Raw genomic sequence first — 72,089 nt, forward strand, 5'->3', positions numbered from 1 at the left:
CAGTACCTCTTTGCTTGACATCATGGGAAAATCAAAAGAAATCAGCCAATCAGCCAAAATAAATTGTAGAACTCCACAAGTCTGGTTCATCCTTGGGTGCAATTTCCAAACGCCTGAAGGTACCACGTTCATCTATTCAAACAATAGTACGCAAGTATTAACACCATGGGACCACGCAGCCGTCATACCGCTCAGGAAGGAGACGAGTTCTGTCTCCTAGAGATGAACGTACTTTGGTGCGAAAAGTGCACATCAATCCCAGAACAACAGCAAAGGCCCTTGTGAAGATGCTGGAGGAAACAGGTACAAAAGTATCTATATCCACAGTAAAACGAGTCCAATATCGACATAACCTGAAAGGCCGCTCAGCAAGGAAGAAGACACTGCTCCAAAACCGCCATAAAAAAGCCAAACTACGTTTTGCAACTGCACATGGGGACAAAGATCGTACTTTTTGGAGAAATGTCCTCTGGTCTGATGAAACAAAAATAGAACTGTTTGGCCATAATGGCCATTGTTATGTTTGGAGGAAAAAGGGGGAGGCTTGCAAGCCGAAGAACACCATCCCAACCGTGAAGCACGGGGGTGGCAGCATCATGTTGTGGGGGTACTTTGCTGCAGGAGGGACTGGTGCACTTCACAAAATAGATGGCATCATGAGGAAGGTAAATTATGTGGATATATTGAAGCAACATCTCAAGACATCAGTCAGGAAGATATAGCTTGGTCGCAAATGGGTTTTCCAAATGGACAAGGACCCCAAGCATACTTCCAAAGATGTGGCAAAATGGCTTAAGGACAACAAAGTCAAGGTATTGGAGTGGCCATCACAAAGCCCGGACCTCAATCTTATAGAACATTTGTGGGCAGAACTGAAAAAGTGTGTGCGAGCAAGGAGGCCTACAAACCTGATTCAGTTACACCGGCTGTCAGGAGGAATGGGCCAAAATTCATCCTACTTATTGTGGGAAGCTTGTGGAAGGCTACCCAGAAATGTTTGACCCAAGTTAAACTATTTAAAGGCAATGCTACCAAATACTAATTGAGTGTATGTAAACTTCTGACCCACTGGGAATGTGTTGAAAGAAATAAAAGCGGAAATAAATCATTCTCTCTACTATTATTCTGACATTTCACATTCTTAAAATAAAGTGGTGATCCTAACTGACCTAAGACAGGGAATTTTTACTTGGATTAAATGTCAGGAATTCTGAAAAACGGAGTTTAAATGTATTTGGCTAAGGTGTATGTAAACTTCTGACTTCAACTGTAAGTCAGCACTTTGTTATAGTATGTGTTGTACATGAGCATGTGCTGACTGGCTGGCCTGCTGACTGACGGACACATAACTGACTGACTGACTGGCTGACTGATGGACACATAACTGACTGACTGGCTGACTGACGGACACATAACTGACTGACTGGCTGACTGACTGGTGGACACATAACTGACTGACTGACTGACTGGCTGGCTGACCGACACATAACTGACTGACTGACTGACTGACTGACTGACTGACTGACTGACTGACTGACTGACTGACTGACTGACTGATGGACACATAACTGACTGACTGGCTGACTGACGGACACATAACTGACTGACTGGCTGACTGACGGACACATAACTGACTGACTGGCTGACTGATGGACACATAACTGACTGACTGACTGACTGACTGGCTGGCTGACCGACTGATGGACACATAACTGACTGACTGACTGACTGGCTGGCTGACCGACTGATGGACACATAACTGACTGACTGACTGACTGATGGACACATAACTGACTGACTGACTGACTGATGGACACATAACTGACTGACTGGCTGACTAACTAACTACCTAACTGACCAACAAATAAATAACTAGCTAACTGACTGACTGACTGGCTGGCTGGCTGACTGACTGACTGATGGACACATAACTGACTGACTGGCTGGCTGACCGACTGATGGACACATGGCTGACTGTGACTGACTGGCTGACTGACTGACTGACTGACTAACTGACTGACTGATGGACACATAACTGACTGACTGACTGACTGACTGATGGACACATAACTGACTGACTGACTGACTGGCTGACTGACTGGCTGACTGGCTGACTGACTGGCTGACTCCTCTCAGCCTTCCGGTTTTATCATCACAGACAATAACATTTTCTCTAGCTGTCTGTTAGTGGGTATGACCTGGCTAAAGCTTTCTGTTAAACGGCTTGTTGAACATTATACTGGACAAAGCTGTGTAGAGGCAGAAGTCTAATGTTGGGGGTTATGATTACTAAACTCACAATACGCACACACTCTTCTTTTAGTTCAGAACGACACTATTTGTCTTTGTGATGAGTGTGATGCAACAGTAACACTGTTGATAACATCTCAGATGTTTCCTCAATGATGTGGATGTTTCTATCCTCCACTGTGATCTGCCATGTCATCCAGGTTCAGCAATAATCCATCTATATCCAATGTTCTCTCTCCCTCCCTCTCCCCCTGCCTTTCCCTCTCTCTCCCCCTGCCTCTCCCTCTCTCTCCACCTGCCTCTCCCTCTCTCTCTCCCCCTGCCTCTCCCTCTCTCTCTCCCCCTGCCTCTCCCTCTCTCTCTCCCCCTGCCTCTCCCTCTCTCTCTCCCTCTGCCTCTCTCTCTCCCCTGTCTCTCCCTCCCCTGTCTCTCCCTCCCCCTCAGATATCCCCCATCTCTCTCCGTCCCGGCAGAGTAATCTTTTTATTACACCCATCACACCCTGGCACCCCTGTCCTCTCTTTCATATTGTAGTCAAAGCGTGGTAGGAGCAGGACGCTGTGGTCTCTAGGATCTCCACCTGACAACCTCTCCTCCTCTACCGCCATGATGCTCTCTACCAAACACATGATGGCCGCATCGATGTTGGTGTTGTCCTGCGAGGGGGAGTGGGATGGGGGGAGAAAGAGAGAATTCAATTTTCACTCCCATATCTATTGGGTGAAATACCACAGAATGCCATCACAGCAGCAAGATGTGTGACCTGTTGTCAAAAGAAAAGGGCAACCAGTAAAGAACAAACACCATTGTAAATAAAGTACACAGACAGACAGACAGACAGACAGACAGACAGACAGACAGACAGACAGACAGACAGACAGACAGACAGACAGACAGACAGAGACAGAGACAGAGACAGAGACAGACAGAGACAGAGACAGAGACAGAGACAGAGACAGACAGACAGAGACAAAGAGAGATGGACAGAGAGAGAGAGAGAGAGAGAGACAGAGAGAGAGAGACAGACAGACAGAGGGAGAGGTAAAAAGACAGTTTATAATTACAGCCCCTCACTCAGCCAGCAGTTAGTAGGTATTTACATTCTATGAATGAGCTCTGTTAAGACTTACACACGGACACACTGTCTGCTAACATCTAACATAAAGCATAAATCCCCTGATATACACTCCATACAGCAACAATAGAGACCTATCCCTCCCTATGCCGCGACCCCATGTCGTGACTTTTTACCTCTTCACCTCTGACCTCTCACCTTGGCTGAGGTCTCGTACCACCCCACGAAGCCGTGGTCTCTGGTGAAGTTCTCCAGTTTGGGCAGTTTGGAGCAGAGACCAGTGCTCAGTTGGTCACACTTATTACCCAATAGGACGGCCGGAACTGGCCTCCCGTTACCCAGAGCAACCTGGGAGGAGAGAGGGATGAAGGAGTGGTGAGACGGAGTTGTGGAGAGAGAGAGAGAGAGAGAGAGAGAGGGAGAGAGACAGAGAGAGAGAGAGAGACAGAGAGAGAGAGGGAGAGAGAGAGAGAGAGAGAGAGACAGAGAGAGAGAGAGAGAGAGAGAGAGAGAGAGAGAGACAGAGAGAGAGAGGGAGAGAGAGAGAGAGAGAGGGAGAGAGAGAGAGAGAGAGAGAGAGAGGGAGAGAGAGAGAGAGAGAGAGAGAGACAGAGAGAGAGAGAGAGAGAGACAGAGAGAGAGAGGGAGAGAGAGAGAGAGAGAGAGAGAGGGAGAGAGAGAGAGAGAGAGAGAGAGGGAGAGAGGGAGAGAGGGAGAGAGAGAGAGAGAGAGAGAGAGAGAGAGAGAGGGAGAGAGAGACAGAGAGAGAGAGGGAGAGAGAGACAGAGACTGACTGATCAAGGTCTTTATAAAATGTTAACAAAGGTTATTATTAGCAAATATGACAGTAGCCACTGGCTGCAAGAGAGAGAGAGAGAGAGAGAGAGGGAAGAGAGAGAGAAAAAGACAGATAGGAATGAAGGAGGGAAGGGTGAAATGGAAGAGTGAAGGGGGAATGTAAACAAAGCTCTATTAAATGTAAACAGAACTTGAGCCTCATCAGAATCTACTATGTCTTTCTGTTCTTTATTATTTCCATGCACGCGCGGCGCATTACAACTGGTTAAAAGCATGTTATAAGCATGTTATGTCCCTTGTCTTAGACCTTGGAGTGGAGGTCTCCCTTCCACTTGAAAACAGCCTGGAAAGTGCAGGCCCGTGTCATGTCAAACACCACCAGGTATAATGCATTATTACTGGTTATAAGCATATTCTAAGCGTGACTTGACAGTAACCTTGGAGTCGAGGTCTCTCTTCCACTTGAGGACAGCCTGGAAGGTAGAGGCCCGTGTCATGTCAAACACCACCAACGCACCCACAGCCTCACGGTAGTACACCCGCGTCATGTTGCCATAGCGCTCCTGGCCTGGGGACACAACAACAATGATATACCTACAACTACAACAACAATCTTTTTCAATAAAATTATGTAATCAGCTAAGTGTGTGTGTGTGTGTGTGTATATATAAGTGAGTTTTCTAGTGTGTAAATGTAATTTCTCCTGGAAGTTAACCTCTCTCACATGATACTAATATACCGGGGAAAACCAGCTGATAGACAGACACGCTATTTTAGGGCAAACATTTAGATAGACAGAGACAGAGAGAACAGGCTCTCTCTTAACAACAACACATTCCGTTCAGGATGTGTAATGAAAAACACTATATATAAATATACAAAAGTATGTGGACACCCCTTCAAATGAGTGGATTTGGCTATTTCAGCCACACCCGTTGCTGAATCTCCATAGACAAACTTTGGCAGTAGAATGGCCTTACTGAAGAGCTCAGTGACTTTCAACGTGGCACCGTCATAGGATGCCACCTTTCCAACAAGTCAGTTCGTCAAATTTCTGCCCTGCTAGACTTCCCCGGTCAAATGTAAGTGCTGTTTTTGTGAAGTGGAAACGTCTAGGAGCAACAGTGGCTCGGCCGCGAAGTGGTAGGCCACACAAGCTCACAGAGCAGGACCGCCGAGCTGTGAAACGTGTAGTGCGTAAAAAGCATCTGTCCTCTGTTGCAACACTCACTACCGAGTCCCAAACTGCCTCTGGAAGCCACGTCGGCACAAGAACTGTTCGTCGGGAGCTTCATGAAACGAGTTTCCATGGCAGAGCAGCCGCACACAAGCCTAAGATCACCATGTGCAATGTCATGTGCAAAGCGGTGTAAAGCTCGCCGCCATTGGACTCTGGAGCACTGGAAACGCGTTCTCTGGAGTGATGAATCATGTTTCACCACATGGCAGTCCGACGGACGAATCTACGTTTGGCGGATGCCAGGAAAACGCTATCTGCCCCAATGCATAGTGCCAACTGTAAAGTTTGGTGGAAGAGGAATAATGGTCTGGGGCTGTTTTTCATGGTTCGGGCTAAACCCCTTCGTTCCAATGAAGGGAAATCTTAACGCTACAGCATACAATGACATTCTAGATGATTCTGTGCTTCCAACTTTGTGGCAACAGTTTGGGGAAGGTTCCTTCCTGTTTCAGCAAGACAATGCCCCTGTGCACAAAGCAAGGTCCATACTGAAATGGTTTGTCAAGATCGGTGTGGAAGAACTTGACTGGCCTGCACAGAGCCCTGACCTCAACCCCATCGAACACCTTTGGGATGAATTGGCACGCCGACTGAAAGCATGGCCTTATCTCCCAACATCAGTGCCCAACCTCACTCATGCTCTTGTAGCTGAATGGAAGAAGCATATGTGGCAAGTCCCCGCAGCAATGTTCCAACATCTAGTGGAAAACCTTCCCAGAAGAGTGGAGGCTGTTATAGCAACAAAGGGGGGGACCAACTCCATATTAATGCCCGTGATTTTGGAATGAGCACGTGTCCACATCCTTTTGGTTGTATAGTGTAGCGGTTGCTGCTAACATGCATTGCTTGAATAACATCAGATTAGCAAGGCTTTTCTGCCAGGTTTTCCTACAATGTCTATCTCTGTTTACCACACCATCTCTGTCTATCCACTGCATGCATGCATTGTGCCATTCCACAACGTCTATCTCCATTCACTAAGTTCACATCTGCTTCTACAGGAGAGATGAGTTCCCAATGAGCTTTAAACACATAGCCCTAAGGACAAACTGTTTAGGACTCCTATTGACAATGAGGCTCAGGGCAGGAGTGCTGATGTAGGATCTGTTTATGCTGATGTAGGATCTGTTTCTGCTGATGTAGGATCTGTTTCTGCTGATGTAGGATCTGTTTCTGCTGATGTAGGATCTGTTTTCTGATGATGTAGGATCTGTTTTCTGATGATGTAGGATCTGTTTCTGCTGATGTAGGATCTGTTTCTGCTGATGTAGGATCCGTTTATGCTGATGTAGGATCTGTTTTCTGCTGATGTAGGATCCGTTTATGCTGATGTAGGATCCGTTTCTGCTGATGTAGGATCCGTTTTCTGTCCTTATATAGCAGCGTTTCCCAAACTCGGTCCTCTGGACCTCAAGGGGTGCACGTTGTTGTGGTTTTTGTAAAAAATTTTGGGCTGCTTTTACCCTTTTTTCGTGATCTCCAAATTGGTAGTTACAGTCTTGTCCCATCGCTGCACCTTCCGTACGGCCTCGGGAGAGGTGAAGGTCGAGAGCCATGCGTCCTCTGAAACACGACTCTGCCAAGTCACACTGCTACTTGACACACTGCTCGCTTAACCTGGTAGCCAGCCACACCAATGTGTCGGAAGGAACACCGTCCAACTGGTAACCACATCAGCGTGCACTGCCCCCTGCCCGCCACAGGAGTCGCGAGAGAGCAATGGGACAAGGAAATCCTGGCCGGCCAAACCCTCCCCTAGCCTGGACGACGCTGGGCCAATTGTGCGCCGCCTCAAGGGTCTCCCAGTCACGGCCAGTCACAGCCTGGGATTGAACCCGGATCTGTAGTGACGCCTCAAGCCTTGCGATGCTATACCTGACCGCTGCGCCACTCAGGAGGCCAGGTGTGTGGTTTTTGCCCCAGCAATACACAGCCGATTGAAATAGTCAACTAATCATCAAGCTTTGATCATTTGAATCAGCTGTGTAGTGTTTGGGCAAAAAACAAAAAGGTGGACCACTTGAGGTCCCGAGGACCAAGTTTGGGAAACGCTGGTCTATAAATGATAATAAATAGGATGATATGGACGTGGCGGGGGACCTGGGGGCTGTATGTATAAAGTGTCTCCGAGTAAGAGTACTGATCTAGGATCAGATTCCCCCCTGTCCGTATACTCTAATTCATTTTGATCTAAAAGGACATCTTGACCCTAGATCAGCTTTATTCAAAAAATACAGACAGGCCCTGGCATGAGAATGATCGATCATACACTTTCCCCTTTTAGATCATAATGAATACGATTATATGGACAGGTCCCAGATCAGTACACCTACTCTCAACGGAGCCCTGGCATGAGAATGATCAATCATACCTTTCCCCTTTTAGATCATAATGAATACGATTATATGGACAGGTCCCAGATCAGTACACCTACTCTCAACGGAGCCCTGGCATGAGAATGATCGATCATACACTTTCCCCTTTTAGATCATAATGAATACGATTGTATGGACAGGTCCCAGATCAGTACACCTACTCTCAACGGAGCCCTGGCGTGAGAATGACTGATCATCATACACACTGACAGCTGGTAGACATGGTGTGATGATGTCATTATCTATGGTGGAGATGATTAGGAGGAAAAGTCTAAATGATACAGCACCATCGACGGTCAGCTCTGTTGACAGATGCGCTAAAGTACACACAGCAATGCTTTACTATACCTGAGAAGACTTTTTGTGGACCAACAATTGATTCCCATTCAAAATCCTATTTTCCCTAATCCCTAAACCTAACCTCAAATTTAACTCTAATTTTAAGCCTAATTCTAACCCCTAAACCTAAAATATCCTTTTTACAAGTGAGGACTGACAAAATATCTTCACTTCTCTGAATGTTAGTTGGTTTACAATTCTAGTGAGGACTTCTGGTACACACACACATACACACACACACACAGTCAATTACAAAGACTCAAGAATATAAAGGTGCTTGTGCGCGCGCCTTTGTCCGGCGTGCGTGCATGCCAGCGTTTTGGGCATCATTTGCTACTGATTAAGAACTTAACCTAATTGTGAAGACTCCTATGTGTCAAATAAAAATAGAAACGTTACAAAACTATAGGGTATTTTAGTTACACGTAATTAGCTTACCAACCGAGTGGCCATTTAACGTGGAGCATGGCCTAAGTGCGTGACATATTGTAGACTTGTGTGTCTTATAAAATAATACAGTTATACAAGCAAAAAGGTAGGCGACGTAGGGTAGGTAATTACAACAAGGTAATTCATTTAGGCTACTAACCGGCTATGTCCCACAACTGCAGACGCACCACCGTCTTGTGATCCCAATTGAGGATTTTGAGAGCGAAGTCTACTCCTATGGTGGCCCGGTAATGTTGAGAGAATATCTGATGGACATAACGCTTGATTATGGACGTCTTGCCGACACCCAAGTCACCGATGACCAGGACCTTGAGCAAGCGTTCTTGCTGCATGGTTGGGTTATGGGTTGGTAGAAAACAATAAAGTCTAGTTACACCACATTGTTGTCCACATATAATTTTTTTATGAAAAATATTCCAAAAGCCAGTGTCTCTTTTTTCAGTTGTTTTTATTCCATATGGGTCCACTTTTCGCAGCTCTCTTTTCCCGTTACTGAAGTTGTCTGTATGACAAATAAGGCAATTCTACACAAGATAGTATACGAATCAATTGACAGAGAAAGAAAACATGTACATCCTGTCTCACTTATTCAAAAATTGCATTCTCAAAAATATTCCAGAAGTTATTTATATTTTCTCAGTTTTTCTATTTCTATACAAGTCCACGACTGTGCGTATTGGTGACTCTTCACCTGTTACCCAACCTTCATTCCATCTAGCGCAAAAAGGAGAACTTCTAAAAAGTGCCGTCAGCGCAAAGTCATTAACTAACTGTCGAATGAGGTCAAACAGCCTGCGGTCTGTGTGCGTGCTCAACTTTTCTAGAAGTCGTTGCCGTTTCTCTGCGCATGAAGCTTCTTCTGCCCGTTAGCTGTTTGACGACCACACCCCTTTAACCGATCAAATAAAGGCTAACTACACAACATAGTTGTCCACCTACAAAAATGTAATGGAAAATACATAAAGAAACAAATTGTCCAAGCAGTGGTTGAAAAAGTACCCAATTGTCATACTTGAGTAAAAGTAAAGATACCTTAATAGAAAATGACTCAAGTGCAAGTAAAAGTCTAAAAGTATCTGGTTTAAAATATATTTAAGTATCAAAAGTAAATGGTTTTGGTAAAATATACTTAAGTATCAAAAGTAAAAGTATAAATAATTTCAGATTCCTTATATAAAACAAACTAGACTGCATAATGTTATCGTATTTTTTTTTTTTTTTTTTTAATATACGGATAGCCAGGGGCATGCCCTAACACTCTGACTTAATTTACAAACGAAGCATGTGTTTAGTGAGTCTGCCAGATCAGAGGCAGTAGGGATGACCAGGGATGTTCTCTTGATAAGTGTGTGAATTAGGCAATTGTCCTGTCTTGCTAAGCATTCAAAGTGTAATGAGTACTTTTGGGTGTCAGGAAAAATATATATTTGTAAAGTAAAGTACAGATACCCCAAAAAACGAATTAAGTAGTACTTTGAAGTATTTTTACTTAAATACTTTACACCACTGAACCCAAGTCAGTGTCTATCTTTTTTCCCATTCCATATGGGTCCACTTTTCAGCAGCTCCCTTTTCCCCATTACCTGAAGTTGTCTGTATGCCAAATAAGGCAATCCTCCACATATTCTAGCCTAAACTAGTACATTAATTGATAGAGAGAAAGAAACATTCGCATTCTCAAAACATATTCCAGTTTATTTATTTTCTCACTTTCTCTATTTCCATACACGTCCAATGAATTCACGCACAACTGTCCGTATTGGTGACTCTTCACCTGTTACCCAACTTCCATTCCATCTAGTGCAAAAAAAGTTATAAAAAGTGATGTCATCAGCTGTCAAGTTAGGTCAAGCAGCACGTGAGTGCGCGCTCGCCTCAAGTAGAAGCAGTTGCCATTCCTCTGAGCGTGAAGCGTCTTCTGCCCAGCCGTCAGCTGTTTGACGACCACACCCCTTTAACCGATAAAGTTGTGTAGGCCCACACAAGCCTGGTCTTTATACGCCCGCTACGATAGGTTAACACAAGCCTGGTCTTTATACGCCCGCTACGATAGGTTAACACACGCCTGGTCTTTATACGCCCGCTACGATAGGTTAACACAAGCCTGGTCTTTATACGCCCGCTACGATAGGTTAACACAAGCCTGGTCTTTATACGCCCGCTACGATAGGTTAATACAAGCCTGGGCTTTATACGCCCGCTACGATAGGTTAACACAAGCATGGGCTTTCTGCGTCTGCTACGATAGGTTAAGAATAGCCTGGTCTTTCTACGCCCACTACGATAGGTTAACACAAGCCTGGTCGTTCTACGCCTGCTACGATAGGTTAACACAAGCCAAGCGTTCACTGTACTGTCTGTCCATCGCTCTGACGCAACATAGCGCAGCAGGGGGAAACAAAAAAATATATATATACCAGTGTATGTCCCGAGTGGAGCAGCGGTCTGAGGCGTCACTACAGACTCTGGTTCGATTCCCGGCTGTCCCATAGCGCGGTGCACAATTGGCCCAGCGTCGTCTGGGTTAGGCCGTCATTGTAAATAAGAATTTGTTCTTCACCGACTTGCCTAGTTAAATAAAATAAAAAATAAAAAATTCGTCCCAGCGCACTGTCAAGCAGTAACTGTTGGTTACCGACATGTCCCCCTTAATAACGCATAAATAGTCCATTTTACACGCAAAATTATAAACCGTTTTATCAATTGAACAAACAATACATGTTTTATATCAGCGGGTCTGTCTGGTAGGCAGTATGTAGGGAATAAACAGTTTCTTATTAAGGATTAGTGCGCTTTCACCCACCAAAAAGGGTTGCCATACAACAGGTGAAATGATTGATATGCTATAAAAACAAAATTACAACATTTAAATACGATATTTATAATGGTGTTATAACAAGAGTTGATATATAGGACTAGGCTTATAGAGGTTTCTTCTATGCTATTTGTGTCGCTGTGGGTTTTTGTAGAGATGAGAAAAGTGGTGGTCCGCCTCTATATTGATGTTTACGGTAGTCGTGGTCCTGATGCGGGTTGGGGAAGTGGAATGAGTCAGGTTCTGTGATGCTGCTGCTAGCGCTGCCATTTCATCAACAGCAACATTCATTGCATAACATTTTGCGGCCTTCAAAAAACAGGAAACGAAAAAAGAGAGAGGAGTGAAAAGAAAACGAACCCTTCGAATTTATCACATTCGAAACGAGTGTGGTTGTAAACAATAGTGCAGACTTCCGTCTACAAATAATAACCGTTTGTGGAGTAAAGCGTGCTGTGGATTTTTCTCTTAGACCTAGGCCGTTCGAGCCCGTTGTTATCGTTATAAACCGTAATAAAGACATGCCACATTAGACCCGTCGTTGGATCTCTCCAGGGGAATTGTAAACGGTGGTTTATGTGTTGTTGTAAGACGTTTTTCCGGCGTTTGATCTACGAAAGAGGAGACGAGCTTCTCGATACGATGGAACCTGCAGCATTCGGGTTCTGAACGCCGCAACAAAACAACGTAAGATGAAACCATTCCATGTTCTAGGCTATAGGCCTCTCTCGTAATTGTGACCTAGATCCCAATAAAATACATTTTAATTTCAGGATAATGATGGGAGAAATAAGAAAGGGCTTTGAATAAAGTGGATGACGTTACACTGCTTGGTCTTGGAAGCCTATAATGAGAGTGACAGGTGGGATGTTGTGGTTATTAAGTTCAGTATCAAATGATCGTGTAGATTCTATCCTAGCCTACTGTTCTCCACTCGATTCCCCATTACTGACAGATCAGGTTGAATTATCCCTAAAATAATAAATCAAATAATCAATTATCCTGCCATAAGGAAAAATGGAGGGGCCCATTCATTGACCTTGGTAGGTCTGGTAAAAAAACGTTTGATTTGAATCCAAAAGCACCTTATGGGAAATATCATTTTAGTCCCTTAGTAGACTCTCTTATCCAGAGAGACTTAGAGTAGTGAGTGGAAACATTTACATTCTGGGCCCCTGTGGGAATCGAACCCACAACCCTGGCGTTGCAAGCGCCATGCGCTACCAAATGAGCCACATCCACGGTATGCTCTACAATAGACATGGTTTTGTCCTCTATAGGTGACTGTAATAGGTTACAGCCAACTGTCCGTGTCAATGCTCCAGAGATCCTAGCTAAAGCCTATATCCGGGCTGAGTCAACAGCTATGGGGGTGGGTATTATGGTTATTCTCTATCTGTGTGGCCACGGTAGGCCGAGTGTTTGCATATTAAGCGGACTGTGTAATCCCCCGGCCAAGCAGAGTGAGGTGGTGTCGGTGGGCTTTAGTTGGCACTAGAGGCAGTGTGATGGCTGGATAACCAGGCCTGTGCATAGAATGCAATACCATAATAAATTATTGCATTGTGGGGTTTTCAAGAAGCATAGGTCTATAGAACATGGAATAGAATAGATTATAGAATAAAATATGTTAGCTATATTACTTACTTTCCACTGGCTACAACTAGAATGAAATAACTTTATTTTTCTTAGAGGGAAATTCAACAGGGCTTTTTATATTCAGCAAATAAAATAAATCCTTGATAACCTAAAACAGACTATCAAATAGGTAACAGATAAATCAAGTGACTTGAAAGTTGGCCAACATATCGGATTTCCAATAGTCACATGCTTGTAATTAAACATGTGGCTATAATAGGCATTATAAACTGGGTGGTTTGAGCCCTGAATTCTGATTGGCTGAAGGTCATGGTATATCAGACCGTATACCACGGGTATGCCAAAACATGTATTTTCTCTAATTATGTTGGTAACCTGTTTATAATAGCAGTAAGGCACCTCGAGGGTTTGTAGTATATGGCCAATATACCACGGCTAAGGGCTGTATCCAGGCACTCCACGTTGCGTTGTGCAGAGGAAACAGTCCTTAGCTGTGGTATATTGGCTATATACCACACCTCCTCGGGCATTATTGCTTAATTGTAACACTGGGGGCCTAGATAAAAACCATGGCCAAATCAAGATGAGGAGTGTAGCCTTTTTTCTCATCACCAAAGGCAGGGCCGTCTCTAGCCTTCTGGGGACCCTAAGTGAACACTGTTGTTACGGGTTAACTGTCTGACTCTGGTTTTGTGCGTCCATTCGCCTGTGTCTCTCTCCACGTGCCTGATTTACCCGACGACAGACGCTAGACAGTAGTCACCATGGAGGCGATATGGCTGTACCAGTTCCGACTCATCGTCATTGGGGACTCGACGGTGGGGAAATCGTGTTTGATCCGGCGGTTCACAGAGGGACGCTTCGCCCAGGTGAGCGACCCAACAGTCGGCGTAGATTTCTTCTCTCGCCTGGTGGAGATCGAGCCGGGGAGACGGATCAAGCTACAGATCTGGGACACCGCGGGACAGGAGCGCTTCAGGTGTGGTGTGTGTGTGTGTGTGTGTGTGTGTGTGTATATGTGTGTGTGTATATGTGTGTGTGTGTGTGTGTGTGTGTGTGTGGGAGGGGGGAGGGATCTAAGGATGCTGACAGGTATTTATAGTCGAATATTAACTGCTTTCGGTAGTGATCTATCATAGCCTACCTTTCGAATGACAACGCGCTCTGGTGTGTCAATGCTGCTTCTTGTCCAACAAGACTATGAGGTCTACACTGAAGTCAGGTTGTGTCATTGCACTACTGATTAGGGTTATTGACTAGTTAAAAGAGCCTTATTATGCAAAGTACAAAGGGTATGCGGTTATTGGCCTATTTCAATATTTACTTTCTGGAACATCAGTAACACATTGGATATGCATGCCTAAATAGGCCTGATAGACATTTCTAGAACATACAAAACAAGTATATGAGGACCCATTTTTCATAAATAAATATACATTTTACATTTAAATAGGTAACAGCCTTTGAACACACACACACACACACACACACTTGCTTTGTCAGCATTCCATCTGTCTCCATTTCCTGCTCTATATCTGTGTCTTGATTCATTTCAACGGTTTATGAATATTTTACCAGCCTCCTATCTTCATTCTCTCTTTCTTGAAGTCCTCTTCTTCCACCTCCCCTTCCCTCTATCCACCCACACCTTGCCTGCCTGTCATATCACTCCTCCCACTTCCTCTCCCCTTCCTGTCCTCCCTCCCTCCCGCCTCTCACATTTTCTCTTCTGCCAAACTTTCCCTCTCCCTCGCTACCCACTCTCTCCCCTTTTCTAACCTTTATATCTGTCTCCTAATACCTCCCTCTCCCTCGCTACCCACTCTCTCCCCTTTTCTAACCTTTATATCTGTCTCCTAATACCTCCCTCTCCCTCGCTACCCACTCTCTCCCCTTTTCTAACCTTTATATCTGTCTCCTAATACCTCCCTCTCCCTCGCTACCCACTCTCTCCCCTTTTCTAACCTTTATATCTGTCTCCTAATACCCCTCTCTCCCTCACACACACACACACTCTTCTTTTAGTTCAGAACGACACTCTTTTTGTCTTTGTGATGAGTGTGACGCAACAGTAACACTGTTGATAACATCTCAGATGTTTCCTCAACGATGTGGATGTTTCTATCCTCCACTGTGATCTGCCATGTCATCCAGGCTCAGCTTAGTAGCCAATAGTCCATCTATATGTCATGTTCTCTCTCATCTCAACCCTCTCTCAGGTCCATCACCAGAGCCTACTATCGTAACTCGGTGGGCGGGCTCCTGCTGTTTGACATCACAAACCGTCGCTCCTTCCAGAACGTTCATGATTGGCTAGAGGAGGCCCGGAGTCACGTCCAACCACACAGCATCGTGTTCCTATTGGTCGGACACAAGTGTGACCTGGAGCCTCAGCGTCAGGTAGCCTATCGGAATGTGTGTCTGTATGTTTGATTGAGCATTGGAATAATCCTCACCCTAACTAAGGATACTATAAATGACGCCTGAAACACATTTCTATGAAATGTGACAATAAAATAAAATCTTTACCTTTAAAAATCGCCAGGTGACTCGTCAGGAAGCTGAGAAACTCGCCGGCGCCTACGGGATGCGTTACGTAGAAACCTCGGCCCGCGACGCCATCAATGTGGAGCACGCCTTCACGGAGCTGACCAGGGACATCTTCCACCTGGTGAGGAGATAACCTTCCTCAACCCGAGTCCAGAATCAAAATGGAGTCACATTTTCAATGCTAACCCTTGGCTATTAAAGCAATATGGGCTAGTCCCATACACTGGTACAAACCTACGCTTGTGAAAACATGAATCTCAAAGAAACTAAATTGGAAATTAATATACAATTATTAGGTTATTGCCATTTTAACAAGTCATTTCAAAATAAATACCTGATAATTACTAGGGCTGGGAATTGCCAGGGACCTCACGATACACTAGTATTACAATACCGACAATAGTATTACAATACCGACAATAGTATTACAATACCGACAATACTATTACAATACTGACAATACTATTACAATACTGACAATAGTATTACAATACTTAGGTGCCGATACATTATGGATTGTGATTATCACGATTCTATATGTATTGCTGTTTGATTCTGTGATTTTATTGCGATGATGATGTTCCAAACATATCACTCACTATATGTCTGCTGCAGAGAGACGAGAGAGAGCAGGAGAAAATGAGTTTTAGTCAGTCAAGGAAACAAATAGCATGTTGGCTCAGTATTTAGAAAGAAGATGGAGAACAAGCTATGGGATTTGGAGCAGGTATAGCCAACTAGCCCTAGTTAACGCTACCTACAGTAGCAATAAATAAACAATAAATATACTTGGAGAATAATATTGTGATATGTAACTATCGATCCCCCCCCCTATCATTACTAATACTGGGCTGTAAAATAAAAGTGTTACCTTGGTTAATTAATCGAAAGCCTCTGCATGTGAATACGTCGTCGTCCCTCTTAACCTTGATATCTTGGCCCTAGGTGAGGAGTGGTGACATCACTATCCAGGAGGGCTGGGAAGGGGTGAAGAGCGGCTTCGTCCCCAACGTGGTCCACTCCTCCGAGGAGGTCACCAAGAGCGACCGGCGGTGCCTCTGCTGATCTGGAGGGATCACTAGAGAGATCCCTGACTCAAGCCTGGTTTCACCTGGGTCCTCCTGGATCCATTTCAGCTCTCTAGTTTAGCAATTTCCCTCTGCTGATCTGCATCAGGATGGAGGGATCCTACCCACAACTACACTACATGGTCAAAAGTATGTGGACATATCAAATTAGTGGATTCTGCTATTTCAGCCACACCCGTTGATGACAGGTGTATAAAATCGAGCACACTGCCATGCAATCTCAATAGACAAAACTTGGCCCGGTACTGAAGAGCTCAGTGACTTTCAATGTGGCACCATCATAGGATGCCACCTTTCCAACAAGTCAGTTTGTAATAATTCTGCCCTGCAAGAGCTGCTCCAGTCAACTGTAAGTGCTGTTATTGTGATGTGGAAACATCTAGGAGCAACAGTGGCTCAGCTGCGAAGTGGTAAGCCACACAAGCTCACAGGTTGTCGAGATCGGTGTGGAAGAACTTGACTGGCCTGCACAGAACCCTGACCTCAACCCCATCGAACACCTTTGGGATGAATTGGAATGCAGAGTGCGAGCCAGGCCTAATCGCCCAACATCAGTGCCCGACCTCACTAATGCTCTTGTGGTTGAATGGAAGCAAGTCCCTGCAGCAATGTTCCAACATCTAGTGGAAAGCCTTCCCAGAAGAGTGGAGGCTATTATAGCATCAAAGGGGAGACCAACTCCATATTAATGCCCATGATTTTGGAATGAGATGTTTGACTAGCAGGTGTCCACAGACTTTTGGCCATGTAGTATAGATCCCTGGTTTCCCCATCTCCTTTCTTCCAATATGCAATCCCATAACACAATTTATACAGCCAGAAAGCATCGTACACCATAGTTGGGCAAGGTTTGGCCAAAACGACATTCTATTTGACTCAGTTTAAAGGAGACTAAGATGGAGGGGGCTCTCAGTCTCTCCCCTCCCCCCGAAGGAAACTAAATCTGGTCTCAAAAACTCTGTGGTTCTCTACTTTCTTTCACCCATCATCCAACTACCACTGTACAATCCCTATCCAACACCATAATGGACTTTATGGACCCTTTGGACAGGGATGTAAGGGAACGACTGTTTGACTGACAGTACAGGTGGACAAAGTGACTCCAGGGACGTATTCACTTCACATCAAACGGAGGAAATGGACAAAACAGGAAGGGACAACCTGAACCAATAAGAAACTCTTGTTTTTTTTAGCAAAAGTTTTTTTTTTTAAATGGTGTGCACTAATGAATACGACCCAGTAAAAGGTGGACTATAAGGGGATATTAGGCATCCCTGAGTACCGGTACATAACCTGTCCTCTTTGCAAGAATCCAAATCCCTGAGGAGGGTCAAACTGACAACAGGGGAGGACTATTTATTTTAGTACGTTTGAACAATGACTCATAATGACTCTGGAACTTGTCCTCCTAGTGATTCTGGAATCTAGCGGAGGAACCCATGGTAACAGTGGAGAGACAGCTAGGAGAACATACTCTAAAAACACCACATTACCTATAATTCCACACCTGCGGACATCTAAATTACAGTTAACTCTATAGATACAACAAGTATGGCAACAGACATGTGCATTCAATATCTTAAATCAGTATAGAAATAAGGACATTCATTCCAAAAATAAAATCACATTTTGTTAATGACTAAGACGATGTAACAATAACCTTTCTGGTTTGGTAACTGAAACATGAAATGGTTTGGGTACCGTAATAGGTGGAGGGACAGAACTTGCTGCGTTGTAACAAATGGTGTCCTACATTTTATTTTCAGTTGAAGATGTTTTGTAGCCACTGTGTTCAAGGTCAATTTCTTTCTCATCAGAAAAAACTATGATTCCTTCGTCTCTGAGGGATGAGATTGAAATAAGATTGTGTTCATAATCTGATCAAGTTATTTGTTGGTTCGGGGAAGCACCATTGCTTTCCTCTGAATGGGTGAGTGTATACTACTGATTCTCTAGGGCACCTTTTCATCTACTTGATTTGTGTAATAACTGCAAGGATGAACTGCTATCATCCACCTTTTCATCTACTTGATTTGTGTAATAACTGCAAGGTTGAACTGCTATCATCCACCTTTTCTAAAGAGTGATGCATTATCGTATGTCAATCTAACATGTAAGGGCCAGGGGAGCTGGGGTGACTGTGTACATCTATCATGTAGGATTACCCTTGACAAGGAAGAGTGGATGGTAAACGTTCTCAAATCATCAAATCTGGGACAAGTCTTGACGAGGGACTTTTCGCTCCTTTACGACTTGGATCAAGAAGGGACTTCTTTGGGTTACTATGTGCTTTTCCCAGTTCCGTGGACATTCTGGTTCTAGAACAGTTCCGTGGACATTCTGGTTCTAGAACAGTTCCGTGGACATTCTGGTTCTAGAACAGTTCCGTGGACATTCTCGTTCTAGAACAGAATCGTGGACATCATGATGTTCCACCCATCGAATTAGAACAGAGTAGAATTCTATTCAGTGCTCATAACTGAACAACCGTGGCTTCACCAATCTCCACACACTTAAAATCTCCTCCAATGCTTATACCGTATCAGTGTAGTCTGTCTAGACAGATGGGTTGAGACTAGTATCAGAGGGTTTAAGGAGTTTGGATCAGGTTGCTCCTCAACATCTAATAAGACACTATGTAGGAGTAAGGTCTCTAACCACAGATCTAGGATCAGATTACCAGAACCCCCAGCACTAACCTTTACCAGTAGACTAAAGAAAGACATCGGATCCTGTATCAGTTCTTGGAGGCAACTTCTACTATGTCACACACAAGCAGACGTGGGGCGCGTCCAGCAACGTTTTGGAAAGTTCAGATAGAAATATGCTCTGTGGCATATAGAACAATGTTCCACGTCAGCTCTATTCATGGAAATCCTAAGTACAGCGTTCGACAACGTCGGCTACTGAACGTGGACAAGCAGTTACTTAATCTGATGAAACCAGACATAATGAAGGGAAACAAAAGAGAAGCGCTGGGAAATCAGTTGGATACCAGACTAGCTGTTGCTCATAAACAATATAACACGCAAGTAGACCATCAAATGTACAGCATTACTAGGGTCGTATTCATTGGGCACCAAACGGAAGACAACAGACTGAAACAGAGGAAACTACCCTCTCTGTTTTGCAACGTTGTGCCCTAATGAATACGACCCAGGATGAATCTTTTCATTTTACTCGATGGTATCTTTGATTTGTCTTCTTCTCTTTATCTCCAAGCTGTACAATACCATGTATCTACTGTTCATTCAATTCAACATCTACGGAACTTTCTGGGCCACTACTATTCTATCAAAACAACTTGAAATGTACTAAAAAAATAAATACAAAATGTGACCGGTAAAACACCAGTTTTGCTCCGTGTGTCTTACAATGTAGCACCCGTGTGTAGGTAAAATGTAGTGACGTCATAATGGGTTACTCATTGTAGTGCCAGAAACCAACCACTAGATGACAATACAAGGCAAATAGGTGTCATTGTCAACCAGCTTGTATCCGTCTGGGCTGGCGTCTAGTTATACCCAGACCAGAGGTGTTCTCTCCACTGATTAGAAAGGAACTTAAGGGGAAAAAAATATGCATGGAATGAGTTTGACACCCCAGCATTTAGAAAGGGGAATACCAAGTCAGTTGTCCAACTGAATGCATTCCACTGAAAATGTGACTTCTGCATTTAACCCAACCACTCTGAATCAGAGAGGTGCGGGGGGCTGCCTTAATCGACATCCACGTCTTTGGCACTCGGGGAACAGTGGGTTAACTGCCTTGCTCTGGGGCAGAATGACAGATTTTTACTTTGTCAGTTCAGGGATTCGATTAGCAACCTTTCGGTTACTGGCCCAACGCTCTAACCACTAGGGTACCTGCCGCCCCTACGTTCTAACCACAAGGCTACCTGCCGACAATGGAGAAATTAATAATTGCCAGAAGAAAAAACTAGGTTATTAAAGGAATTATCCAAACAGCTAGATCAGGTCAAACTCTCTAAAGCTCCCTATTTCATTCCTAGCGGTGAGTCCCGTGCTACTATCCTAATCCTATTCAGCCCTTTAGGCACATAGGCTTCAATTCAGATAACATGGGTTAACCCCTCATAGGGAACAGTTCAACCTAAATACCAACATTTGTCAGACATAAAACCTCAAAAGCCTGGTTCCTCTCTAGGTTTCTTCCTAGGTTCTGGCCTTTCTAGTGAGTTTTTCCTAGTCACTATGCTTCTACACCTGCATTGCTTGCGGTTTGGGGTTTTAGGCTGGGTTTCTGTACAGCACTTTGAGATATCAGCTGATGTAAGAAGGGCTTTATAAAATAAATTTGATTGAACAGTGATGCCAAGCATCCCAATCCTTTGGGATTGAGGCCTGTAGATTTCTCAGAGATCACAACAGATGGTGTGGAATTGTCATTGTAAATAAGAATTTGTTCTTAACTGACCTGCCTAGTTAAATAAAAGAAGACAGATGTTACTACCAGATGGCTTTTGACATGTGGGGGGTGCTATCATTTTATTACATTGATAGAGATCAGCCCCACTGTCTCAGAGTAACCACTTGATCACAGTCACCTCACCATACGCCACTGGTAGGTAACCCTGTCGTGCTCTAGATGACACGGTAGAATTAACTTGACAATGGAGACTGGAGTACTATTACTTTTGGCTTTATATCTGAAGCATGGTAAGAATTAACACTTACACGCAGGCACACTTCAAACCGCAAGACTGCTCATTTACATATCCCCTTGACCCGTCAACCTCAGGAGTGATAGTGATTGGCTGTTAAACACAAGGGTGTTTCATTATAAGGTGTATAGTTCCGTATATTACACAACTCTGTTCCTGGAGTGATGCAGATACTGCAGGATTTTGTCCCACCTAGGCACCACACTGGAGGTACTTAGCTAATGGATCAGTTCAGTGTTTAAAGTCAACACGTGGTATTCCAGGTCAGTTAAATATAAAACATGCCGTGTCTACTGACGAAACTCTGGGTTTGCACCAGTGGAGGAAGGGGAGGACCATCCTCAGTGAATTTCATAAAATTTAAAATAGTGAAACATTTAAAAAAGTTATCCTTTTTAGATAAAACTACACTAAATATAAAATTACGTCACCAAATAATTAAAACAGACTATTTTGCAAATAAGGTCTACAGTAGCCTCAACAGTACTCTGTAGGGAAGCACCATTGTGTAGCTGGAGGACAGCTAGCTTCCGTCCTCCTCTGGGTACATCGACTTCAATACAAAACCTAGGAGGCCCATGTTTTTCACCCCTTCCATAGACTTACACAGTAATTATGACAATTTGAGGACGTCTTCCAGTTACACCGGCGGGCCCCGGTGGCAATAAATTAGTCAAACCAAAAGCTTACCTTGACTTGGAAGAGTCCTAGCCAGCTTACTGACTGTACATTGTAACGTTACTGCATGAAGCGGGTTTACTGACGCGGTAGTTCTAGTAGCTATACTGACTACGACGTTACTTTAGCTAATATGGCGACGACGACGTAGGCTGTGTGTAAGTTAGTTGATTGGCTTGGAAAGGTTTTTTCTGGTCACATACAGCTGATGTGTTGTGTATTTAACAGAATTGCATTTTATTTGTTCCCATTGTTGTGCCATTCATCCGCTGCCATCACCTCATGTTTCAGCATGATAATACACAGCCCCATGTCGCAAGGATCTGTACACGATTCCTGGAAGCTGAAAATGTCCCAGTTCTTCCATGGCCTGCATACTCACCTGACATGTCATCCATTGAGCATGTTTGGGATGCTCTGGATCGACATGTATGACAGCGTGTTCCAGTTCCCGCCATTATCCAGCAACTTTGCACAGCCATTGAAGAGTGGGACAACATTCCACAGATCACAATCAACAACCTGAAATCAACAACCGGATCAACTCTATGGGAAGGACATGTGACTCGCTGCATGAGGCAAGTAGTGGTCACACCAGATACTGACTGGTTTTCTGATCCACACCCCTAACTTAAGGTATTTGTGACCATCAGATGCATATCTGTATTCCCAGTCATGTGAAATCCATAGATTAGGACCTAATTAATTTAAATTGACTGATGTCCTTACATAAACTGTAACTCAGTAAAATCTTTTAAAATTGCTTCTTGTTCCGTTATTATTTTTGCTCAGTGTAGATATGTGTGTCTCTTGGTCTCTTCCAATATATAAAACTCTTATTTTGAATTAATGTAATATCTTGTGTTCTATCTATCTAGTCTGTTACTATTCTGTAGTTTGTATGTTTTATGTGGACCCCAGGAAGAGTAGCTGCTGCATGTGCAGTAGCTAATGGGGATCCTAATGAACTAAACTACCTGCGAGCTGTTGGCTGGGGCGCAGGTGCCAAGACCAGAATAGGAACATTTGCTATTTAACACAACAGTTGTGACAAAACTATCGGTTGAGTTGAAAACGTTTCGATTTTTTTTTTTTAATTCAGTGCATGAAAACTTAACCAAAAATATATTGTGTGCGCACCATCATCACCAATTGTTTATTATAATTTAATATACGCAACAGGTCCATTTGGTGGAAACATAGCCGACCACTGATAGGAAAAATACGCATATTTTCTCTATGTGGATTCTAGAATATTCGCATGAAAATCTGTTCGTAACCTAGTTACCATATTCCTCCAGCAGTTTCTCAACAATCTAGTTCAATGGAAATACACAGTAGCAGGCTATTTCTTTGCCATCTTTTTAAATAATAATACAAAAAAAAAAGTGGACAAATAGATGGAAAACATAGCTATTGTTGCACGACTATTCCGTTAGGAATTAGCAAGAGCAGGTACTAACTGGCACAAAACACAGATCTTTTTTTGTTTTTTTGTTTGTCATTTCTTTTTTTTCACTCAAGTATTCTAATGAATACAACGTGACATATACACATTGAGAAACAGGAGGAAGGGAGACAGGAGGAAAATAAAATAAACAGACAGGCAGCAGGAGAGGCTACATCCAAAATGGGACCCTATTCACTACGTAGTGCACTACTTCTAGGAATAAGGTGCCATTTTAGATGCAGTCGAGGGACTAGGAGTGAGGGACGGAACCCACAAGAGAGTGGGCTCCACATTTAAACATTCTCATAAATCACAGGAAGGTGTCAACTTGAACTGGTGAGATGCTCCTCCTCGTCTCCCATTTCCTGCCCAGCGAGGATTATGGGTCATGTAATAGCAGGGTGTGTACTGAAAGCAAACCAAGGCCCCAAATGAGTACATAGCAAAGATCAACGTCAGTAAGAGTTTGGAAGAAGAAGCAGTACTCGACAACTTATTGGAAGAAAACACGACGAGAGAAGGAAGAAATGTAGGACAGTGACAACCTAAAGACTAAGCAGGGGGATAAAAAAATATTAGTGCTTAATAAATCGTAATAAAATAATACAAAAAACTGCCGTAGTAACTTTTGTTTTGTCTTTTTTTACTTGAAAAAATACTTTAAAAAGTAACAAATCAATAGAATAATGTTTGGTCCACATCCCAAATGGTATCCTACTCCCTATACAGTGTACTGCAGTGGAGGCTGCTGAGGGGAGGACGGCTCATAATAATGTCTGGAACGGCGTGTTCCGCTCCAGCCATGACCACGAGCCCGCCCTCCCCAACTAAGATGCCACCAACCTCCTGTGGTGCACTGCTTTGGACCAGAGCCCTGGTTAAATGTAGTGCACTAAATATGAAATAGGGTGCCATTTAGGTCGCAGACATGTTGTAGAGACTAGAGATGTGAACATGGAGTTGGGGCGGGTTACTAGGGGGGGGGGGGGGGGGTCCCCCTCTCTCAAGACTTCTTGACTGATTTAAGGAGGTTGTCCTTGCTCCTCCTCTTAACGTCAAAGTTGTAGACCCGTGCCATGTCTGAGGGAGGCGATGGGTTAAGGATTACACACGTCTCAGTTTGACACACGGTAAACACTGTCGTTACCAGTCTATCAAAACAACATTACTTACCAACAGTTTAAACAAGATCCAATTGTCAACACGATGTATGTAACTCAGTTTCAAAATGTTATTTTCCTCCTGGTTCGGGTCTACTGAACAACTCTACTTTCCCTGCTTTGACACACCTGTCTGCCACACCCGCACCAGTAACTCTGCCCTGCCAGACCATAAACTGCCTCAAGTCGTAAAACCACAAGACCAGTTTAACCATCCCTGACACACAGAGCACATTGTATCACAGCGTTTAACCATCCCTGACACACAGAGCACATTGTATCACAGCGTTCAACCATCCCTGACACACAGAGCACATTGTATCACATCGTTTAACCATCCCTGACACACAGAGCACATTGTATCACATCGTTTAACCATCCCTGACACACAGAGCACATTGTATCACACCGTTTAACCATCCCTGACACACAGAGCACATTGTATCACATCGTTTAACCATCCCTGACACACAGAGCACATTGTATCACATCGTTTAACCATCCCTGACACACAGAGCACATTGTATCACAGCGTTTAACCATCCCTGACACACAGAGCACATTGTATCACAGCGTTTAACCATCCCTGACACACAGAGCACATTGTATCACATCGTTTAACCATCCCTGACACACAGAGCACATTGTATCACATCGTTTAACCATCCCTGACACACAGAGCACATTGTATCACATCGTTTAACCATCCCTGACACAGAGCACATTGTATCACATCGTTTAACCATCCCTGACACACAGAATCACAACGTTTAACCATCCCTGACACAGAGCACATTGTATCACATCGTTTAACCATCCCTGACACACAGAGCACATTGTATCACAGCGTTTAACCATCCCTGACACACAGAATCACAACGTTTAACCATCCCTGACACACAGAGCACATTGTATCACAGCTTTCTTCACTCAGGGTATCTGTAGGTTCCTTCAGGTTGAATTTAAGACTTATTTTTAAAAGCCACTTGAAATGCAATTTAATACCAATTGAGGTCTGCGTGTCCCACAAACCTGCTAATATTCATATTTTTTCACATCGTCACCAATAGAAATAAAGAGTCGGCTAATCATCTTAAAATGCCATTGACAGTGCTTTAGGAAAGAAGTGCCATTGACTCCTGAGATGGTATTCAAATAACTTGGTTCATCTAGGCAGGAATGCATGATTGAAGATATGTTGATGTGCACTGCAACCTAATCCAGTGATCGTCATAAACTTTGGGTAGACAATTACACTATTGTTATATTTGTGTGTTAAAATAGGTCAATATTTTGTGTTAAATATAGATGGATTTGCCGAAATCTTTATGTGCACCAATATATTTGGTGCTAATTCACCAGCTGGGTAAGTGGAAACTCAAAAACACATGAGCTAGATGACTTCCTCTAAATCAGATTTCCACTGGAAGTAGCCAGGTTTTAATCTTACAGTAAAGTAATTATTAATGTCCTAGATAAAGATGTTGATGTCATAGCCTAATAGCCAATGAGGCGGAGGCTCATTTCACACTCTCCATATCAATATCTCTGTTGTAAAATAGACAGCTGAGAAAAAGACAAAAATAATATATATACCTTCATAAAGCTAAGAACATCTTCTCTTCAACTGTGACAAGTATTACCAGGGCCTAAAACTAACTGTTTTGTATACCAGCCACTGTGGCAGGTAGATTTTTTTTTACCAGCCAAGCTGTTGTTGTTGCCGCAGTTACACAATAAAACAGATGAGCATGCTTAGTAATGTTGGGGCGGTTAGAGCGTTGGGCCAGTAAAATGCATTACTAGTAAGATTTAATTTAATTATCCGTGACCTGAGTATTTTAACAAAAATAACTGACAAAAAATGTTAAGTTACCCCTTTAAGGTTACCTTGGTAACAGGGCCACTGAGTAATCACCTGTGAGAATGTCACTACTAGAGACCAGATGTCTCTTTCTGTTAGCAGTAGGAGCAAACTGAAACATTGAAAAGCAACCTAGCTTGTGAACAAAACAATGTCAATAGCCAAGAAACATGAGGACAAAGTCTCACTTTTGTAGACTTTAGAGTAAATTAGAACAACTTATGTCTGTGTCCATTGGTTCTTAAAGAAAAGCTAAATCTTTCAGCACTCACAGCCCCCCAGACAGGCAGTGTTTCTGCGTAAGGTGGGATAGCTTGCACTTGTGCCCATACGTGATTATTTTTATTAAAACGCTTACACTGTAGGGCCCGGCGTGTTACCACCTGCCAACGTGGCTGGTGAATTAGACATTCTTACACGCCAATGCCAAAATCTACCTGCGTTTGGCAGGCGGAGGGTGTTCATTTTAGGCCCTGAGTATTACACAGGATAGCTGTGTTTTTCTTATAGATAGAAAACAAATATGTCTGATTTCTACAGGAGCGCAGTGTAAAAGGCAGAAAAAAAAGTGTCTTGCTCGTTATCACCGCAGCAGGGCCCAGAGAAACAGGCACACTTTGATTAGAGGAATTATGAAGATACTGCACTTTACGGTTTGACAAAATCACTTAATAGCTAAACAGTTAACTCGCTAGCTAACGAGTAAGCTAACTAATCAAGCTAAAAGCAATGATTCGAATTGACTATCTATCTTGTAGCCTAACTTACTCGCTGTGCCCCCTTGGCTGGCCATAGCCGGCAGACTTGCAGTGGCACACAGAGAGAAACACAGTCGTAGGAATGTGGAACTCTCTAGCATCTTGAAAATGCACCTCGGTAGGAATAGGCTATAATGTAATGTTTTTATTTTATTTTGCCAGCTGCATAACATAGCAGAAACACCATAGTCATCTCTGGTTGCATTTTTTAAGACCATTGAAAACTGAATATAAGGCAATTTAAGACATTTTAAGGCCTTTAATTTAGATAAATTAATTTAAGACTAAGGACCCGCGGACACCCTATCACTAATTATTTTATCCAGCCTCCAGGCCCATTAACACACGCTGCCCATGGGCCTATTAACCCACGCTGCCCATGGGCCTATTAACTTCTTGACGCTAGGGGTCAGATTTATTTTATTTTTTAAATAACGTTCCCAAAGTAAACAGACTATTTCTCAGGCCCAGATCGTATAATATGCATATAATTTACAGATTAGGATAGAAAACACTCCAAAGTTTCCAAAACTGTCAAAATATTGTCTGTGAGTATAACAAAACTGATATTGCATGATTATAAATATTTTTAGTAATATTTTTGAATTTGGCGCCATGCAATTCAGCGGTTGTTTAGGAAAATGATCCCGCTAAAGGGATCTGTGCGCAAAGCGGTTAACCCACGCTGCCCATTAACCCACGCCGCCCATTAACCCACGCCGCCTAGGTCTATTAACCCACGCCGCCTAGGTCTATTAACCCACGCCGCCTATTAACCCACGCCGCCTATTAACCCACGCCGCCTATTAACCCACGCCGCCTATTAACCCACGCCGCCTATTAACCCACGCCGCCTATTAACCCACGCCGCCTATTAACCCACGCTGCCTAGGTCTATTAACCCACGCTGCCTAGGTCTATTAACCCACGCTGCCTAGGTCTATTAACCCACGCTGCCTAGGTCTATTAACCCACGCTGCCTAGGTCTATTAACCCACGCTGCCTAGGTCTATTAACCCACGCTGCCTAGGTCTATTAACCCACGCTGCCTAGGTCTATTAACCCACGCTGCCTAGGTCTATTAACCCACGCTGCCTAGGTCTATTAACCCACGCTGCCTAGGTCTATTAACCCACGCTGCCTAGGTCTATTAACCCACGCTGCCTAGGTCTATTAACCCACGCTGCCCATTAACCCACGCTGCCCATTAACCCACGCTGCCCACTAACCCACGCCGCCCACTAACCCACGCCGCCCACTAACCCACGCCGCCCACTAACCCACGCCGCCCACTAACCCACGCTGCCCACTAACCCACACTGCCCACTAACCCACACTGCCCACTAACCCACACTGCCCACTAACCCACACTGCCCACTAACCCACGCTGCCCACTAACCCACGCTGCCTAGGCCTATATGCTGGCTTCAGGATACAGTTCACATCTCAACTAAAATCAGTGTTTCCCAACTCTCTTGGCGGACCAACAGACAAATTTTTGTTCTACCCCTGCACTGGTAGAACTTTTGAACTTCAGAACACTTTTGGCAGCATCACATACTTCTCCAGCCTCCGAGCCTGTTCACCCATAGTCCCTGGGCTGAGTGGGCCTATATTTAGGTGTAAGGATACTGACTTCGGTGGTGGTGAACTGGTCTCTGAGGAAGTCCAGGTCTTCCTCCAGGGAGTCCAGGTTGCGTGATGCGGTCGCTAGGTTCTTCTCCAGAAGAGACTGGGCCTCGTCGATGTCATACTCCAACATCACATTGGCCTGGGCGAGGGGATGGAGGGAAGAAAGGGGAGAGAGGGAAGAGAGGGAAGAGAGGGAAGAGAGGGAAGAGAGGGAAGAGAGGGAAGAGAGGGAAGAGAGGGGAGAGAGGGGAGAGAGGGGAGAGAGGGGAGAGAGGGGAGAGAGGGGAGAGAGGGGAGAGAGGGAAGAGAGGGAAGAGAGGGAAGAGAGGGAGGTTAGAGTATAGAATGGTAGTATATTGTAGTTTTTACTATTGCTTGCTTAATGGTTCCTTCCTAGGAGAAACTGGGAATTGTCCCCAACAAGGCTCCTTCATTTAAGAGTGGTGGGTCAGTCCAAAGAACATCACTTTGGATATACATACACAGGCTGAGGAGGACCTATCCCAAAGTACTCACCCCTAGCCACTGGAGGACCTATCCCAAAGTACTCACCCCTAGCCACTGGAGGACCTATCCCAAAGTACTCACCCCTAGCCACTGGAGGACCTATCCCAAAGTACTCACCCCTAGCCACTGGAGGACCTATCCCAAAGTACTCACCCCTAGCCACTGGAGGACCTATCCCAAAGTACTCACCCCTAGCCACAGGCACACTTTGTCGGTGGGCGGGACTGACGCCTTGCAGTAAACGTTGTCAGCCAATAGGAAGTGTGTCTCCATCGGGTCTGTGGTTTCCTATTGGACGAGAGGAGCGGGACACAGGGTGAATCCCAATACTCTACAGTGGTTTCCTGTCCTCAGTCCCTCCCCCTCTGAAGGCTCTGGATAAGCAGCATAGTTTCCACCATATTGCTTACAGGTCTGCAAACATTGAACAGTTAGAGCCGAGGAGGAGTAGTAGGGAGAAAACGGGGACGGGCTGGAAAGGTCTGAGGAGAAGACAAAGTAAGTAAACACCACATATTTTGTTTACCTTCTTCTTCTGCATGTGTCGAAGGATTTCTAGAGTCTGCTTGATCTGTGGGATCTGGCTTTTCAACCTGAGGATAGCAGCGAGAAACACCATAGAAGAAGAATTAGAATCATTGTATTACATCTCAGGGTTTCCTTTAGGCGCTAATTGCCGTCTATTGGCTGATAAAATAAATGAAGAAAAAAAAAAGATAAATAAAACGTTGGCACAGCTACTGTGCAACTTCCTTTTAGGTAGGATGCCATTTTGTAACTATTTTTTTCTTATTGATAATAATCTGTTTTATCATCATCATTACTTTTGTATATCATTGTTGTTGTAGGCATATTTATTCATCTAAACATGTTTTGTTTCATTCTGTTGAGACATTTGTTGGCTAAATGAAGTTTGATCTGTGTTTTTAAATTGTGTGCTCTGTATTTAGTTTAACATAGGCCTGTTGTAAAAATAAATATCATTAGCTTATTGCTGTCATTTGTTGGGTATGGTATGCACTAGTCTTTCTTGGTTAATGCAGCAATATAGCCTGTTCAAAACTTTTGTGAAGGTTTAAACCAGTTCGCAAGTAAGTGCAAGCAAGTGCAAGCTATTTAGCTAGCTTGCTGTTGCTAACTAATTTGTCCTGGGATATAAACATTGAGTTGTTATTTTACCACAAATGCACAAGGTCCTTATATGGTGATTGGCATCTACACTTTCATAGTATTACCATGACAACCGGCAAAACAGTTCATCTTTCAATCACCCACGTGGGTATAACCAATGAGGAGATGGCACTATAAAATGATGCTTCTATAAACCAATGAGGAGATGGGAGAGGCAGGACTTGCAGCGCGATCTGTGTCAGAAATAGGAATGACTTCTATTTTAGCCCTTGGCAACGCAGACGCTTGTTGGACCAATAATTGAATAACATATATTCTTACATTTATTTTTGCAACGCTCGCCGTAGTCAGGGTATTAGAGTTCGGAAAATGTGCCTTTTCATAACGCTGACCATCACAAAATCGCGTTTTAAACCATTTCACCTGCATTTTATTTTGAAAGTTAGTTTTTTTTTGCTTCAATAGAGTGATCATGGATGTGCAACTATAGTTTTCCTTCACATAAAATACATTAGTGCAACACATTCGGCAGAAAATAGCTTAATTTTCATCAGAAGACAACATAAGTGCAACGTTATTTGGCTGGCAGACACACAAGTAAATGAGTTTACACTGAAAAAGCAAGGTAATTTTGCAAAACCAATGCATGGCCATCATGTTTCTCATGGAAAGAATGTAGCCAGCTACATTTCTTAATGTTTTGCTTGAGGCTAATCTTGCATTCTACCAGAGAAAAGTAGACTACACCGAGAAAAGTACCGGAGAAAGGTTGCTATGCATCTGAGGCCTACCTTTGTTTCTTCTGCGCCAAGTTGAGCTCCATATATTTGTATTTCTGGTACTGTTCATCCAGTTTCCTCAGTACGGCGTCTGCGGTGTCGTTGCCTGGCTGCTTCATAAACGACTCGACATCCTCCTACAACGGTTGACAAAATAACGTTAGCTATCTTAGCTAATATTAACGTTATATCAGACGAGTCATTCTCACACTAAACCTATGGTGACATACAAGGTAGTTAACGTTAGATAATTGGTGATAACTATTTAATTGCATTTGGATGACAAAGAGAAATTGGATAGGTAGCCAAGCCAGCTAATGGGCTTCGTCGGCGTTATTTCCCTAAAAGGATGTAAATGAACATAACACCACTTTGCTAGATAACGTTAGCTACCTAGCATTAGCTTAGTTAGCATTTGTGACAGGCTAGCATAGAGGCTGGACAACGGCGAATATTTATTTTGAGAGCCTTATTTCACAAAGTAACGTTATAAGCGACACACTGTGTATATACTTCATATTTTACCCACCACAAATATTGCTTCGGGGATTCCGAGATGCTTTTTGCTTGTCGCCTGTACGGCATTGCTGCTGTCTACGGTCGTCGCCATCTTGGAAAAGACTTTCTACTCTTTCCCTCGTTACGTAGAAGTTGGGCGTGTGGTTCCTTACTGAAGAGCCTGCGTGTCAGAGACGGACGAGTAAGCGAGACACCCCACTTTCTTTTTCTGGATCAATGAAAGTCAATGATTTAAGTAGACCAGACCCAGCAGCTATTGCCACCTCGGGCGTTAAGTAGACCGGAACTGACATTTTTTTATATAGTAAACGGCGAAAGTGAACCATCTTTATTTATCCACCATCTTTGGTGCCCGTCTTGAACGCTTGAGTTTGCGCTTGTGATGTGGCTTACTTCCCTTCCTTATGTCCTCGATCACTAGGCTGACATGGTTAAATAAATATATTGGAAGACCATATACATTTACTATGTAGTAGGCTAGTGTAACAGTAAAGTCTACTTTGCAAGGCTTGGGAACTGTCTAACAACCTGTTTGATTTGAATACCAGGGAAAACACAAAAATACTTCAAAGATGATTGGTTTAGAATTTGTTATACATGATTTATACAGTTTCCATTTCACATCAAATGATAGATACCTCATTGTTATTCTTCAAAATAACTCAAAACAACAGACAGAGAACCAAACATGGTTTTGCCCACAATGTGTGATGATGATAGCCCTACACACATGGGTTCTAGGAGTTAAATCATTTAGATATGTAAGAATGCATTTTCACATTTATTCAAGGATATTAGAATAATTTGGATCACTTGGAAAATATATATTTGTATCTCTATTTTACCAGGTTAGTCTCATTAAAGGTCAAATAAAATACAATTATATAATTTAGAAAATCATAAATTACACATTTTTGTTTTTCAGAGTTGAGTGTTTCCCGCATTTCCACCCCTGCCAACTACTAAGGACTTGATAACTATCTGATGACCTAGCAACAAACAACAGTCTGCCCAACTTGGAACCAGGACATCATAAAAGCACTGTGTAAAGACAATAAAACGATCCATCAACCCCCCCACCTTTATTCGGTGCCATGAAACCATATAGCAGCTATAGCTGCTGAGAAGTTGAGATTACTACTTGTAAGCCTATCCACCAAGATGCATTTCAACAGAGCTGGAGAAAGGAAATGACCAAAAGGTATTGATGTACATTTTTTTTAATGTAGCATCCTAAAAAAAACATATAACTTGATAATCTGACTGAAGACATTATAGGGGGATGGGGTTCTTTATCTTATCTAGGACATTTTTTTCATTGTCTTTTTAAACATACAGAACATGTACAATTACTGTTTTCACAGATATAGACACTGGTATGGGGCTGGAGATATGAGGTTTAAAAGGTGGTGAAGTGTCCTTTTAATATCCGTTCTATGAATTGTTTCAGATAGCACTCCCAACGCCTGACATCCCTACATCAGTGTGCCTGGGAATGTGATACTGCCGACCTACTGCAGCTGAATGCTTTTAGTTTAGACGACTTTGGACTTTTATTGAATGGGGTGACAGGTAGCCTAGTGGTTAGAGTGTAGGGGCGGCAGGTAGCCTAGTGGTTAGAGTGTAGGGGCGACAGGTAGCCTAGTGGTTAGAGTGTAGGGGCGACAGGTAGCCTAGTGGTTAGAGTGTAGAGGCGGCAGGTAGACTAGTGGTTAGAGTGTAGGGGCGACAGGTAGCCTAGTGGTTAGAGTGTAGAGGCGGCAGGTAGCCTAGTGGTTAGAGTGTAGAGGCGGCAGGTAGCCTAGTGGTTAGAGTGTAGAGGCAGCAGGTAGACTAGTGGTTAGTGTAGGGGTGACAGGTAGCCTAGTGGTTAGAGTGTACAGGCGGCAGGTAGACTAGTAGTTAGAGTGTAGAGGCGGCAGGTAGACTAGTGGTTAGAGTGTAGGGGCGACAGGTAGCCTAGTGGTTAGAGTGTAGGGGCGACAGGTAGCCTAGTGGTTAGAGTGTAGAGGCGGCAGGTAGCCTAGTGGTTAGAGTGTAGAGGCGGCAGGTAGACTAGTGGTTAGAGTGTAGAGGCGGCAGGTAGACTAGTGGTTAGTGTAGGGGCGACAGGTAGCCTAGTGGTTAGAGTGTAGGGGCGGCAGGTAGCCTAGTGGTTAGAGTGTAGGGGCGGCAGGTAGCCTAGTGGTTAGAGTGTAGGGGCGACAGGTAGCCTAGTGGTTAGAGTGTAGAGGCGGCAGGTAGACTAGTGGTTAGAGTGTAGAGGCGGCAGGTAGCCTAGTGGTTAGAGTGTAGGGGCGGCAGGTAGCCTAGTGGTTAGAGTGTAGAGGCGGCAGGTAGCCTAGTGGTTAGAGTGTAGAGGCGGCAGGTAGCCTAGTGGTTAGAGTGTAGGGGCGGCAGGTAGCCTAGTGGTTAGAGTGTAGAGGCGGCAGGTAGCCTAGTGGTTAGAGTGTAGAGGCGGCAGGTAGCCTAGTGGTTAGAGTGTAGGGGCGGCAGGTAGCCTAGTGGTTAGAGTGTAGGGGCGGCAGGTAGACTAGTGGTTAGAGTGTAGGGGAGACAGGTAGCCTAGTGGTTAGAGTGTAGGGGAGACAGGTAGCCTAGTGGTTAGAGTGTAGAGGAGACAGGTAGCCTAGTGGTTAGAGTGTAGGGGAGACAGGTAGCCTAGTGGTTAGAGTGTAGGGGAGACAGGTAGCCTAGTGGTTAGAGTGTAGGGGCGGCAGGTAGCCTAGTGGTTAGAGTGTAGGGGCGGCAGGTAGCCTAGTGGTTAGAGTGTAGGGGCGACAGGTAGCCTAGTGGTTAGAGTGTAGAGGCGGCAGGTAGCCTAGTGGTTAGAGTGTAGGGGCGACAGGTAGCCTAGTGGTTAGAGTGTAGAGGCGGCAGGTAGCCTAGTGGTTAGAGTGTAGAGGCGGCAGGTAGACTAGTGGTTAGAGTGTAGAGGCGGCAGGTAGACTAGTGGTTAGTGTAGGGGCGACAGGTAGCCTAGTGGTTAGAGTGTAGGGGCGGCAGGTAGCCTAGTGGTTAGAGTGTAGGGGCGGCAGGTAGCCTAGTGGTTAGAGTGTAGGGGCGACAGGTAGCCTAGTGGTTAGAGTGTAGAGGCGGCAGGTAGACTAGTGGTTAGAGTGTAGAGGCGGCAGGTAGCCTAGTGGTTAGAGTGTAGGGGCGGCAGGTAGCCTAGTGGTTAGAGTGTAGAGGCGGCAGGTAGCCTAGTGGTTAGAGTGTAGGGGCGGCAGGTAGCCTAGTGGTTAGAGTGTAGGGGCGGCAGGTAGCCTAGTGGTTAGAGTGTAGGGGCGGCAGGTAGACTAGTGGTTAGAGTGTAGGGGAGACAGGTAGCCTAGTGGTTAGAGTGTAGGGGAGACAGGTAGCCTAGTGGTTAGAGTGTAGAGGAGACAGGTAGCCTAGTGGTTAGAGTGTAGGGGAGACAGGTAGCCTAGTGGTTAGAGTGTAGGGGAGACAGGTAGCCTAGTGGTTAGAGTGTAGGGGCGGCAGGTAGCCTAGTGGTTAGAGTGTAGGGGCGGCAGGTAGCCTAGTGGTTAGAGTGTAGGGGCGGCAGGTAGCCTAGTGGTTAGAGTGTAGGGGCGGCAGGTAGCCTAGTGGTTAGAGTGTAGGGGTGAAAAGTTGCAAGATCGAATCCCTGAGCTGACAAGGTAAAAAAGCTGTCGTTCTGCCCCTGAACAAGGCAAGTAACCCACCGTTCCTAGGCCGTCATTGAAAATAAGAATTTGTTCGTAACTGACTTGCCTAGTTAAATAAAGGTAAAAAGAAAAAGACAATTGTCACTGTATTGATCAATTTGTTCACAGGGACAGAAGCTAATAACAACATTCAGTTGAAATAAAAGTCTGTCACATATTGAACTAAACTAAACTAAACTAGCTAAACTTGACCAACGGCCTTTGGTATTCACACCTGGAGTGGGCTTTGAGAACAGGGTTAAACGCGGGGATGGAGACCTCTATCTCACCACCACCTCTGTTGTATTTAATGATATGGGGTGGTTTGAGTGTCACTGTGGTAAGACTCATGAAGATGTAGAAATAGTCCCCATTGTGGAAGGCCAACCTGCTCATGTTGGATCTAATTTTAAACTAAACTGCTATGGCTTAACCGAAAAAACATACTCCTAACAGTGAGGTACTCGTCTATTGGAAAAGAGATGAAGAGAACGTTTTGTCTGTCAAGGGACATCATTTGACTCATGACCTTGGGTTTGAGAACAGGGTGTCGGTGTCCAAAGATGCTTACCGACAGGGAGACCTTTCCATCACCCTATCTTAAGCCTGTCAGATCAGGGGACCTACTGCTGCTTCTTTGGCTCTGAAGAGCGGGGAACACCAGATGCTGTCACTCTCATTGTTCAAGAAGAGTGCTGGTCAACAACATTGAAATTGGTGCTTATAATTGTAGGAGGGTTTGTAATACTCTTAGCAGGGTTTGCTATTGGTAATCATGTAGACAGAGTGAGATTTGTACGTTTTCTGAGATCTCCCTCATGGTCGTCGCAACCAGTAAGTGGAATCATCACACTCAGTGCCTTCTAGATAATCCGAGGCCTTCTAGATAATCCGAGGCGTTTTAGATAATCCGAGGCCTTCTAGATAATCCGAGGCCTTCTAGATCATCCGAGGCCTTCTAGATCATACGAGGCCTTTTAGATCATACGAGGCCTTCTAGATCATACGAGGCCTTCTAGATTATCCGAGGCCTTCTAGATCATCCGAGGCCTTCTAGATCATCCGAGGCCTTCTAGATCATCCGAGGCCTTCTAGATCATCCGAGGCCTTCTAGATCATCCGAGGCCTTCTAGATCACCCGAGGCCTTCTAGATCACCCGAGGCCTTCTAGATAATCCGAGGCCTTCTAGATAATCCGAGGCCTTCTAGATAATCCGAGGCCTTCTAGATAATCCGAGGCCTTCTAGATAACCCGAGGCCTTCTAGATAACCCGAGGCCTTCTAGATATTCCGAGGCCTTTACGATAATCCGAGGCCTTTACGATAATCCGAGGCCTTTACGATAATCCGAGGCCTTTTAGATAATCCGAGGCCTTTACGATAATCCGAGGCCTTCTAGATAATCCGAGGCCTTTACGATAATCCGAGGCCTTCTAGATCATCCGAGGCCTTTTAGATCATCCGAGGCCTTTTAGATCATCCGAGGCCTTCTAGATCATCCGAGGCCTTCTAGATCATCCGAGGCCTTCTAGATCATCAGAGGCCTTCTAGATCATCAGAGGCCTTCTAGATCATCCGAGGCCTTCTAGATCATCCGAGGCCTTCTAGATAATCCGAGGCCTTCTAGATAATCCGAGGCCTTCTAGATCATCCGAGGCCTTTTAGATCATCCGAGGCCTTCTAGATCATCCGAGGCCTTCTAGATCATCCGAGGCCTTCTAGATCATCAGAGGCCTTCTAGATCATCAGAGGCCTTCTAGATCATCCGAGGCCTTCTAGATAATCCGAGGCCTTCTAGATCACCCGAGGCCTTCTAGATAATCCGAGGCCTTCTAGATAATCCGAGGCCTTCTAGATAATCCGAGGCCTTCTAGATAACCCGAGGCCTTCTAGATAACCCGAAGCCTTCTAGATAACCCGAGGCCTTCTAGATAACCCGAGGCCTTCTAGATAATCCGAGGCCTTTACGATAACCCGAGGCCTTCTAGATAATCCGAGGCCTTTTAGATCATCCGAGGCCTTTTAGATCATCCGAGGCCTTCTAGATCATCCGAGGCCTTTTAGATCATCCGAGGCCTTCTAGATCATCCGAGGCCTTCTAGATATTCCGAGGCCTTCTAGATAATCCGAGGCCTTCTAGATCATCCGAGGCCTTCTAGATAACCCGAGGCCTTCTAGATAATCCGAGGCCTTCTAGATAATCCGAGGCCTTCTAGATCATCCGAGGCCTTTTAGATCATCCGAGGCCTTCTAGACCATCCGAGGCCTTCTAGATCATCCGAGGCCTTCTAGATCATCCGAGGCCTTCTAGATCACCCGAGGCCTTCTAGATCATCCGAGGCCTTCTAGATCATCCGAGGCCTTCTAGATAACCCGAGGCCTTCTAGATAACCCGAGGCCTTCTAGATAACCCGAGGCCTTTACGATATTCCGAGGCCTTTACGATATTCCGAGGCCTATATGATAATCCGAGGCGTTCTAGATAATCCGAGGCCTTCTAGATAATCCGAGGCCTTCTAGATAACCCGAGGCCTTCTAGATAACCCGAGGCCTTCTAGATAACCCGAGGCCTTCTAGATAATCCGAGGCCTTCTAGATAATCCGAGGCCTTCTAGATAATCCGAGGCCTTCTAGATAATCCGAGGCCTTCTAGAGGAGCCCCAATAGTCTGATTATGTTCTGTTAGAAATCAGCGAGGTGAATGAGCCCACATGGACATGGAGGAACGCATGAAGGCGGGTGTGGAAGAGCTAGTCGATGCCCCCACTTTAAGGCTTAAAAATATATAAGAGATAAAACTGTTTTGAGTAGTAGAATTTGTGTTGGCCTGTGCAGTGCTAATTAAAGGATACGTTTAGACCATGTGCCACCGGAAATGAATGTTATCACATATACAGTAAGTGAAGAGGAAGTATTTGCAAAATCATTGACCTGTCAGTCAACCTGCTGTCTACCAATCACTGTAATGCCTTGAATGGGCCGGGGCTGGGAGGGGCTTAGGCTGGGGCTCTCCATGTTTGCTTTAAGGTTTAAACCTATATGGCTTTTCAGATATGCACTTACGTTAGTTTAAGGGAACTAGGACATTGTACATCACACATGTATTGTTACGTTATCTTCTGGAATTCATAATACTGTTATGCTAATACAGCATCATAATAATGTCCTTTCTGTGCTTGTTTTTAACCTACTATTTACTGTAGGCCTATATGTAGTTGTTAAGATCTGTCTGTTCTCAGCATCACAACAGACAAAAAGATGATACAGAAGAGGCTGCCCCCCCCCCCCTCCGAGCCGGACTGGTTCCTGTCTCGGTTACTTCATAGGTTCCTGCCTTTCTAGGGAGTTTTTCCTTGCCACTGTGCTTCTACAGCTGCATTGCTTGCTGTTTAGGGTTTTAGACTCGGTTTCTGTATAAGCACTTTGTGACATCTGCTGACATAAAAAGGGCTTTATAAATCAAATTGATTTGATACAACTACACAAAGTGTATTGTCAGATAGTTGTATAACAAAATGTATAATAACCCATTTACTAAACAAAAACTAACTAATAGGTAAAGACCTCTATCTAGTGGTAAAACAGGGAAGTTCTAAAATCTTCCCTATCTCGTAATTTTCCAATCAGTTTGCACCCATAAAGATGATTTCAAATAATGTTATTCGTAAAAAATAAAAAATTATGTCCGAAAAACGACTTAACACAACAAATGATGTAACTCATTTCTTGAGGAGGCACTGTTTAGGTTTTCTAAACTGACCTCAGGCTTTGGTTGGGTCTAGCTTGTCAGCTGGGGTGTGAAAAAAAAAGTTTGATCAATACTGATTCAATATGGTATTTCATTCCAAATAATGTGTTTAATAAGTTGGGAGGTCTTCAATTTTTACTGAAATGTAATTATATTCCTGAAAGATTACCTGCTAAATTGGCTAGGTTTCACCAACAAGCTTTAATGGCCTGGAAAATATGTTTCCTGCACAATTTTTCCCCTCATAAAGCTCTTTTGTGGAATAATTCAGACATTACTGTAAGGAATAAGTCATTGTTCTACCCCAGCTGGCATGAGAGGAATATTGACTTTGTTCTTGATGTTTTTGACAACAAGGGTAATATTCTCACTTATGAACAATTTATAATATTGAAAGAGTTTCCAATACCTTTCAGAGAGTTTATTTCTGTGATCAAAGCCGTTCCCAGTGGTCTAACTACACTAATGAAAAGTCATCTTAGCTTTGGTGATGATCACAAAGTTTATCCAGAACTCAGATTGGAAGGTTTGGGCTTACTTGAGAGATCTTGTTGTAATAAATATATAAGACAAATTCTTCATTCACAAAACCAATTTACACCGAGAGGAAAGTTTTTCTGGAACAGGCTTATTCCTGACATTGTCTGGAAAATTGCATGGTTAAGGCCTTACAAATATTGTATACCAAACAAAGTTAAGGAAGTGCACTTCAAAATTTGACATAAGATATATCCATGTAATTCTTAGATATCCAAATTTGTGGCTATTGATGATATCTGCGTTTTCTGTGAAAAAGAAGGTGAAAATCTGTCTCACTTGTTCTTTGAATGTAAATTTGTGTCAGAATTTTGGGAAAACCTTGCAAATTACTTATTTACCATTATGAACACTACCTATGTTTTTGACATGAAAGATATAATATGTTACTATTGCAATGATAACAAGACCACTGAAATGATTGTGACTTTTTTTTATTATTGTTGCCAAATACTTCATACACAAACAAAAATTCCAAAATTCTATACCAAAATTACACATTTCTTTGATTGAATTTAACTATTTTATTAAAACATTAACCCCAGTGAACAATAACAAGAATAACATTATCCTAAATCACTACAATAAGACTTTTTCAGAGTGATTACAATTGCACTAGAATTGTTTATTTTTTAAATATTTTTTGTTTGTTCCAGTATTTTCTCATTAATACCTGCGTTCTGTTTTGTATGATGTGAGAATGTAAATTGTTGATCTGTATTTGAAAAAATAAATAAAAATCACCTGACGTGTGACGTATTTCCGAAAATAAACACCGGCCGGTCAGAAACGTGGTCCGCCTAGCTATTTGTTTTTAAACCGATGCAAAACTTTGTAAACATATTTAACGCAGGATTCATTTAAGCTATTTCGTAAACCCATAATTTATTCGGAGGAGTTTTAAAAAGTCAGATTTACAGCTGAGTGTGAAGCTAGCTGAGCTAACTAATAGCGTTACCGCTACAACAGCAGAGGAATTTGAAGCCTAGCGTGAGCACCACCTTCAGCAAAACCATGATTCGTTTTTTAAAGAAAAGGTTTGTCGCTTGTTTCCTCTATGTATTATATTACGGCGCAGAATCCAACTCGCCTCAATCAATTGAAGTGCATGTGAATGCCCCTGTCACACTCCGGTTCACTGGATCATGCGAGGGTGCCGTGGAATGGAGGTATCGTCAGAAGACTGCGCCACAAGACTTTCTACCTTCCACATTGGTCGCTCATCTTGATCAAGGAACTGGCCGACTCACACCAGGAGAGGACTTTAAGGACCGGGTTAAACGCGGAGACCTAGACCTCGATCTCAGCATCACCTCTGTTGTATTTAACGACAATGGATGGTATGAGTGTTACTGCAACAGTGAACAACGTCCACAGGATGTTATGCTAGTGGTTTTGTCCTCAATTAAAAAAGCTGCTCATGTTGGAGAAAATGTGACACTTACCTGCCATGGCTTAACCGGTAAACAAACTGCTGACATCTATTGGGAAAAGGATGGAGAGACTGTGCTGAATGTCACGGCAGGGCATTTTGTCTTTGGCCCTGGGTTTAAGGACAGGGCATCTGTATCCTTGGATGGTTCCCGACACGGAGACCATTCCGTCACCATCGCTGACTTGCGCCTCTCTGATCAGGGGGTATACCAGTGCTTCTTCATCGCCTCTACTGATAGGCTGAGACAGAGAGGACGTCCAGACTCTTTCAATCTCACTGTCAAAGTTGAAGAAAAGCAATCAGATGGGGCTGGAACATTTACCATTTATCAAGTGGTTTTGGTGGGGTTCATATGTGTGGCCATATGTGTGGCCATATGTGTGGGCAGTTTTCTCTGTGTCAAAAAGAGTTCAAATTCAAGATTTCAATCCTGTTACTGTCCAGAAGTGGGATCAAGCACCCAGCACAAGACTGAGAGAGCAATCGCTACGATTCCAGAAGAGCACCAAGAGAGTCCTGCTGATTCTAATGAGGGGTTGTCCCTGATTGAGATGCCAGAGCAAGGGGTGAATGATCCACGTGGAACAGGATAGGGAGCATGAGTCCGAAATGGAAGAAGACAAGAGTGGGACAGGGCCACGTGTTTATTTTTCATCAGATTCGCCCGCAGACTTCAGGGCTCTGGAAAGACCTCTTTCTGTCCCAGGCCTTGCCCCCAATGCCACCAATGCCATAGATTGATGTTCTGTTACCCCAGGCCTTGGCCCCAAAGCCCCGGAAGGACTTCCACCCAAAGCTACTGATAGACCTTCTGTTACCCCAGACCCTGTCTCCAACGATACTGAGGGACCCCCCTCTACCCCAGCCCTGTCTCCAAAGCTACTGAGGGACCTCCCTCTACCCCAGGCCCTGTCTCCAAAGCTACTAAGGGACCCCCCCCTACCCCAGGCCCTGTCTCCAAAGCTACTGAGGGATCTCCCTCTACCCCAGGCCCTGTCTCCAAAGCTACTGAGGGACCCCCCTCTACCCCAGGCCCTGTCTCCAAAGCTACTGAGGGACCCCCCTCTACCCCAGCCCTGTCTCCAAAGCTACTGAGGGACCCCCCTCTACCCCAGGCCCTGTCTCCAAAGCTACTGAGGGACCTCCCCTACCCCAGGCCCTGTCTCCAAAGCTACTGAGGGATCTCCCTCTACCCCAGGCCTTGTCTCCAAAGCTACTGAGGGACCCCCCCTACCCCAGGCCCTGTCCCCAAAGCTACTGAGGGACATCCGTCTACCCCAGACCTTGTCCCCAAAGCTACTGAGGGATCTCCCTCTCTCCCAGGCCCGGCCCACAATGTCCTGGAAGGACTGACCTATTTCCCAGGGGAGATGAATTCTCAGGATGAGATGGTGTAGCAACCCCTGGAAACTACTTGGTAGCATTACTGTTACATAACTGTTCATTTGGACAGCCTTTTAGGCTGCTATTTACTGTAATCTGAGTGTAATGCTCTTCAGCTGATATGCTATACTGTGATATCAGGAACTTATTTTATTACTCAGCGATGACGAACTCTCAGGAGGGGGTGTGGGGTAGTGAAGCACCCCCCAGGCCCCTGGAAACGAGTCGATATCAAATCAAAATGTATTTATGTAGCACACGTCTTATGAAGAATGCAGTTCAAAGTGCATTTTACCATGACCTGATTGTGAAGCTATTGTCTTAATATTCTATACTAATATTGTGCATTTTCCACATGGGTACACTTGCCAGTCAATCTGCTTTGTCTACCTAAGGAATGCCACCTTGAATGTATGGCGCCAGGCGTCCTTGTGGTTGCTAGAGCAGCGTACACTGTGATTCACCAATGTACCTTTTAACATCACAAGATGTTTGACAATAAGTGTTATTTCATCAGGTGCATTAAAGGACCAAAGTGGAACTTATTTAATCAGGTGCATTAAAGGACCAACGTGGAACTTATTTTATCAGGTGCATTAAAGGACCAAAGTGGAACTTATTTAATCAGGTGCATTAAAGGACCAAAGTGGAACTTATTTAATCAGGTGCATTAAAGGACCAAAGTGGAACTTATTTAATCAGGTGCATTAAAGGACCAAATGGACCAGTTTATTATTTAAGCAATAAGGCCCAAGGAGGTGTGGTATATGGCCAATATACCACGGCTAAGGGCTGTTCTTAGGCTCGACGCAACACTCTAATTACGTTGGTAACCTGTTTATATTAGCAATAAGGCACCTCGGGAGATTGTGGTATATGGCCAATATATCACGGCTATTCTGTGATTAGAGATTGTGGTATATGGCCAATATATCACAGCTATTCTGTGATTAGAGATTGTGGTATATGGCCAATATATCACAGCTATTCTATGATTAGAGATTGTGGTATATGGCCAATATATCACAGCTATTCTATGATTAGAGATTGTGGTATATGGCCAATATATCACAGCTATTCTGTGATTAGAGATTGTTAGGCCAAATGTTTGACTTTAGATCATGGACATTTTGCACAGTAAATATCATGGAGATTTTGTACAGTTGTGAGGGAAATGTTCTGTTAAACCCTACTAATGCTTGTGTACTAAAATATCCTTCTTTAAGCCTAGGCATTGGGCTTGAGTTTCTTTAACTAACTCATATAAGCTAAGTAACAAAGATAATTAAGATGTTTTTTGTTGCAGAATATGCTTATATGATTGAACTGTTGAAGCTCTTGTTATTAGAATGTCTCCTTTCTGACTGGTGTTGGCAGCTGCACTTCCTCCCATATGGGCCTCAGTCACCTGGGGTCCATAGAGGGGAGAAGTCAGACTTGTCTATCATCATGTCCCTGTTGCTATGCAGAATATCAGCAAGGAGTATGGCAAAGGAGGTCCGAAGGAAACATTGTTTCCATATGTGAACTGTGTGTCTTTATTGCAAACCATGTGAAGGGATGGCGTGAGTAATGGGGAACCAATCACTTGTCTCCACAGTGTCTGTGTGTCAGTCACCTCCTCCTAGGGGGAGATTGTTCCCTCCCCTAGTTCAAGGTGGAAACTAAGTAAAAACAAATGTCCTAAATTCTTAGTACTGAACAAAACAAATTATTTGTATTTGGGCCCAAGGTCTGGCACAGGATGTGTGGGGGTTGGTGTTTGGAACCGTTGTATGTGGTTGCACCTATCCTGAGACAGTATATAACCCAGAAGCTCACTCCACTCAGGGGGCTCTTACTCCACCACCTGTAGGGGTGGGGCGACCAGCCTCCTCGTTATAACAAGTATTTTAAGAAAAGTAATACCTTGATTGATTATTCATTTTGCCTTTCCTCAATATTGATTAAGGGTAGAATGTCCACCACCCAGTTCTGCATTTATTCTTTGCTGCTCCTTTTATATTATACAGTGCATTCAGAAAGTATTCAGACCCCTTGACTTTCTACACATTTTGTTACATTACAGCCTTATTCTTAAATGGATTAAATGTATCTATAAAAACCTGTTTTTGCTTTGTCATTATGGGATATTGTGATGTCATTATGGGGTATTGTGATGTCATTATGGGGTATTGTGTGTAGATTGATGAGGAAAATGTTTTATTTCATCAATATTTAGAAGAGATCTGAGACCATTCCTCCATACAGAATGTCTCCAGATTCTTCAGATTCTGAGGTCCACAAGCTTGTGGACTGTCCTCTTCAGCTCATCTCGCAAGTTTTCTATGGGGTTTAGGTCAGGGGACTGGGATGGCCATGGAAAAACCTTGATTCTGTGGTCAGTGAACCATTTCTGTGTTGATGTGGAGGTGTGCTTTGGATCATTGTCCTGCTGGAAGATCCAACCCCGGCCCAGTTTAAGCTTCCTGGCAGAAGCAGTCAGGTTTTAAATTAATATCTGCTGGTACTTGATGGAGTCCATGATAATATGTATCCTAACAAGTTGTCCAGGACGCTCTATTTTGGTCTCATCTGACAGAACCCGGTCCCATTGAAAGTTCCATTAACGTTTGGCAAACTGTAGGCACTTGAGTTTGTAGTTTGATGACAGCAAAGTTTTTTTTTTATGGCAACCCTCCCAAACAACTTGTGGTTATGTAGGCGGCGTCTGATCGTAGTTTTGGAGACTTTCTGACCCCAGGACCCAACTAATGTATGTAATTCTCCAGCTGTGATCCTTGGAGATTTTTTGGCCACTCGAACCATCTTCCTCACTGTGCATGGGGTCAGTATAGACACACTTTCCTTGGAACTTCCTCTTCCAGGCCCACTTTCCTTGGAACTTCCTCTTCCAGGCCCATTGTTAACATCTCCAGTTGCTTTAAACATCTTAATTATTGCTCTGATAGTGGAAATGTGCATTTTCAACCATTGAGCTATTTTCTTATAGCCATTTCCTGATTTGTGCTGCTCAACAGCCTTTTGTCGCACATCATTACTGTATTCTCGGGTCTTTCCCATAGTGATGGATGACTATGGGAACTTGGCTTGTGTGTCACCTCATATGTATACCCCAGTGAAAATGCAGCAAACATTTATCTTTAGTTCAAAGACACATTATAAAAGGTGCTACTCTGTAGTTCATATTGTACTTGACTTGTTGATGGAAGAGGGAAACATGACACATCCCTTTCATATACATTACATTCCCATGCAGCTCTACACTAGCCTGATCCCAGAACAGTTTATGCTCTCATTATGAAGCCATGACAGTTCCATTAAGGAGTTGGTAAGAGATCAGAAACAGACTGAAACCCAAGATAACTCTACACACTTTCTGTTGTATTTCAGTTTGTATCCACACACCAGTTCTACCCTGATTAGTGTTTGAGACATTCTCAACTGTATTTTAAATTAAACAAACTTGAGTTATTAAAGTGGGAAAACAGTCCTCTAAGGCCCTGATCCAAGCTGAGGCCCTGGGCCCTAAATCAGGGTTGTCAAACTCATTCCATGGAGGACTGAGTGTATGCTGGTTTTTGTTGTTTCCTTTCAATTTGTGTCCAATTAAGACCTAGACAACCAGGTGAGGGGAGTTTCTAACTAATCAATGACCTTAATTGATCAATCAGGTATAAGAGAGGGGTGAAAACCTGCAGACACTCTGCCCTCCATGGAATGAGTTTGACACATGTGCCCTATATTCTCAGATGGCAGGGATGTCAACAGTGATGTATAATCCCTGGCTCATCAGGCCATGCAGATGGAGATGGTAGACTATATGTCACCCCCCACCACACTTCCTGCCTCGGCCAGCAGGGTTTGCCAGCCACCATATCCACCCAGTCTTCCCCAGGGACAGTAGCAGGGGACCTGCTGGGCATCCAGGACAGTAGCAGTAACCCTGCTGGTCATCCAGGACAGTAGCAGTAGGCCTGCTGGGCATCCAGGACAGTAGCAGTAACCCTGCTGGGCATCCAGGACAGTAGCAGTAGGCCTGCTGGGCATCCAGGACAGTAGCAGTAACCCTGCTGGGCATCCAGGACAGTAGCAGTAACCCTGCTGGTCATCCAGGACAGTAGCAGTAGGCCTGCTGGGCATCCAGGACAGTAGCATTAACCCTGCTGGACATCCAGGACAGTAGCAGTAACCCTGCTGGGCATCCAGGACAGTAGCAGTAACCCTGCTGGACATCCAGGACAGTAGCAGTAACCCTGCTGGGCATCCAGGACAGTAGCAGTAGGCCTGCTGGGCATCCAGGACAGTAGCAGTAACCCTGCTGGACATCCAGGACAGTAGCAGTAACCCTGCTGGGCATCCAGGACAGTAGCAGTAACCCTGCTGGGCATCCAGGACAGTAGCATTAACCCTGCTGGACATCCAGGACAGTAGCAGTAACCCTGCTGGGCATCCAGGACAGTAACAGTAACCTTGCTGGGCATCCAGGACAGTAGCAGTAGGCCTGCTGGGCATCCAGGACAGTAGCAGTAACCCTGCTGGACATCCAGGACAGTAGCAGTAACCCTGCTGGGCATCCAGGACAGTAGCAGTAGGCCTGCTGGGCATCCAGGACAGTAGCAGTAACCCTGCTGGACATCCAGGACAGTAGCAGTAACCCTGCTGGGCATCCAGGACAGTAGCAGTAACCCTGCTGGGCATCCAGGACAGTAACAGTAACCTTGCTGGGCATCCAGGACAGTAGCAGTAGGCCTGCTGGGCATCCAGGACAGTAGCAGTAATCCTGCTGGGCATCCAGGACAGTGGCAGTAACCCTGCTGGGCATCCAGGACAGTAGCAGTAACCCTGCTGGGCATCCAGGACAGTAGCAGTAACCGTGCTGGGCATCCAGGACAGTAGCAGTAACCTTGCTGGGCATCCAGGACAGTAGCAGTAACCCTGCTGGCCATCCAGGACAGTAGCAGTAACCCTGCTGGGCATCCAGGACAGTAGCAGTAGGCCTGCTGGGCATCCAGGATAGTAGCAGTAGGCCTGCTGGTCATCCAGGACAGTAGCAGTAGGCCTGCTGGGCTTCCAGGATAGTAGCAGTAACCCTGCTGGTCATCCAGGACAGTAGCAGTAGGCTTGCTGAGCATCCAGGACAGTAGCAGTAACCCTGCTGGGCATCCAGGACAGTAGCAGTAGGGCTGCTAGTGAATCAGGGACAGGGTTGGGCTCAGGCCGTGTCTCCCCTGAGTCTTTGTATAATTATTATAAACAGTTATTATTTGTGTTTAAAATGTGTTAAGTAAGAAGTTAATGTCAGTAACTTCTTTGTATAGTTCTAATGTATTTGAGAACATCTTATTGGAAATGTCATTGTGTATAACCGTTACCTTAAGTGGCTGTGGCTGAAAATACTACAGTGGGTGTTGTGCCTAGATAGCCTAGTGGTTAGGGTGTAGGGGTGGCAGGTAGCCTAGTGGTTAGAGTGTAGGGGTGGCAGGTAGCCTAGTGGTTAGAGTGTAGGGGTGGCAGGTAGCCTAGTGGTTAGAGCGTTGGACTAATAACTGGAAAGTTGCAAGATCGAATCCCCGAGCTGACAAGTTAAAAATCTTTCATTCTGCCCCTGAACAAGGCAGTTAACCCACTGTTCCTAGGCCATCATTGAAAATTAGAATTTGTTTTTAACTGACTTGCCTAGTAAAATAACAGTGAAATTTAAACAACTTTGGAGTTTGCTGAGTCCAGGCTAAGTTGTGTTAAAATTGAAGTGCTTAATGGGTCAATCTCTAACTGTAAAAATGTAAAAATGTTGGAGATTGCTGAGTGTTCCAATTGACCGTGTGGAAGAGTGCTGCTTGGGAAATAGACACTCCCCCTTTGTGCTAATTCATCTCCCAATATCTACAAAAGGGGGAGTGTCTAGACTATGGCTCACTTTTGTAAATGAATGGCATGTCCCTATCAAACCAGCTACCACTGCCTCTCTTCTCACTGACACTCCGAGCTATCCAAAGAAACCAAAAGAGAGCTGCCAATCTTCAGAAGAAGAACAACAACAAAGTAGCCAGAAGTCAGTAACAGTCAGATTGAGTGCTGCTAAGGCTTGAACACTGCCAGAGAGAACTGCCTTGATTATGAAGGCAAATAGAGTCATTACTGTTTTCCTACTTGCACTTGTTACACAATCTTCCTCAACTCCTGACATTCCAATCACTTCAACATAGTGCTGGGTGATATGGGGAAAATATCATATCCCCGTATTTAAAGAAAATGGAATGGTATGATGGCGCTTTATGTTTTGGAATAATACAAGTTGTAAATTAGTTTTATGATTAGTGCGTGGGTGGCAACACAATTTCAATGGATCTTTCTCCATTTATGTAGTTTTATACTGTTCAATTCAACTTCAACCAAAAATTATTTTTCATCAATTTCTGCATTTCCTGCACTCATTTGAGATAATTTCCACACTGCCACATAGGGCTGCACGATATGGGAAAACATCCAAGCCTTACTTCAAAACAAATGTTGCAATTGTGACATGACTTGCGATCTAGACAAAACACTTGGTTGAACTGTTGGAATCATGGAAATGGAATGATTATTCTAATTCTTTAATTAGAATATAATAGTGGGCACTTTGAATACAGTGTTGCTTGACATGACAACAAATAATTCATTTAAAACATGATCATAACATCTTTATTAATTGTGCGTTACCATAGTACAATGGAAGTATAATGCATGAAATAAATAAACACCCCCAAGGTCAAAAGAGTTCTGTTGGTATTATATTGATTAATTAATTTATACACCAGTATGGGAACGTTTCTGATAAAGTCAGAGGCAGGCTACTATTGTTGGTCATAGTTTGTCTGTAACATCAAAGAAAAAGGGAATTAGTTGCTGTGAAAAAGGGATCCTATTTTCTTTATTAATAGTACCGTTTTTTTATCATGTTTTGGTTCCATGTGTCGCCAACCTGAAATGTTGGAGAGAGTGAAATATATGTTAACCTAATCTTTGGCATTTTGTAATCATTTATAGTATTTATTGTTAAGAAAGTGTTGTGCTTGTTTCGGCCTGCAGAGAGAGCCGCTCGCTCTGGTGGTTGCTATAGAGTCAGTTGAATGAGAGAGTCAAACCAAATGAAAACTGCAGAGAGAAGCACCAGATAAACGACATATTTTCAACGTTATCATCACGGTGAGCGAGTTATAAACGCATATGATATGAAACACCAAGTTCAGCGGAGTGTAATTATATCATTGCTGTTTTTTTCGGATGTTTTAATAGTTTAATTAATGTAGTTAGTTCCAGTCAAGCCAGCCTGGCGTCATGGCTACAGCACACACGAACATTCACAGAGAGTGTAAACAAAGGGAAACATTGTAAATTGCTGTTGGGATATGTTGAGAGTTACATGATGAAAATAATAATAATAAGCTATAATAAACTAATAAGGAAACTAACACTAAAGTGACAGTTATACATGTATGTGGGTATAACTGATGGTGGCTACGGTGAGTGGCTAATATTTACAAATATCTACAAATGGTAAAAAATACAGTCAAAAGTCCAGGCATATAATTAAAACATTCTACAAATCATAAATCAACTAAGATAGGTTTGGTGCTATACTATAATTTGCACATGGCTACAGAAGCCTACAGATTGGATCTCCAAATGTAATCCCTGCAAATCATAACGCCAGCATTTAATACACTTCACTGTGGAATATCATATATGTCATTTATTTTTACAATCCCCGTATTCAAACGTTTTACTCATCTTATCAGTAGCTCTTATCACTTTGTAAATTGCAGTGCTAAGAAGTAATGGTGTTATTTTTACCAGAAAGAATTAAGTAGTTTGTTGTTCCACTTGGAACCGACATGTTGCTCAACTTTATTCACGGTTACATCACGGGAATGAAGTCAAGGTCAGAATAAGGCATAACTGTAGACACCTTTATGTCTGTGATCGCCACCCCAAACGAATAGCTAGCTGGTGAATAGTTAGCTGGTGAATAGTTAGCATAGTTAGCTGGTGAATAGTTAGCTGGTGAATAGTTAGCTGGTGAATAGTTAGCATAGTTAGCTAGTGAATAGTTAGCATAGTTAGCTGGTGAATAGCTAGCTGGTGAATAGTTAGCATAGTTAGCTGGTGAATAGTTAGCTGGTGAATAGTTAGCTGGTGAATAGCTAGCTGGTGAATAGTTAACATAGTTAGCTAGTGAATAGTTAGCTGGTGAATAGCTAGCTGGTGAATAGTTAGCATAGTTAGCTAGTGAATAGTTAGCTGGTGAATAGTTAGCTGGTGAACAGCTAGCTGGTGAATAGTTAGCATAGTTAGCTGGTGAATAGTTAGCTGGTGAATAGTTAGCTGGTGAATAGTTAGCTGGTGAATAGTTAGCTAGTGAATAGCTAGCTGGTGAATAGTTAGCTGGTGAATAGTTAGCATAGTTAGCTGGTGAATAGCTAGCTGGTGAATAGTTAGCATAGTTAGCTGGTGAATAGCTAGCTGGTGAATAGTTAGCTGGTGAATAGCTAGCTGGTGAATAGTTAGCATAGTTAGCTGGTGAATAGTTAGCTGGTGAATAGCTAGCTGGTGAATAGTTAGCATAGTTAGCTGGTGAATAGTTAGCTGGTGAATAGCTAGCTGGTGAATAGTTAGCTAGTGAATAGCTAGCTGGTGAATAGCTAGCTGGTGAATAGTTAGCTGGTGAATAGCTAGCTGGTGAATAGCATGCAATCCTCATACTTAAATTCATGGTCAGAATATGCGTAGAGAGAAAAGTGCATTAAAAGGGAATTACGTTCTATTTATGCATCCTTAACCCGGGTTGGAATCCCCCCTTCAGGAATAGGAAGAGGGTGTTTTCCCGCTTTCTGGACCTGCGTCATCTGCTGCTGGATACTTAACACTCCTACAGGCACCTTCACTGCAACATGAGCTATAATTAGTAACTAGTGAGCCTGATATGTGCAAGTGTCCATCCATCAATGTCAGTTCAGTGGGGTGATCGCCACAGTTCAATACAAAACATGCATCTGATTTAGATCTTGTTTCATATGACTGCAAGAAAGCTTTATATTTCACCTATTATGTATATTTCAGATGCAGGACTTGAGACAGACATCACATCCTGGACATACTGGAGACTACAGCTGAATGCTTCTTACTTGGGACGACTTTGAGCTTTGTGAACACCGGAGTTTCCAGGGAGACGCTGCAGAAGCCCCCGTTAAGATTAGCCTAGCACCCTCAAGCAAATTTACCCTTTAGTTACCACAGTGAAAAATATCTGTTGCCGCCACTGTTTTTGTGAATAAGGATCTTCAAAAAGTGAAACCACTCCCCAGATCAATTTGTTGAAGAGAAAATAATAACAGGTGCTAAATATCCATCTGTTAGGCATTGAGTACCGCCAGACAGATTTCAACCATGGCTTTGAGCACTGCCAGACAGATTTCAACCATGTCTTTGAGCACTTCCAGACAGATTTCAACCATGGCTTTGAGCACTGCCAGACAGATTTCAACCATGTCTTTGAGCACTTCCAGACAGATTTCAACCATGGCTTTGAGCACTTCCAGACAGATATCAACCATGTCTTGGAAGGCAACTGGAGTTCTTATTGTTTTCTTACTTGCCCTTGTTTCTGAATCCACCTTGTCTCTTCCTACTTATATGACAGGGATTTTAAATGACCCTATCACACTCCCCTTCTCTGGACTATGCCATGATGGTGTCATCGAGTGGAGGCATTATCAGGATGGTCCATCAGGGGGCATCATCAAGAAGACGGTTGCTGAACTTGACCGGGGGGTTTTAACCTCAGGAGAAGGCTATGAGAACAGGGTTAAACTCCAGAATGGAAACCTCTCTCTCACCATCTCCTCAGCTGAGTACAATGACAAGGGGTGGTATGAGTGTGTCTGCAACAACAACAACGTTTTACACGATGTAAAACTACAAGTTTTGGTCCCCACTAAAATATCTGCCCATGTTGGAGAAAATGTCACTCTTCACTGCCATGGCATAACTGACAGTGAAATAAACTTCCATTGGCAAAAAGATGTTCAAACTTCTGTGCTGAAGGTCGAAGCAGGGCATACTACCTTTGACCCTGGGTTTGAGGACAGAGCATCTGTGTCCAAAGATGGCCACAGTAAAGGTGATCTTTCCCTCACCCTCACTAACATAAGCCTTTCTGATCGGGGGACCTACCAGTGCTTCGTCGGCCCTGACAAACAGACGAGGGGAAACCCTGAAGCTGTCACTCTCACCATCACTGTTCAAGAAAAGCCCTCTGAGGACACAGGGACATGGTCCCCACGGATAAAGGGGGTGCTGGCGGTCATGGTGGTGCTCATTGTAATAGGTCTGGTTTTCTGTGTAGGCCTCTGGTCTGGAGTGAATTCCCCAAGATTTTTATCACCTGTCATCCGTCTTCTCCATAGACGTAAAGATGTAAAGGAGAGGGGAGTCCAGGCCAGAGCAAGGCAGAGGTCCTGGAACACACAGTACAGTACAGTACCTTCAGACAGTATTCACACCACTTGACCTTTTCACATTTTGTTGTGTTACAAGGTGGGATTAAAATGGATTTGTCATTTTTTTTGTCAACAATTTGCAAAAAATACTATGTAATGTCAAAATTCTAACATTTGTAAAAATATATATATTTATATATATACATATATCTTGATTGGATAACAATTTGACCCCCTGAGTCAAATTGGGGGGTGATTTCTGTGTAAGTCTCTAAGAGCTTTCCACACCTGGATTGTGCAACATTTGCCAATTATTATTTTCAAAATTCTTCAAGCTCTGTCAAATTGGTTGTTGATCATTGCTAGACAACCATTTTCAGGTTTTGCCATAGATTTTCAAGCAGATTTAAGTCAAAACTGTAACTCGCCACTCAGGAACATTCAGTGTTGCCCTGGTAAGCAACTACAGTGTAGATTTGTGCTGAAAGGTGAATTTATCTCTCAGTTTTTGGTGGAAAGCAGACTGAACCAGGTTTTCCTCTAAGATTTTGCCTGTGCTTAGCTCCATTGCGGTTTTTTTTATCCTGAAAAAATCCCCAGTCTGGTTCGAATCCAAGCTGTATCACATCCGGCCGTGATTGGGAGTCCCATAGTGCGGCGTACAATTGGCCCAGCTTCGTACGGATTTGGCCGGGGTAGGCTGTCATTCTAAATAAGAATTTGTTCTTAACTGACTTGTCTAGTTAAATCAAATTTAAAAAAAAATAACATTATGCAGCCACCACTATGCTTGATGGTACTCAGTAATGTGTTATATTGGATTTGCTTCAAACATAACACTTTGAATTCAGGAGAAAATACTTAATTTCTTTGCCACATTGTTTGCAGTGTTACTTTAGTGCCTTGTTGCAAACAGGATGCATGTTTTGGAATATTTTTATTCTGTACAGTCTTCCTTCTTTTCACTCTGTCAAAAAGATTAGTATTGTGAAGTTACTACAATGTTATTGATCCATACTCAGTTTTCTCCTATCACAGCCAGCAAACTCTATAACTGTTTTAAAGTCACCATTGACCTCATGGTCAAATCCCTGAGCTGTTTCCTTCCTCTCCGGCAACTAAGTTAGAAAGGACGCCAGTATCTTTGTAGTGACTCAGTGTATTGATACAGTGTAATTAATAACTTCACCATGCTCAAAGGGATATTCAATGTCCGTTAATTTTTTCCACTGATGTACCTATAGGTGCCCTTCTTTGTGAGGCATTGGAAAACCTCCCTGGTCTTTGTGGTTGAATCTGTGTTTGAAATTCACTGCTCGACTGAGGGACCTTACAGATAATTGTGTGTGGGGTACAGAGATGAGGTAGTCATTCAAACATCATGTTAATTAAACACTATTATTATAGCACACAGCGTGAGTCCATGCAATTTATGTGACTTGTTCAGTAAATGTTTACACCTCAACTTATTTAAGCTTGCCATAACAAAGGGGTTGAATACTTATTGATTCAAGACAGTTCAGCTTTTCATTTTTAATTAATTTGTAAAAAATATTTTAAAAGGGCTGTGAATACTTTCTGAAGGCACTGTAGGCTATGATTAAAGCTCAATGTTAAATTGAAATCTCCCTCATACCGTAGCTAATCCAGTATGATACCAATGTCGATGAAAATCCCCCTTTCGTCATGAGCCGTCCGGCCGTTACCGAGAACCACATCCTGGATTTTTGGGTCGTTAGAAATAAAGTATACCATTTCTAGCCCCGACTCAATAATCTAGGCGTCTGATAAGAGAAGACAGCGTCCATAAAGTGACCATTAGACTTCCCAATTTTTCTGACTGAATATGTTTTTTAGGGGCAACAGTTTTGATTACATTTATAATTTATTGCTCTCACATGGTAATTTCTGTCAATTAAGAACCAACAATGGGGCATCTTTTTGTAGAATTTCTGACAATGCTAACATATTTTTTCAGAGTTCTAACACCGGGTAGAGCAACTCTTGAAAACTTCACAAGAGACTTTTTGCAATACTGTAATTCATTCTTTATTTCATCACTGTAGTGTGTGTGTGTGTGTGTGTGTGTGTGTGTGTGTGTTGAGCCATTAAAATGTAGGGCTAGTTTTTAAGATGATTATGCAATTCAAATGTCAGTGTTTGAGCGTTAGATTGAAACTACAAAACGTTTTGTCCCATTTGCCAGTTCCTAATGGTTTCACCAGTTCTCCCACTTGTATCTACTGGAATTCATATGACTTCATTTATAATGTGCCTGTTTTGCAACCTATTCATGGCCTTCCTGTAGATGGGATTTTTGTTGTTGTTGATGTGTTTTTATAATTATGTATTTTTTCTTCACTTTATTTTAGGTCTCAATTTTAAGTTTCATTTTGCGTTTTAGAAGGGACTAGTGGATATTTGGTTTTGTTATATGAATGAAGAACACAAAGTGCAATTTAATTATTCTAATGTTGTCACGCCCTGACCGTAGATTTCTTTGTATGTTTCTATTTTTAGTTTGGTCAGGGTGTGATGTGGGTGGGTATTCTATGTCAAGGTATTCTATGTTGTAGGTCTAGGTTTTCTGTTTGTGTGTGTTTGGCCTGGTGTGGTTCCCAATCAGAGGCAGCTGTCTATCGTTGTCTCTGATTGGGAGCCATACTTAGGTAGCCTGTTTTCCCACTTTTGTTTGTTGGGTGGTTGCTTCCTGTGTAGGGTTTTGTTTCACCTTTCAGGACTGTTCGTTTGTCGTTTTTGTTGTTTGTCTAGTGTTTTCGTATTTTATAAAAAAATATGACCACTTACCACGCTGCACCTTGGTCCTCCTCTCCTTCCACCAACGGGAATCGTTACAAATGTATTTTCCTCCTTTCTATTATAAGAAATGTAAGTTGTTTGTTACCTTTTGCATTTGCTTTTATTTTGCATTCAAGTTTATTTTTACATTATAAACTGAACTAACCCAACACAAAGGATCATTGGTAGTTCTGAACTGTATACATGATTATTAGAATTGCCACATCAAATGATGGATACATACCCCTCATATGATTCTACTCAAAGGTTATTCTACAAGATAACAGACACAAGATAACATAACTACGTGGTTTACAATATGTGTGAGGATGGATGTTAGAAAGAGTACAACATAGCTGGAAACGTAACGGAATATATGAAATAATCTTCATACAGGCATTGTAGTCCACAGATTCATAACCTGGTAGTTTTCAATGCATCTTAGCTACATGATGTCAACTAACACAGAGGGAATGGCAGATAAAATGCAGCAAACATTTATTTATCGTTCTTTCAAAATATACAAAATCAAGGTGCTACTCTACTGTTCATTGCCCTTGACTTGTTGATGGAAGAGGGAAACATGACACATCCCTTTCACATACATTACATTCCCATGCAGCTCTACACTAGCCTGATCCCAGAACAGTTTGTGCTCTCATTATGAAGACGTCACAGTACCATTAAGGAGTTGGTAAGAGATGGTCATTCTGCCCCTGAACAAGGCATTTAACCCACTGTTCCTAGGCTGTCATTGAAAATTAGAATTTGTTCTTAACTGACTTGCCTTGTTAAATAACAGTAAAATAAAAATGTAAAAACTTTGGAGATTGCTGAGTCCAGGCTAAGTTGTGTTCCAATTGAAGTGTTTAATGGGTCAATCTCTAACTGTGTGGAAAAGTGCTGCTTGGGCAATAGACACTCCCCCTTTTGTGCTAATTCATCTCCTAATACCTACAAAAGGGGCAATAGACACTCCCCCTTTTGTTCTAATTCATCTCCCAATACCTACAAAAGGGGCAATAGACACTCCCCCTTTTGTTCTAATTCATCTCCCAATACCTACAAAAGGGGCAATAGACACTCCCCCTTTGTGCTAATTCATCTCCTAATATCTACAAAAGGGGGAGTGTCTAGACTATGGCTCACTGTTGTAAATGAATGGCATTTCAAGTCCCTATCAAACCAGCTACCACTGCCTCTCTTCTCACTGACACTCCGAGCTATCCAAAGAAACCAGAAGAAAGCTGCCAATCTTCAGAAGAAGAACAACAACAAAGTAGCCAGAAGTCAGTAACAGTCAGATTGAGTGCTGCTAAGGCTTGAACACTGCCAGAGAGAACTGCCTTGATTATGAAGGCAAATAGAGTCATTACTGTTTTCCTACTTGCACTTGTTACACAATCCTCCTCAACTCCTGACATTCCAATCACTTCAACATAGTGCTGGGTGATATGGGGAAAATATCATATCCCCGTATTTAAAGAAAATGGAATGGTATGATGGCGCTTTATGTTTTGGAATAATACAAGTTGTAAATTAGTTTTATGATTAGTGCGTGGGTGGCAACACAATTTCAATGGATCTTTCTCCATTTATGTAGTTTTATACTGTTCAATTCAACTTCAACCAAAAATTATTTTTCATCAATTTCTGCATTTCCTGCACTCATTTGAGATAATTTCCACACTGCCACATAGGGCTGCACGATATGGGAAAACATCCAAGCCTTACTTCAAAACAAATGTTGCAATTGTGACATGACTTGCGATCTAGACAAAACACTTGGTTGAACTGTTGGAATCATGGAAATGGAATGATTATTCTAATTCTTTAATTAGAATATAATAGTGGGCACTTTGAATACAGTGTTGCTTAACATGAAAACAAATAATTCATTTAAAAAATGATCATAACATCTTTATTAATTGTGCGTTACCATAGTACAATGGAAGTATAATGCATGAAATAAATAAACACCCCCAAGGTCAAAAGAGTTCTGTTGGTATTATATTGATTAATTAATTTATACACCAGTATGGGAACGTTTCTGATAAAGTCAGAGGCAGGCTACTATTGTTGGTCGTAGTTTGTCTGTAACATCAAAGAAGAAGGGAATTAGTTGCTGTGAAAAAGGGATCCTATTTTCTTTATTAATAGTACCGTTTTTTTTAATCATGTTTTGGTTCCATGTGTCGCCAACCTGAAATGTTGGAGAGAGTGAAATATATGTTAACCTAATCTTTGGCATTTTGTAATAATTTATAGTATTTATTGTTAAGAAGGTGTTGTGCTTGTTCGGCCTGCAGAGGGAGCCGCTCGCTCTGGTGGTTGCTATAGAGTCAGTTGAATGAGAGAGTCAAACCAAATGAAAACTGCAGAGAGAAGCACCAGATAAACGACATATTTTCAACGTTATCATCACGGTGTTATAAAGCATAGGATATGAAACACCAAGTTCAGCGGAGTGTAATTATATCATTGTTTTTTTTTTAGGATGTTTTAATAGTTTAATTAATGTAGTTAGTTCCAGTCAAGCTAGCCTGTCGTCATGGCTACAGCACACACGAACATTCACAGAGAGTGTAAACAAAGGGAAACATTGTAAGTTGCTGTTGGGATATGTTGAGAGTTACATGATGAAAATGTATCTATGCGATAAGATGATAATTAATACAAATTGTTTTGTTTTTTTCAGTATGTTGGCTATTTAGAATTGTATAGGAGTAGCCAAGTCAGTTGAATGAGTGAGCCAACTGAAAACTGTATTGAAGAGAGAAGCGACAGATAAACTATTTTAAATCGTCAAGGTTTCAGACTCCCTTCATTCTTCTCACCATACCCTATCCAGCTCCCAAGGTTTAAGAGGGTACACTACACTACTAGAGTGACGCAGCGGTCTAAGGCACTGCATCTCGGTGTTAGAGGCGTCACTACAGACCCTAGTTCGATCCCTGGCTGTATCACAACCGGCTGTGATTCGGTGGTGCACAATGGGTCCAGCGTCGTCCGGGTTAGGGGAGGGTTTGGCCGGGGTTGGCCGTCATTGTAAAATAAAAATTTGTTCTTAACTGACTTGCCTAGTTAAAAAGAAGTGTGTTGTGCTTTTTCGCTATGAGCTAAAGGGGTTTTAGAGGACACTAGGCCTATGCTTTGCCATTGCAGAGTGAGTAGTCAATGTTGCATTATGTGAGTGCCAAAAACTACTACTTTACCTGAAAAACGGTAGGACACAGACCGTCATAATACATTGTAAACAACTACAATGCTGTCATGTTTCACAACATGCTGCTACTACAAAACCATGGTATTGGTATACTGTCGCGATCGTCGTATGAGTGAGACCAAGGCGCAGTGTGGTATGCGTACATTCTCTTTTAATGAATGAAACACTGAACAAAACAACAAAATCAACGAACGAAACGCTATACAAATAGTGCAGACAGGCAACTAAACATAAACAAGATCCCACAAACACAAAAAGGAAATGGCTGCCTAAATATGATCCCCAATCAGAGACAACGATAAACAGCTGTCTCTGATTGGGAACCATATCAGGCCAACATAGACATACAAAACCCCCTAGATGACCCACCCTAGACACTATCACACCCCAACCAACACAGAGAAAAAACAGCTTACTATGGTCAGGGCGTGACAACCACGTTTCATTTGTAGCTAGTACAATTAAATAAATATGTATTTTTGGTCACTACCATGGCAGGAAAATACCATGGTACTTGTGCAAATACACTATCATGTTTTTTTGATCACTACCATGCAGTTGCGGCAAGTCATTCAGGGCACGTGGGGTATTTTTTTAAATGAATGTATTAATTTTTTAACATTTTGTTTTGGCCTGTTTTGCATATTATTTTGGTGTTAATATGTGTCACATATATGAATATTGAGTTAATAAAGCCACATACAAACATGCTCTCTTTTTTGTTTTTTTGAGTAAAGCAGCTCCAAAATGCAGGTGTTTCAGCCTAGCTCAGTGCTTTCTGTGTTGGTGGGGCAGCCAGTAGAAATACAGAGCGTAGGGGTTGGTAATGTTCTCTAGTTGCGCCGTGATTGGCTCAGTATTCTGTCACTCATGGGGACACTACATCACCGCAAAATCTGTGGGAAGAGCTCGAAAATTCAAGCCCCTTGGGTGCTGCCATAGAGTTACATTAGAAGTGCCCATCCAAGAAGGCTCAAGGATACTGGCCAAAGATAAAATGACGTCAAATCACGTTATATCTACAGTAGCTTTCAATATCTTAGCTAACAAGCTAGCGGTCATCATCATGAATCAAGTCGACAATCTACTGGCAAATCCTTTTCAATCCTTGTCATATGAAGAGAAATTAGAGATAAAACGTCTCAGAGGTCATCGGCCATTGGACATAAACATTACACAACGAATCGGAAATCGCAAATTCCACAATGAGTGGTTTGGAAGGAAGCAGTAGCTAACTGCAAGCATCTCAAAGCAATCACGAATTTCTTTTCCCTGCCTGCTATTCAATGGAGAGGATGTGTGGTCCAAATCGGTGTTTAAGGATTTAAAGCATCTGTCTGAAAGGGGCTCAAAACATGAGAATTGTGCATCACAAATAGACAACGCTGTTAAACTGGGATTACTGGCTCAGCTAGACAAATAGACGAGCCATCCACTTTCACAACCAACAAATGGAGGAGAATAGGTACGTGCTTGCCAGAATTATAGCGTGCATTTAAATTGTTTGGCAATTGTGAGACAGCACTGCAAAGTCGGCCGACTCCTTGAGCCAGCTGTATTTTTTAGACCATGTGTGAATGAGATTACAGGCTACAAAGGCATTTTAATGACCAACCCATTTTGAAGGGTACATCAAGCACAATCCAAAGCAAACCTTTGGATTGTATGAATGAAGCGTACAGAGAAGATATAGCTAAGGAGGTGTCTGATACTCCTTTTGCGTCTGTACATCCAGACGAGACCACTGACGTCTCCTGTAAATCACAGATGGTAATAGTGATAGTGTAATTTTTGCAGACCTATCCTTCCTCACCCAAAAGACTAATTGACGAACAGAGGGGTCCCCAGGCCACCGGGTACACAATGGAACTTCAAAGGCAGAACCGTCAATGCTGTGTGGCAGGACCGTGAGGCACTGGCCCAGTGCATGGAGGACATCCGCACTCAGCCAGGATGGGATGAGATCACCATCAGCGAGGCTTATGGCCTGTCCATGAAACTCAAGGATCCCACATTTTTGCAACTGCTTGAGTTATTTTCCTTGGTCATGACAGAGGTGGATGTTTTGTACAACATAATGCAGATACGAACCATTGATGCAGCAGAAATCGCCGGAGCAGTCATCAACTTCAAGGTAAACATTCAAAACATTTGCGAGCAAACTAACGCACTGGCCAAAGGACATGTTGATGCCACTGAACCAAGGTGGAAAAACTTAACACTGCACCTGTTACGTTCCCCAGTTTCTGTGTTGATGTGGGTTTGTATGTGTGCGTGTATTTCAGGAAATGGAATCCTGGATTCCTCAAGCAGCTGATTGGTTGGCCCCATCGATGATTTGCGCTCTGAACCCTCCCTCTCGTCAGGGGAAACAGCTGTCTTCAATTACCAACTCCTTCGGCAGCTGGATAAAAGCCAGTGCTCCTTTGTCAGGATGGGAGAGTGTCTGTGATGTCCTGTGTTGGTTGTTAGTCAGTGAAAGTATTTTGTAGCTGCTACTTCTGAGGTATGTGTGTGCCAATAGGACTAAGTGTTTTTGGTTATTGAAATTGTTCACTTTAAGTTAGTAATTATTCTGTTTTATTTGTTCCTGGGGGGAGGGGAACGCACTTTGGGAGTGTTTAGGCAAGAGGCCTGTGGGCATACATAACCTGAAGTATTTAATCTGTTTGCCCACTGGGTAAGACCTGGGTGGACCACCCCCTGTATTTTGGTTAGTGTGCCAGGAGGTGTTAAAGTAGTGTGTAGGCAGGTAGGAGAGGGGTACTCTATCTTTTACTTCCTTTGGTTCCGTCCCACCCCTTTTCCCCACAATGCTGTGTTAGGAATAATAAATTCCCTGTAATGGTAATTTTCTCTGCCTCTGTCGTCCTTCCCCCACGCCTATGATCACATACCTTTTTCACTCCACGGGGAGTTGCGCTGTAGCAGGGTGTTGCGTTCCCTCAGCCAAGAGGTGTATGTTCCAGCACCTGGGATGGAGGCATGTGACAATTAATGCTCATGTGCAAGAAAGACTTTCTGAAGGTGACCATTTAATTGCAGAAAGGTTGCTGGACAGCCCATTTGTCCAGCAGTATATACATGACTTTCTGACCACAGAGCTCCAGTGGGTTGTGGTCAACCAGGAGGAGTTGAAAATGGAGCTGTCCACACTACCGGTATCCTGAGCTGCACACAGGAAAGACAGAGTGATTTCAATAAAGTGCTATGAGAACAACCTGCAGGAGGAGTGGTCTGAGATGGTCTATTCTCAAAATCATCACCACTCCGATGACAACCGTTGAGTCAAACTTTTCAACCCTTAAAAGGTAAAAAGCTTCATACTCAACTCCAGGGCCAGAAAATGTTAACTGCGCTGGCCATGCTGTCATTCCTGCATGACATCATCCAGAGAATGCTACACTTTGTTGACAAAGGAATTGAGTTGGGGTTGGGTTGGTGCCCCCTCCCTTGGGTTGTGTCGTGGTGGAGATCTTTGTGGGCTATACTCGGCCTTGTCTCAGGATGGTAAGTTGGTGGTTGAAGATATCCCGTTAGTGGTGTGGAGGCTGTGCTTTGGCAAAGTGGGTGGGGTTATATCCTGCCTGTTTGGCCCTGTCCGGGGATATCATCGGATGGGGCCACAGTGTCTTCCGACCCCTCCTGTCTCAGCCCCCAGTATTTATGCTGCAGTAGTTTGTGTCGGGGAGCTAGGTACAGTCTGTTATATCTGGAGTATTTCTCCTGTCTTATCCGGTGTCCTGTGTGACTTTAAGTATGCTCTCTAATTATTTCTCATCTCGGAGGACCTGAGCCCTAGGACCATGCCTCAGGACTACCTGGCCTGATGACTCCTTGCTGTCCCCAGTCCACCTGGCTGTGCTGCTGCTCCAGTTTCATCTGTTCTGCCTGCGGCTATGGAACCATGACCTGTTCATCGGACGTGCTACCTGTCCCAGACCTGCTGTTTTCAACTCTGTAGAGACAGCAGGAGTGGTAGAGATACTCTCAATGATCGGCTATGAAAAGCCAACTGACATTTACTACTGAGGTTCTGACCTGTTGCACCCTCGACAACTACTGTGATTATTATGTGACCATGCTGGTCATTTATGAACATCTTGGCCATGTTCTGTTATAATCTCCACCCGGCACAGCCAGAAGAGGATTGGCCACCCCTCATAGCCTGGTTCCTCTCTAGGTTTCTTCCTAGGTTTTGGCCTTTCTAGGGAGTTTTTCCTAGCCACTGTGCTTCTACACCTGCATTGCTTGCTGTTTGGGGTTTTAGGCTGGGTTTCTGTACAGCACTTTGAGATATCAGCTGATGTAAGGGCTTTATAAATACATTTGATTTGAGAAGTTTGCCCAAAAGGACCGCTGTGCCAACTTCCTGTTCAAGTGAACACAGCACAACTATGGTGAGTCCATAAATGTCTAGTATGCTGTTGCATAAGTGATGTAATAGTAAGTGTATGTTGTGTAGTTAGTAGCCTATGTCTCACCCTAGCTACATCCGTCTCACCCTAGTTACATCCGTCTCAGCTCGCTCATGTCCGTCTCAGCTCGCTCATGTCTTAATGGCAATGACGGCTTGCCTCTTAATCGCTTATCGTCATATATGCCATAGTTTGTACATCTGCGTTGTATTGCTTTTATAGGTTCATCTCATTAGCATATTAATCATTTTAGGGAATGTTGCTTTTCTTTGTTATAATTATCTCTGGTGCTTTTCTCCACGAGGAGGGTGGTAAGTTACAGACCCAACAACATATTATCCCCTCGTAACCATGGGTGACAGTGTCTTCCCATTCAAATATTTTTGTTCAGTAATAGATACGTGTAATTCCAGTTAAATTCTAAGGGAGAGAGGGACCACATTCTTAGGGTGAGACAGGCTACTAACTGTATTGTCCTTCCTTTTTAGACCACATGGGCTTAATAAAATACATAAACCTGAGTCTGGCTCTCTCTCTGTCTTAAAGAGTAAAGGCCTCAACTTGTTGACTCTCTGAACTGATATCTTTCTGAACTTCTGTCGCTGTCCATTTTGAAATTGCTGAACGAATAGGACTCCCTCATTGCAATTTGCTTGCACTTGCTTATACTTAGAGCTAAGTGTTTATTTATTGTGAATGTAATGAGCATAATTGTATGGTTCAAAACTCATGTCGACATTCATTATTGAACAAGAATGTGGTTCTTATCCGGTTAGACAAATCCACAAGGAGTCAGTATAAACTATATTTATTTAAGCAAGTCAGCCATAAGCTCCACTCTCTGGACAACTTTATGTAGAGTAGACCCTAAAAGTTTGTGGTCACTGTTTATAGTGCATTTAATGTATTGGTTAGTTGTCTAGTGGCTTCGCTGGCATGAATCTAAAAAAAAAAGTGATTATTTGCCCCACCAAGATTGACATGCTAAAATCGCCACTGTACAGGACCCTTGGGTATTGAGGAAAGGTGATATTCTTCAAGGCTATCACTGTGGATCCAAGACAAAGAACATCCCCTCAGGAACAATAGAGCACCTGCAGCACGATCGTCTCACCCCGCTACCAGCCACCTAGCATGCGGTAAATTGCCTCGTGCCGCTCGCTGGTGGGCGTGCTGGCAGCATGTAGCAGCTGTTTGGTTGTGCATCAGGAATTAAGCATAGCAAGTCTGTATGAAGGTTATTCAATGGGTAAATAGTTTAACCCACATTTCATGAAATTATTCACAGTTAAATAGTAGGCTAATATGCTCTGGTGACAAGCAATCTTTGCTGCCCTGTTTCCAATCGTCCACATGGCTGGGAGAACCTAAGTAAATATATTTTGAAAATGTTAAAAAGGAACTTATTAGCTACAGTGCAGGCTAACTGTAACGGTTGTCGTCTGGAGGAGAAGAGGACCAAGGTGCAGCGTGGTAATTGTTCATCTTGTTTAATGAAGGTGAACACTCAAAATACAAAAACAACAAATGTGAAAAACCGAAACAGTACTGTCTGGTGCAGACACACAAAGACAGAAAACAAGGGAAATAAAGGTCAGAACGTGACACTAACTCATAAGCGGCTAACATAGCTAGCCAACTGTATAGCTAGCTAAGGGAAGCACAGCCGAGAGCTACCCAGTGACACGAGCCTACCAGACAAGCTAAACTACTTCTATGAGGGGAAATGAGCGCACCAGCTGTTCCGGAGACTGTTAACGCTCTCTGCAGCCAATGCAAGACCTTTAAACAAGTCAACATTCACAGGGCCAGACGGATTACCAGGACGTGTACTGCGAGCATGCACTGACCAAATGGCAAGTGTCTTCACTGACATTTTCAACCTCTCCCTGTCCGAGTATGTAATACCAACATGTTCTAAGCAGACCATAGTCCCTGACTATGCCCAAGAACACTAAGGTAACCTGCGTAAATGATTACCAACCCGTAGCACTGACGTCTGTAGCCATGAAGTGCTTTGAAAGGCTGGTCATGGCTCACAAAACTATCCCAGAAACCCTAGACCCACTCCAATTTGCATACTGCACCAACAGATCCACAGATGATGCAATCTCTATTGCACTCCACACTGCCCTTTCCCACCTGGACAAAAGGAACACCTATGTGAGAATGATATTAATTGACTACAGCTCAGCCTTCAACACCATAGAGCCCTCAAAGCTCATCAATAAGCTAAGGACCCTGGGACTAAACACCACCCTCTGCAACTGGATCCTGGACTTCCTGATGGGCCGCCCCCAGGTGGTGAGGGTAGGTAGCAACATATCCGCTACGCTGATCCTCAACACAGGGGTAGGTCAGTTTTGCGTTTCACCTCCTGATGATTATGACTGACTGATTAAGCCTTGTTTTTTTGATTATCTGGTAAACACTGTTGAATTGTAACACGTACAATAACCAGTCAAAAGTTTGGACACACCTACTAATTCCAGGGTTTTTCTATATTTTTACAATTTTTACAATTCTACAACGTTGTAGAATAATAGTCAATACATCAAATCTATGAAATAACATGTATGGAATCATGTAGTAACCAGAAAAGTGTTAAACAAATCAAAATATTTTATATTTGAGATTCTTCAAAGTAGCCACCTTTTTCCTTGACAGCTTTGCACACTCTTGGCATGTTAGAATCAGGAATTCCCCAGGGCAGCTGTCTAGGACCCTTATAAAAAAGCTTTACTAACGACATGCAACTGGCTTTGAGTAAAGCCAGTGTCTATGTATGCGGATGACTCAACACTATACACATCTGCTACCACAGCAACTAAAATGACTTAACAAAGAGCTGCAGTTCATTTCAGATTGGGTGGCAAGGAATAAGTTAGTCCTAAATATTTCCAAAAACTAAAAGCATTGTTTTTAGGACAAATCATTCACTAAACCCTAAACCTCAACTAAATCTTGTAATAAATAATGTGGTAATTGAGCAAGTTGAGATGACTAAACTGCTTGGCGTAACCCTGGACTGTAAATGCTCATGGTCAAAACATGTTGATACAACAGTAGCTAAAATGGGGAGAAGTCTGTCTGTAATAAAGCTCGGCATTCTTAGCAACACTATCAACAAGGCAGGTCCTACAGGCCTTAGTGTTGTCGCACCTGGACTACTGTTCAGTCATGTGGTCAGGTGCCACACAGAGGGACTTCAAAAAATTACAATTGGCTCAGAACAGGGCAGCAGATCAACAGTGATATGCATGTCAATCTCTCATGGCTCAAAGTGGAGGAGAGATTGACTTCATCACTACTTGTTTTTGTAAGAAGTGTTGACAAGCTGAATGCACTGAGCTGTCTGTTTAAACTACAAGCACACAGCTCAGACACCCATGCATACCCCCACAAGACATGCCACCAGAGGTCTCTTCCCAATCCCCAAATCCAGAACAGAATACGGGAGGCACACAGCACTACATAGAGCCATGACTACATGGAACTCTATTCCACATCAGGTAACTGATGCAAGCAGTAGAATCAGATAATTTCTTTAATACTTATGGACCAGCGTGGACTGTGAAGAGGCACGCAACACACACACACACACACACACACACACTCTACACACACACACACACACACACACACACACACACACACACACACACACACTCGCACACATACATTGTTGTTGTATGGTGGTATTGTGCAATTTGTGTTGAGGATGTGTAGCAATGTTATATGGTGTACTGTTTTATGTATAAGGTAAGTGTCTTGATGTGTGTGGGCCCCAGGTATAGTAGTTGCTGCCTTGGCCTAACCCTAATACTTAGCAGCTAATGGGGATCTCTAATAAAATACAACCAACTGGTTGTAGAGGGGAAGGACAAGGCAGCAAACTCGCAGAATTGACGGGTTTTCTCGGGGCTGGAACATCAAATCCAGGCGACTCGTATAATTCACAAGGTAAGTCTGTGCATATACTTTCTGTACACTGGTAATTTTCAACTTTCTATCAAATTATTTTTCAGATTAAGTTGTATTAAGGAAAGGTAGGCTATTGTAAGAATGTTCAGTTTTTGCAAGTCTAGCCCTATGTTTTCACTGTAACGTCATAAGGGACAAGTCATTGTAACATTGTGTGAAGACTTTCTGAAGGCACTGTACATGCATACAGGAGAAGCAACAAAGCCCCTACACCACAGCAAGGCAGGGTGGAGTCCACAAGAGGGGAACAACAAAGCCCCTACACCATGGCAAGGCAGGGTGGAGTCCACAAGAGGGGAACAACAAAGCCCCTACACCATGGCAAGGCAGGGTGGAGTCCACAAGAGGGGAACAACAAAGCCCCTACACCATGGCAAGGCAGGGTGGAGTCCACAAGAGGGGAACAACAAAGCCCCTACACCACGGCAAGGCAAGGTGGAGTCCACAAGAGGGGAACAACAAAGCCCCTACACCACAGCAAGGCAGGGTGGAGTCCACAAGAGGGGAACAATAAAGCCCCTACACCACAGCAAGGCAGGGTGGAGTCCACAAGAGGGGAACAACAAAGCCCCTACACCACAGCAAGGCAAGGTGGAGTCCACAAGAGGGGAACAACAAAGCCCCTACACCACAGCAAGGCAGGGTGGAGTCCACAAGAGGGGAACAATAAAGCCCCTACACCACAGCAAGGCAGGGTGGAGTCCACAAGAGGGGAACAACAAAGCCCCTACACCACAGCAAGGGAGGGTGGAGTCCACAAGAGGGGAACAATAAAGCCCCTACACCACAGCAAGGCAGGGTGGAGTCCACAAGAGGGGAACAACAAAGCCCCTACACCACGGCAAGGCAAGGTGGAGTCCACAAGAGGGGAACAACAAAGCCCCTACACCACAGCAAGGCAGGGTGGAGTCCACAAGAGGGGAACAACAAAGCCCCTACACCACGGCAAGGCAAGGTGGAGTCCACAAGAGGGGAACAACAACAAAATGAAAATGAGGACCAGCACCCGGTGAAGTTGTGGTGGAGTCGAAGTTTCCAATGTCAAAGAAGATATTGTTCATTAGATGGTTGGAGAATGTGCCTGTTCTTTGCAGATGGTTAGAACACTGGAGAATGTGCCTGTTCTTTGCAGATGGTTAGAACACTGGAGAATGTGTCTGTTCTTTGCAGATGGTTAGAACACTGGAGAATGTGCCTGTTCTTTGCAGATGGTTAGAACACTGGAGAATGTGCCTGTTCTTTGCAGATGGTTAGAACACTGGAGAATGTGCCTGTTCTTTGCAGATGGTTAGAACACTGGAGAATGTGCCTGTTCTTTGCAGATGGTTAGAACACTGGAGAATGTGCCTGTTTTTTGCAGATGGTTAGAACACTGGAGAATGTGCCTGTTCTTTGCAGATGGTTAGAACACTGGAGAATGTGCCTGTTCTTTGCAGATGGTTAGAACACTGGAGAATGTGCCTGTTCTTTGCAGATGGTTAGAACACTGGAGAATGTGCCTGTTCTTTGCAGATGGTTAGAACACTGGAGAATGTGTCTGTTATTTGCAGATGGTTAGAACACTGGAGAATGTGTCTGTTCTTTGCAGATGGTTAGAACACTGGAGAATGTGCCTGTTCTTTGCAGATGGTTAGAACACTGGAGAATGTGTAGACCCAGTTGAATTCGGAGATTCTTCTGGCATTCGCTTAAAGCTTGTCTGGAGCTTTAAACAATAAATAGACCTTATGAAAAGACAATAGATCAAACATGAAAAATGTGGAATAATATATACAAAAGTGGAGTCTGCTCAGAGGGTGAAGGGGAGGACCATCCTCAGTGGATTTCATGAAATTAAAAATAGTGAAACATTTAAAAAAGTTATCCTTTTAAGATAAAACTATAGTATATATATTCACGTCACCAAATAATTGATTAAACACACTGTTTTGCAATGGTAGCACCATGGTGTAGCCGGAGGAAAGCTATAGTATACTAAACAAAAATATAAACGTAACATGTAAAGTGTTGGTCCCATGTATCATGAGCTGAAATAAAATATCCCAGAAATGTTCCATACTGACAAAAACTTATTTCTCTCAAATGTTGTGCATAAATGTGTTTACAATTTGTAGCTCCCGCAAAACCTTACTTTGTATTGGTGGTTACATTTCATACTGCAATCAATTTTTTTATATATTTGATGAGAGTTTGTTGATGTCAACCGCATGTATTCAATTGAGAGATATGTCATGAATATACATAGCCATCTCGAGACCACGCCAATAGAACGTGTTTTTTCTCAAAGTTGCCAGGATGTGTCCTATTTACATCAGTACGCTCATAAAATCTTAAGCATTACGAAACTTCTATTATGGACAAATAAACCTCACGTAACAAAAAAGCCATTCATTTTTTTTGTTGACCAAATTTGACACTCATTGCCCTCCATACAAAAACTCTTTGTTTGGTCGGCAAAACAATGAAAGACCGCCACCTGGTGGATGGAGACAGATTTTCCGCCTCTCAATTTTAAATTTCAATTTAAGGGCTTTATTGGCATGGGAAACAAACGTTTACAAGCAAGTGAAATACATGATGAAGAAAAGTGAAATAAACAAACAGTAATGTACAGTAAACATTACGCAAAGCCAACTCCTCCTTTGGCAGCCTTTCCTTCCAGTTCTCTGCTGCCAATGACTGGAACGAATTGCAAAAATCACTAAAGCTGGAGACTTATATCTCCCTCACTAACTTTAAGCATCAGCTGTCAGAGCAGCTTACCGATCACTGCACCTGTACACAGTCCATCTGTAAATAGCCCACCCAACTACCTCATCCCCATATTCTTATTTATTTTTGCTCTTTTGCACACCAGTATTTCTACTTGTACATCATCATCTGCACATCTATCACTCCAGTGTTAATGCTAAATTGTAATTATTTCACCACTATAGCCTATTTATTGCCTTACCTCCCTACTCTTACTACATTTACACACACTGTATACAGATTTTTCTATTGTGTTATTGACTGTTGTTTATCCCATGTGTAACTCTGTGTTGTTGTTTTTGTCGCACTGCTTTGCTTTATCTTGGCCAGGTCGCAGTTGCAAATGAGAACTTGTTCTCGACTGGCCTACCTGGTTAAATAAAGGTGTAATAAAATAAATAAAACAATCACAAAAGTTCCTGAAGAATAAAGATGTTTCAAATGTCATTATGTTTATATACGGTGTTGTAATGATGTGCAAGTACAAAAGGGAAAATAAATAAACATAAATATAGGTTGTATTTACAATGGTGTTTGTTCTTCACTGGTTGCCCTTTTCTTGTAGCAACAGGTCACAATTCTTCCTGCTGTGATGACACACTGTGGTATTTCACCCAGTAGATATGGGAGTTTATCAAAATCGGGTTTGTTTTCGAATTATTTGTGTGTCTGTGTAATCTGAGGGAAATATGTGTCTCTAATATGGTCATACATTTTGCAGGAGGTTAGGAAGTGCAGCTCAGTTTCCACCTCATTTTGTGGGCAGTGTGCACATAGCCTGTCTTCTCTTGAGATCCAGGACTGCCTTTGGCAGCCTTTCTCAATTGCGAGGCCATGCTCACTGAGTTTGTACATAGTCAAAGATTTCCTTAATTTTGGGTCAGTCACAGTGGTCAGGTATTCTGCCACTGTGTACTCTCTGTTTAGGGCCAAATAGCATTCTAGTTTCTCTGTTTTTTTGTTAATTCTTTCCAATGTTTCAAGTTATTCTCTTTTTGTTTTCTCATGACTTGGTTGGGTCTAATTGTGTTTCTGTCCTCCTGGGGCTCTGTGGAGTCTGTTTGTGTTTGTGAACAGAGCCCCAAGACCAGCTTGCTGGGGACTCTTCTCCAGGTTCATCTCTCTGTGGGGTGTGTTTGTGAACAGAGCCCAGGACCAGCTTGCTGGGGACTCTTCTCCAGGTTCATCTCTCTGTGGGGTCTGTTTGTGAACAGAGCCCCAAGACCAGCTTGCTGGGGACTCTTCTCCAGGTTCATCTCTCTGTGGGGTGTGTTTGTGAACAGAGCCCAGGACCAGCTTGCTGGGGACTCTTCTCCAGGTTCATCTCTCTGTGGGGTGTGTTTGTGAACAGAGCCCCAGGACCAGCTTGCTGGGGACTCTTCTCCAGGTTCATCTCTCTGTGGGGTTGTGTTTGTGAACAGAGCCCCAGGACCAGCTTGCTGGGGACTCTTCTCCAGGTTCATCTCTCTGTGGGGTGTGTTTGTGAACAGAGCCCAGGACCAGCTTGCTGGGGACTCTTCTCCAGGTTCATCTCTCTGTGGGGTGTGTTTGTGAACAGAGCCCCAGGACCAGCTTGCTGGGGACTCTTCTCCAGGTTCATCTCTCTGTGGGGTTGTGTTTGTGAACAGAGCCCCAGGACCAGCTTGCTGGGGACTCTTCTCCAGGTTCATCTCTCTGTGGGGTCTGTTTGTGAACAGAGCCCCAGGACCAGCTTGCTGGAGACTCTTCTCCAGGTTCATCTCTCTGTGGGGTGTGTTTGTGTTTGTGAACAGAGCCCCAGGACCAGCTTACTGGGGACTCTTCTCCAGGTTCATCTCTCTGTGGGGTGTGTTTGTGTTTGTGAACAGAGCCCCAGGACCAGCTTGCTGGGGACTCTTCTCCAGGTTCATCTCTCTGTGGGGTCTGTTTGTGA

The 72,089-nt window shown here is 43.4% G+C and overlaps 3 protein-coding genes across 3 annotated transcripts; 1 reads left to right on the plus strand and 2 right to left on the minus strand.

The window, feature by feature from the left end:
* Nucleotides 1-2,690: 2,690 nt before the first annotated feature.
* Nucleotides 2,691-9,429, minus strand: LOC120030507 (ras-related protein Rab-38-like). The gene is made up of 4 exons (XM_038975914.1): nt 8,667-9,429; nt 4,561-4,691; nt 3,524-3,673; nt 2,691-2,906 (listed from the first exon to the last, which is right to left on the minus strand). The coding sequence occupies exons 1-4, from the start codon at nt 8,857-8,859 to the stop codon at nt 2,691-2,693; spliced, it is 690 nt and encodes a 229-aa protein (XP_038831842.1). The 5' UTR covers nt 8,860-9,429.
* A 4,276-nt stretch (nt 9,430-13,705) lies between these two features.
* Nucleotides 13,706-16,679, plus strand: LOC120030648 (ras-related protein Rab-39B-like). The gene is made up of 4 exons (XM_038976086.1): nt 13,706-13,920; nt 15,161-15,341; nt 15,487-15,612; nt 16,437-16,679. The coding sequence occupies exons 1-4, from the start codon at nt 13,706-13,708 to the stop codon at nt 16,554-16,556; spliced, it is 642 nt and encodes a 213-aa protein (XP_038832014.1). The 3' UTR covers nt 16,557-16,679.
* Nucleotides 16,680-23,083: 6,404 nt separating this feature from the next.
* LOC120030601 (prefoldin subunit 3-like) lies at nt 23,084-31,867 on the minus strand. The gene is made up of 6 exons (XM_038976025.1): nt 31,752-31,867; nt 31,235-31,359; nt 29,839-29,905; nt 29,502-29,600; nt 28,806-28,944; nt 23,084-24,471 (listed from the first exon to the last, which is right to left on the minus strand). Exons 1-6 carry the CDS (start codon nt 31,830-31,832, stop codon nt 24,395-24,397), a joined length of 588 nt encoding a protein of 195 aa, XP_038831953.1. The 5' UTR covers nt 31,833-31,867; the 3' UTR covers nt 23,084-24,394.
* Nucleotides 31,868-72,089: the final 40,222 nt, after the last annotated feature.

Source organism: Salvelinus namaycush, chromosome 36 (genome assembly GCF_016432855.1).
Source record: "Salvelinus namaycush isolate Seneca chromosome 36, SaNama_1.0, whole genome shotgun sequence".
NCBI lineage: Eukaryota > Metazoa > Chordata > Actinopteri > Salmoniformes > Salmonidae > Salvelinus > Salvelinus namaycush.

Coding starts and splice junctions, on each gene's coding strand:
- LOC120030648 (XM_038976086.1), top strand. CDS start 13,706: ATGGAGGCGATATGGCTGTACCAGTTCCGACTCATCGTCATTGGGGAC. Junction 15,342..15,486: donor ACCTGGAGCCTCAGCGTCAG/GTAGCCTATCGG, acceptor AAAAATCGCCAG/GTGACTCGTCAGGAAGCTGA. Junction 15,613..16,436: donor CCAGGGACATCTTCCACCTG/GTGAGGAGATAA, acceptor TCTTGGCCCTAG/GTGAGGAGTGGTGACATCAC.
- LOC120030507 (XM_038975914.1), bottom strand. CDS start 8,859: ATGCAGCAAGAACGCTTGCTCAAGGTCCTGGTCATCGGTGACTTGGGT. Junction 4,692..8,666: donor GCAGTTGTGGGACATAGCCG/GTTAGTAGCCTA, acceptor TTGTGTCCCCAG/GCCAGGAGCGCTATGGCAAC. Junction 3,674..4,560: donor AGAGAGACCTCGACTCCAAG/GTTACTGTCAAG, acceptor CTCTCCTCCCAG/GTTGCTCTGGGTAACGGGAG.
- LOC120030601 (XM_038976025.1), bottom strand. CDS start 31,832: ATGGCGACGACCGTAGACAGCAGCAATGCCGTACAGGCGACAAGCAAA. Junction 29,906..31,234: donor TTGGCGCAGAAGAAACAAAG/GTAGGCCTCAGA, acceptor TGCTATCCTCAG/GTTGAAAAGCCAGATCCCAC. Junction 24,472..28,805: donor GTTCACCACCACCGAAGTCA/GTATCCTTACAC, acceptor CGCCTCCCTCAG/ACATGGCACGGGTCTACAAC.